This window comes from Xiphophorus couchianus, chromosome 16 (genome assembly GCF_001444195.1).
Source record: "Xiphophorus couchianus chromosome 16, X_couchianus-1.0, whole genome shotgun sequence".
Taxonomy (NCBI): domain Eukaryota; kingdom Metazoa; phylum Chordata; class Actinopteri; order Cyprinodontiformes; family Poeciliidae; genus Xiphophorus; species Xiphophorus couchianus.
Genome location: NC_040243.1, coordinates 8,337,143 through 8,398,090, shown reverse-complemented (window position 1 = coordinate 8,398,090; position 60,948 = coordinate 8,337,143). Strand labels below are relative to the sequence as shown.

General features: G+C 36.3%; 3 long non-coding RNA genes across 5 annotated transcripts; 2 read left to right on the top strand and 1 right to left on the bottom strand.

Annotated features, from left to right (window-relative positions):
• The first annotated feature begins 3,618 nt into the window (after positions 1–3,618).
• Positions 3,619–17,063, top strand: LOC114159535 (uncharacterized). 3 transcript variants are annotated; one of them, XR_003598609.1, is made up of 4 exons: positions 3,619–3,926; positions 13,531–13,611; positions 15,632–15,848; positions 16,267–17,063. It is a non-coding gene; the product is annotated as an uncharacterized LOC114159535 (long non-coding RNA). The 3 variants fall into 3 exon arrangements; XR_003598607.1 differs by having other exon boundaries at positions 3,689–3,926; positions 16,264–17,063; XR_003598608.1 differs by having other exon boundaries at positions 3,695–3,926; positions 16,330–17,063.
• A 2,292-nt stretch (positions 17,064–19,355) lies between these two features.
• On the bottom strand, positions 19,356–35,794 carry LOC114159557 (uncharacterized). Its single transcript, XR_003598617.1, has 3 exons — positions 35,655–35,794; positions 30,623–30,631; positions 19,356–19,367 (listed from the first exon to the last, which is right to left on the bottom strand). It is a non-coding gene; the product is annotated as an uncharacterized LOC114159557 (long non-coding RNA).
• Positions 35,695–56,075, top strand: LOC114159556 (uncharacterized). The gene is made up of 2 exons (XR_003598616.1): positions 35,695–35,827; positions 55,394–56,075. It is a non-coding gene; the product is annotated as an uncharacterized LOC114159556 (long non-coding RNA).
• The last annotated feature ends 4,873 nt before the right edge of the window (positions 56,076–60,948 follow it).

Sequence of the window (60,948 nt, the reverse complement as noted above, 5' to 3'; positions counted from 1 at the left end):
ATGAAACTTTATTATAAATTGCTTTAGGTTTATTTCAAATGTAATAGACAGAAAAGAATGGAGAAAAGAAAGAGAAAGGTAAGAAAAAAGTTGTAAAGGGAAAAAAGGAGAAGTAGAGGTGAGAAAGAAGAATAAAAGAACACAAATAAACACGTGAGAAGTCTGCCTCGAAACCTGCAGAAAGAGACAGAAAAAGAGAGACCAGAATAGCAATTATAACATCACTGAAAAGAACATGGTACAAGCTAATATAAGATGTATTTAGTGACAACCATGCCCCAACATGTGTTTCTGAAAGTCATTTGAATCTAAACATCCTTGTATGTGTGTGTGTGAAAAGGACAAAGAGAGAGACAGAAAGAGAGCACTTGTGTATATAAGATTTCTCCATAACAATGTTCAATTGTAGGTGTGGGGACCCACAAACCCACTTCCCAGGACCTGAGGATGGAGGAAGACAGCAACCACATTGGGCCACCGAGCATGGAGTCCCCGGAAACACTCCGGGGACTCCATGCATTTTCCTTCAGATCTGAAGTTAAACTGAATTTTTATTTTCCCTACAACATTGCAACCCAACATATTTTTAGCTAAATATTTTTGCCATAATGATACATTATAGTGATTGAGCATGATTCATTTGGTGACCCCCGACATTATGGTGCCCTACAACGCACCATATTGCGTTGACCAAAGCGTAAATTTGCCCAGCGGAGCGACCAGCTCCACTGGATGAGGACAAGTGACTGTCATCTCATTGCACAAGTTCCATAGGAAATTAATAGAGAGGGACATTTCTATTACCGTTTAAAACAAAATGATTTTGTTTAAATCAAAACCTGGAAAACAAAGAATATTCAGACATGTTTGGTTTAAGATAATAAAACATTACACATGCACACACCATACTTTCTGTAAGTAACCCGAGGGAAATTTTCTCAGGGTGGGTAATGTCATGGATTTAAAAATTCCCACTGCCCAAGCTCAGGGACAAATCTTTTTCTTCTTATTTTTCTGTGTTTTTACCATCACCTGAATGTGAAGGGATTGACGAAGATGACACCTGCTGTAAGTGAACACACTGCAACTCAAAACTCAAACATCTATCTCTTTCCCTTCAGCATAACTCTTCATTTCCATCCGAAATTTATTCAAGCGCTGCCCTGGTTTGTGAAGTAGAAATAATTTTCCATGCATTTCAGAGTTGACACTGATGTTGACACAAGAACTGAAGCAACTGTATTAGTCATCACAAAGCCAAAAATCAAGGGGCTGAAGTCATTTTAGAAGCATTTTAGAAGCATGTGCAACTTTCTATTGCACATGGTTCCAGTGGCCTCAGAGTTCCTGCCATTTCCACAGATCAGAGTCTTTACTAAAAGTAATCATTTTCATCTAATGCTTCTTCCGGTGTCAGAAACTTCCCCTTTAACCACCTCAGGAGAGGAAAAGCATCCTCTCATAAATCTTGCCTCGGTTCTTTCCTCTCCTCTGTGATGGGCAATTTTTCCATCCCAGCTGCCTGACTGCATTCTCTAGTTGTGACTTTTTTCACACAAAGTATTATTTACAATAGTTTTACTGTCACCTTTGGTGAAGGGGGAGATAAGGAAGAGTGACGACAAGGCATGTTTAAGAACTATTTAAACTTAAAGACTAGACTTGATCTGACATGGACATCAGTGTTCACCGAATTACAGACATAAAAACACACAAGAATCCCACACAAGACAAAGGAATGACTAGAACTTAAATACAATGTGGGACAAAAAACCAAACTTCCAGACATCATGCCATTTACAGAAACTCCGATGGATATTACTTCTAAAAGAGGAAAACCGAGACTTTGGGACTAAAATATTTCCTTTATGTATTGGTATCAATGATTTGGTGTTTTAGAATTAGCAAAAAGAATTTACTTTTCGCACTCATTTTGTAAGAATACAGATTGATTCACCAACAAATTAAAATACAAAAACTTCTATTACGCTACAGCAAGTATCTTGCATTGTGTTGCTGTGCTGCCAATAACTTAATCACTTGTTGGTTTGAATTTATGTGATTTATGTTCAAATTCAGGTTCAGTGGATGCACTGAAAGAAATTTAAAGACCCTATTTAGCAAAGATGGCTTAAAGAGCAAAAAAGATAAATGCATGACGCAGTCCGTATCAGTGCTCACAGTTATCATCTAATAACCAATTAAACGGTAATCAGCAAAAGACAAACATGTTGATAACACAGACCAGTAAATTGGGCGTATATAATTAACATGTGTTTAATGACTGACAGAAAATAGCATTGGTTTTCTAAAATATGCAATGCGGATTAATCTGGTTGCAACTAAATGCCATTGATACTGTGTTGTCCCAATAGTTTTACTTTATTAATTCTTATAATACCAGCTACAGTTCCCTTGTTAATCCACTAATGCACACAAAATAATTTGACCTTGTTGCTTAATTATTATTTGTAGTGTTGTGTGTTAATGTGAATAAACACATCACAATCTGTGAAATACTTATGATCTGATAAAAATGCATCTTCTTTTATTTTTTTCGGAGTACTCAGAATGTCTCATGCAACAACCAGTCAATGTACATCTCTACTCACATAAAAATAATAACTGATCTAAATGTTTTCACATTTGTCCAGTTCTTGCCACAGGCCACACACAGCTGCCTGGAGTCCCAAGTGCTGAAGGGGGCGATGCAGTGACAACTAGCAAAGAAGAAGAAGAAACACTGAATGAAAAAATAGTAACCATCTGCCTGTTGTTGTTTTCTGATGCTCTGTTTAAAACAAAGAAAGAACAGTAAATAACAACAATCCTACTCTCTATACCTTGTTGTTACACATTCTGGTGGACCTCAATCAGCTTTCTGATCAAATGCTAAAAAGAAAAATAGAGCATACCTACCAATGTGCCACAATCAGCTGTTCCAACTGGAAAAAGGTACAAATAAATAAATAAAAATGTTTATATGAATTTACAGTGACTCAGAATGACGCTAACCTTTCTAACATCTAGCTGAGCTAAATAACGTTAGCATGAGAGTTTTGTTATTGTTGTTACGAGCTAAAGTTAGCATATCATTTGAATCGTCCTCAAGAGCTGTTTTGTTGACGTAACAGTGGAATTGGAAGGAACAAATCAGAAGCTAGCTTCAGCGTCATGTTTTCCACCTGAAACTGTTAACAGATATTACAAGAGCCTTATAGGGATACGTTTTCCTGCTGAATGGTTGTTTGACAGTATTTCCTCTAGCGAACAAGCCAAGGAGATGTCATATCAGATAAAAAATAAAAATAAAAAAACTAAATTATTATTTTAAATAAATCTTACAAATCTATGCACGCTATTCTTGTTCTGTTAAGAAACAGGTCATTGAGAGCTTTCCTGAACACTCACGCCAATGAGATTTTTCCAGGCTAGCCCACCTTGCCTATACAGAAACTAGTTGGTACTTTTGGGGACTGGGTGTTGTTAATAGGTAACTTAAACTTGGGCTGTGTTAACAACTATTTAAAAAGTGTTTATTTTTCTATTAGTTTTAATTAAAAATTATTTTAAAAGTTGTATATTTATTCTTTTTACACTTAAGAACAGTACTTGACTGAACAAAGGCATGTAAAGAGCAAGAATAAATCTGATATTGCACTATGACAATGGGGAGAAACATTTTCACAGCTACAAGCACTTAGTTCCTGTCCATCAGGAGCTAGTGTCCTGCAGGTGTTTGATCCTCCCTGACAGTTAACAAGCCACACCTGGTCTGTATCTGCTTGGCACAAGTCGTGGCACATTAACCATCAAGGAGGATCAGAGGGAAGATCAAAAACTTTGAGGACACCAGCCCTCTGGGGGAAGTTTGCAAGCTCTGGGGAAAAAAACAAGTGGAAGGCTAGACTCCTAACATTTCAGTGGTGAGAAATTCTTTCTGTAACATACTCCTCTGTTACACAGATTGAGATATATAAAGAGAAAAACAAGTATGAGCACATACGAAACTAGGTTTTCATAAAATGTAATATGTTCTTGAACTAGCTTGTTGTATATTGCTTCTTAAGTATTTCTTATAGGGATGGGTAAATGAGGCGTCATGAAGCGTTTCAACCCATAGCAACACTGTATTGATACTGTGTCGATACTGTGTCACTGAATACTGACACCTGCTGGACATTAAAAGTCCCTACAGGCAACGTAGTTGACAGACTGATTTCATGACCTAGTCTATACAATAAGATTTAAGTCATTGTATTTTATTGTATATTATATATTGTATTATGTCATATCTTCAGTTAAATTCAAAATATATTTGATATTCTTCAATACAATCAATAAATAATGTGAATATGTACCAAGTGCTGAAAATTTAAGTGAACGCGTTTGGAATGAGGATGCTTGTGGACTGGGGGGGTTTTTCCACAAATTTTCATTCAAAAAAAATACGTTTTTCCAACATTTTGAAATTTAGTCTGATGCGCATTTTTGACAACCTTTCCTGCTGTAGAAAAAAATGAAGTAAGCAATACATTTATATGAAATAATTTATAAAAAGCAACAGTAATTTATTCTAGGTGTATCTGGGACTTCATTCTGATGCCTGGCCTTATAATGCCTCGGCATTGAGGAGGTGGATTTATTTAAATAAGACAGTTCTGTCAAACATATGCAACACTTAACCTGCAGAACATAATATGAAAGTAAACTAAGAGGCAATTTCAGCTGAATTTGGATTCAGATAGATCAAGTAGAAACTGAAAAGAACCGGATGAAACAACAAAATGAAAACAAATACCTTATTTTGCTATGTAAAATCAAAAACAAAAGTTTTCACACTGCAGAAAACTTTTGTTTCCCTTTAGGCTGCTCCATAGTTGATGCCGAACAGTAAAAGATAAAGAATCTTTTTGGCAAATGCATCCCGTTGACAGATTTGCTTCCTTATAAACACAGTTTGGCGCGTCAGTGTCATTTCAAAACAGTTCCTATATCGGTCACGTGACTTGCTGAAAGCAATACCCACACCGAAACGGGTTTTGGTTTATGGGCTTGATGCATGCGCCGACGCATCGGTGTTGCTGGAGCCATCACTAATTTTTTAAACATAAAAAAAGCATTTATACCTGTTAATTTCTTTATTTTGAAGTCTTTTTAAAAGCAAACTGATGGATTAAGATTTTTCTAAAATTAGCTAAATTCCTATCCAACCTTAATGTCATTTTACCTTATGAAAGAAATGTTGCTTCACTCTGGTTGGGAGGATTACTATCTGCATTAATGTTTATATAATTTACAACAAATGCTACATGTACCATATGTCATATAACATTTATATATGTTATGTTAAATAAGTGAGAGTAAAAGAAATATCTGCAGTGAGACATGATTTTCTGTATTTAATATATAATTAGAAAATATTCTATTAAAAGCACTTTTTTATGACATGTGCCTTACAGACTATTATGCTTGCAGCTGCTGTCTTGAAAACGACGTTGACTGCTAGTCAGCTAGAAGACAAATCAGCATCAAATAACCATTTCCTGGGGGAAAATGGAGTTCCAACAGCTGAGAGACCAATTACAGAAGCAGTGGAGGTACATTCTGGATAGTTAGGAAACAGTATTTTTCTGGTAACAGTGTGCATGTAAGCATGGCAGGATAATGGTAAAAACAAGCACTTCTATCTAAACACAGAGAAGTGCCACTTGGAATAATTGCGGCTGGTTTCCCGGTTCCACTGTTCTTGCTCAAAACTGAAGTATCTCCAAACATTTCTGTCCATAATATAAATTCATAACTTACAAAAATTGCTGTAAAATAACACTATAATCTTATTTAAATATTCCTCGTCAATTACCCTAACAGCACATTTTAGGTGTAACATTAATTAAATTACAAAGTTTTGATTATTTGTAGACCAAATGATTATAGAAGCTTCACTATCAACATATTTATGGATAAAATGCAAAGGCTTGAAAATGGGGGGTCAAAAACATAAAATAAACAATGAACATCTCAAAGCATCCACATAAACTGTTGAAAAAACATGACAATTGCTTATTCTTATAAGCAAATGAGAATTTGTAGATCAATTATCATTTGCATTATTTATTTACAGACAAATTCATTTCACCTTGATCATTGTTTTGGGGTTGTAAAAGAAACTTAAATAAACTTAAATAGTTTTACATACATAAGCTAGAAAGTACAAACATGGTATAGACGTAAACTAAATTTAAATTTCAAACTAGGGAATATATAAGATAATTTAATGCAGTTTTTTTTAACACAAAGCTGAAAAATATGCACATAAATAATTTTATAGTGTTGGATTTAAAATGACAATTGAATGACAATTACTTCTTCCTGAGATATGTCTTTGTCTGTTCTCCCATTCATAACAACCAATGCAGTTCATCGGAACTGTTCATTATTTAAATTAATACATAGGAGCTTTTGGAAAAGCTAAAGCTATGGAAAGCAACTGAAGTATAATTCTTCAATTACAAGCACTAAAAATGCACCCCAGAAATTATATGTACTCATAATTTATAGTAATAATTTGCAAGAAAGTTGACTCTAATTGGGTAATAGTAAGGTGATCAGTTGCTTGGTAGTAATGATCTTAGACCTGTTACTCTAAGAGAACAGGTACAACTGAACCATATTGTTGAATTTAACTTTGAAATCCAATTACAATAAAAACACTGTGTTTTGAAATCTTTTCATATAAACCCAACTTTCTTGTACAACAAACAGTGCTTCATTCCAGTCCAAGCAGATCTTTCATTGGTTTTGACCTCCATTACCATGGCTTGCTTAGTGCAGGACAGCTGGTCAAGGGCTCTACCAACAGATGCATTATTTTTCTAATCAATACATTCACATCCCAGACAGTCCTGCTTTGAAACGCAACTAATTTTGTTATCAATCCATGCAGGTAATGATCTCATTAATTCAGTGTTGATTCATTTTCAGCTGAGTGGATATTAACCTTTAGCCAGTAATCATTAATTCTCTGTGGGAGAGGTGTGTTGTGCTGTGATTGGAGCTGCATAAACAAAACAGTTATTAGAATCCCGACAGTAGAGGTCCTTCTTGATGTCCATCTGACTTCTAACACTCAGATGATTGATTTATTGATCACAGTGCGCTTCAACCACCCGAGTTGCTCATCACTCATTTCACACGGCCAAGTTCTGGCCCAGAAGTGATGAGGGGAATCATTTCTGCTGCTTTGTTCAGCCATGCGTGTGTTTTCAGGACAATTATTATGCTCTGAATATTCATAGCTCTGTAGTTGGGGATTTATCTGGCACCACCTGGTCAACATATTCCACTTAGCCTAATCACGCAACCTAATTTTTCAAAAACGTGGGGCACTTTATAAAAAGCCAATAAAAACTTAACCACGATAACTTTGCTTTCAAACACTGATTTAAAAAAAATAAATTTCCCCCCTCAAGAAAAACAGCAGAAAAATAAAAAATATGGAGAATGCCCTGCAAGTAAAAAAGAAACAGTCAGTTACAAGAAAATCATGAAATTAACTTTTCTATCTAAAATCCTTTGAGGAAAGAGAAGCATTCTGTTTTTCCAAATACAGCAACTATTCACACCGGTGATTAAATGCCTCAACCTTGATGAAATAGGACTGTGTTGCCATCATCAGAATCATTAGAACGAATATTAGCGATTCTTCTTGAGGGGAAGAAAAATCTGTTTCTTTGCTGTGCTTCATTTCATGAGAAGTCTAATTTAGCATGTTAGTCTTGGGCTTCTGTTATTTTTGTGAAATCCTCATTCCTTACCCGTTTAATATGCAGATTATATTCATATGTTTGTTAGATGGTAAGTTTGTGCAGATTGCTATGCTACAAAATGGTTGTCTCTTTACCGATGTTTGCATGGTCTATTTTGCGTCACAATGTGTTGTAGTTAATTACTACTTTTTTGAGCCAGCTACAGACACATCCACATATTTATTTCTGTAAATACATTTAATTATTATATCCATTTTCATCAGTTATACCTTTAATCCTTCATAACATGTCAGTGTAGAACTAAGTCTCTGAAATCAAAGGTTCTATCAGTGAGTTTGGTTGTAAACATTACCTTTGCCACACTTGGATGCTTTGCAGTCATGCATAAGTGCTTAAAACAGCAGCTGCACTTGTTACAAGGAAAACAAAGCAAGTCGGTAATAAAGTATATGCAGAGGCTCATTTTGAAGGCAACGATTTTACACATTTACCTGACTTCCTTCTTTGTACACACACCAGGAGAAAACATGCTTCTAATCAATGTTTGGTTAACCAGCCTTGTACTGACACCTGGGCCACAAACTGTAAAGCAGCAAATCATCCACCTAAAATCTGAGCATCAACTTAGATTTGACTTGACACTTTTGATTAATAAGGCTGGTGGTGATAATGTGGTATTCTACATCTGACTCAAGATGAGTTCTGCTCTGCTGATTGGCTGATTAATCAGCTATCAACTTTGTAATGCTTCAAATTTATTTTTATTTAAGGAGGCTTTGGATTTTTTGGATTGACCTGCATTCATATAGAATATTGGCATAAACATTAAATTGGTGCAAATGAGATAAGATAATCTGTGTACTTTTTGTCTAATTTTGAATTATGATTCAGTGGCAGCCACACTATTTGGCAACCTTGGTAAAATGAGTAACATCCAAAACAGGCACAAAACTGTTTGTTCCTGTCTGTTCTTGCAATAGTGTAATCCCACAAATATATATATATTTTTTTCAAATTTAGCCTTTAATTTGAATCCCTTCATTCAGAGGTGAGAAAAATCCCATCGTAAGAAATGATTGTACTTTTAGGAAATACTCACACAACTTACTCTTCTTTTATAACATTTCTCAAGTTTGCAGCAGACAGATCTTTGGGCAGTTACCTTTGCACAATCTCTCTAGTTTGTCTTGAGTCCTGGGTCATCTGTGCTTTCTTCTTCAGAGTACAAATGTTTTTCTACAGTCTGGAGACTGAGAGCCATTGAGTGTGGTTGTGTCTGGTGAACTATTCCTGAGTTAGCCATTTGTTGTGAAACATTATCCCACTGAAAAACCCAATTATATATTATATTTTCAGCTTTTTAACAGAGGTGAAGTTTCTATTTCATATATCCTAGAATTTGCTCTTCATTGGAAGAGAAGCAGACCCACAGTGACACGCCATGAGATTATTTTTCTGTAAATTTGTCTTGTTATTAATGCAAGATGACCAACTTGGACTGCTTATTAAAAAAACAAAATAAAACATTAGTCTTACTTGACCAAAGTGCACGGTTCAAGTCAAAGTTCAAATGCAGTTTAACAAACTCATACAGTAAATGTTTAAATTTACTGTTTGATGTTAGGAGACAAAAAGCATTTTGCTGGCATCCATTAAACATTATTGTAGGTATAAGTATATATTTGTTTTGTTTTTTTACCTCCCTTACAATTTTACTCTGAATGTGTCTGATAAACTAACATTCAGATTAATACTGAATGTGTAAATACTGAATTTACTCATTAACATTCTTAAGTTGTTTTACGTTAAATTAATTAAATGTAAATCAACTGCCTGACACTACTAGAAGTTCTGTGTACAACTTCTAAATCCTCCTTTAGGTTTTTGTTTTTTTTCCAAATGCTTTTCTGAGAAGTAAAGGAAAAATATAAGATCAAACAAAACGTGGCAAGTGGAGCTGCAGTCATTGGATTAGAAAACAGTACAGAAAAGTAAGACGATCACTGTGGGCTGGCCTATGAAATATAAATGAAAGATGTGTCAATATGGTTTACCTCGCTCATCTTAAATCAAACCCTGGTCTAAGCTGTATGAGGGAAAAGACTGCTTTTTCATTTCAATATGTTTGATTGCCTGTTGTTACTTTTGGCCATGGCAGCAGTTTGCATTCTCCATCATCGTGGTTTCCCTGCTAATTGCCTCACAATGACACACCTCTGCACCAGCGGTACCTGTCCCAGTCAGGAGATAAAGTTTGAAGGAGTACACTTGACCCCGTAAGTGGCAGCCATAAATCTTACGGTGGAGGAAAGCACCCCAGTTTTGAATGCAAATAAGACCAGAATCGTGATTTGAGGTACAGAGTGGAGCAGAGTCAGAAATGCAGCATTTCTCAGAGCAGATGGTTACAGTCTTGAGCTAAGATTCAATTTATTCCTCCACCTCAGGGCTTGTTACATCTTCTATAATTTAACGTTTTACTGATGTTGTTTAATGCACTCTGTGTTCTGGTCCTTTGCCTTGAAAAATCAAGTTGTACAGGCCTTTAATGGCCTTTGCGCAAGTTCCTAATACATTTAATTGCAAGGAGGGGGCTGAAATCTTGTAATGTAGTCCAGTTTTTTGACAAAACTTTAATTTTGTTTTCCCCAAAACAACACAAATCAAACAATTGGTTGCATTTAATCTTTTAGTGTGTAAACATCATGTCAATAGGTTTGTTCACTGCTACTCAGTCTGTTGCAACCACTGCATGCCAATGCTGACAATGCATAAATGATGCAGGAGTCAAAGTCATGTCAGGTTTTAGCCTCGAGCAATCCAACTCCAGAGCAAAATACTGCAGACCAGTGCTGAAATGAAGAAAAACATGGCTAGAGCCAGAAAACATAAAATATGCTTTTCTTCCCCCAAGAAGACTGCATCATGTGTATGTTTCTTGAATCAGTTGTGAATACGGTTTCAGGAGATTTATTATAATGAGCATCCTTGGAATCATACAACAGCGAGCAGGTATTCTTGGCCTGCAGTCCATGGGGTCAAGTAACATGAATGTAAATATATTCAACATACAAGTGTTTCCTGTTTGCAGGAAAATCCAGTTTGTGGATTTCACACAAGAGAGCATGCATGCAAAGACTGTTTATAATCAAGGAAAAAGAAGTGGATTCCCAGAGATGCAGAGAGATTCTGCTAACTATTGATTAGTCTTCTAACTGAGAGAAGCAAACCAGCACAAACCCTTGCATAGGTAAAGGCACTGAAAAGTTTAAAGAGAAATATTTTTGAAAAGAAGATGTAAATTAAAGCATTCCCCCCTTTTCTGAAAACTGGTAGGGCAAACACTAATTTGAATATATAAAAAAAATCTTATCATTTAATTGAAAACAGTCAGCAGCAGAAATCACAGACAGTAAGATTTGGATTACTTTAACGCAGATTAAAAGGACAAGGCTCACCTACGGGACTAATTTAACTGAAGCTATCCATAGACGAAACGACAAACGTGAAACAAAGCGATAAGTTGTTGTTGAAATATGTTATAACAACTGTGCTAAATTAAATGTTCTGCTTAAGCAAAAATATTTCTGATGGCTTCTAGGCTAAAAATATGTTACTATTTGATCTCAAGTTATTTCTTGTTGAATTTGTAAGGATTAAAAAAAATAACCCTTCCTTAATAAAGAGAACATTTATTTGCAGAAAGTCAGTCTGCAGAAAACTGAATGCATCTCGCCACTATGATTGAGTGTCCAAAGACATTTACTGTGTTGTGACTTGAGTCAAGTGGAAGCCCGAGGCCATGTAGACGCTAAAACATTTTGAAAGCCATTACAGCTCCTTAAAAGTCCTCACCAACCCACCTTTAAATGTGGTTTGTTTCCTGACCTAGTTTTGGAAAAACAAAACAACTTGACATCGGTGGTTCCCCACGGTTTAGGGAAATATCCACAGAGAAAAGTTTGCAAATTTGGTGTTTAAAATACATCTTTCAGAGTTTGAGGCTGATTTTGTAGAAACCAGAAGGTTCCACAGCATAGGAAAGCACACCTCCTAAAACAACACGCAGCACTTTACCTTTCTATTTTAACACCGGCTCCCAGGCTGGAGCTTCTAATTGTAAAGTGTTTGATTTGGCTTAGAGTCAAACCCCATGAATTCTGCACACAAGCACAGTATGGTCCTGTATATTTTTGTCATCACAGTTCATACTAAGCAAGAGCAACTGCTCAAACACTGTAGAGAGGATCTCATGCCAACATCTCTGCATGTATTAACTCCTCGCACCACTTCCTGATTAAAAAGAGAAAAAAAAAACAGACTTCCCCATCTCAGCAGAAATGATTGAACTTCAATATGTTTTAAAAGAAAAAAGAATTGCAAGGATGACAGAGCACTATATGGTTAGTGTATTAAGACTTTATTCATTTAAATAGATGTTTGCACGCACTATTAAAAAAAAAGACAAATTGCTTGTACGGTAGGTATTCCAGCTTCCCAAGCTGCATTTTCTTTGGTATATTTTAGTCGTACTCTACAAAACGAAACCAAAAAAAATCCATGAATAGGTTAATTCACAATGACTGAACCACAAATAGGCAAGGGTTCAATGTACCAGGTAAAAAAGAGGCTGGAATTTTTAAAGATCTATCTAGTACCCTGAACCAAATCTGAAAGAAGATATGTAGGGCCCGATAACCATGGTGTAAACAAGATGTGTTTCAAAAATCTTTGTAGTGAAGAGAGGTTAAATATTAAGTCAAAATGAGACATGCTGACAGACTTTTATAAAGAACACTGAAAGATGAAATTGAATCAAGAGGTGATTTAACAAAGAATTACTTGAAGAGTGAGCACATGAACACAACCATGTTTATTGCAACTTTTTGTCATTGCATTTTTTTCCATAAATGGTTTGTTGTTTAAGTTGAATTGTGCAGAATATACACAGAACACTAAAGAAGGGGGGAAAAAACTTAATATTTTCTGTGGTCTTATTTTTACATTTCAAAAACTTTCACTCTACTTTGTGGCTCTAATAAACACACATTGATGCTTTAAAGTAATTTTGTTCTGGAACCAAAACCAAATGTTTGTGCAGCATGCCCAGACAGCCCCTCTGTTGTTTACAAAGCTTAGAAATAAACTTGAAAGGAACACATTCCATGCAAACCAGAATATTAAGATTCGTATTACAAAATATTTTTGTTTCAAGCCAGAACTCTCAATTTATATATAAAGCTATAACAAATTGAGGTTACCCTGTGCCAGCATAAAACATTGTTTAGTTTCTGTGGAAGTACTGTTGCCTGTTTTTGAGGAAGAAAAAAATAACTTTCTCAGTAGCTGCGGTTGCTGCAGTAAGCCATAGATGACAAGGTCAGAAGGAGATGGCAAAGAAGTCTTAATTAAAAGTCGCTGGTGATGCGACCCAAATTCAGCATGACCAGTCATTTCTTTACTGACAAAGAATCATTACATTAGATGTCAGAGACGGATCAATATTCTGACAGGGTGAGGTACCCTCATTCCCATCCCACTCTCCGAACCTATCCATTGGCTGCAAACCCAAAGCAACAAGAAGGATGAGGTCAAAGATTTGTTCAAATCAGCACCTCCATCCCCGCAGCTAAGACAGGGGGAATCACTCTTCGTTTGTCGAGGCAGACTGTACCAGCGAGGCATCATTAAATTCCTTCTCACTGCTTATTGTGCATAATTCATATTCAGCCACTGAAATATAAATGTTGCTGTGTTGCAGAAACTCTGCTAGACCCAGGCACAAGATCAGGGCCAGAACCAGACCCCAAATGGGAATTCTGGTTCAAGGAAAAATGTACAGGTGAGCACTACTTTGGCCATCTCAGAATCGCCTGCAGCAGAATCAATTTTGAATGTTATCATGAGACATGCAGAGAGAAGACAAACTAGGAAAACCATTTAATTGGATGTTATATGATTTATTTTTTCAATTTTCCATTATGCTTTGCAAAAGATCTCTGTCACATCCAACTAAGACATTAAATTCTCAGCAGTACCTTATAAAAATGCATTGAAAAGATAGATGTGCGGTACTCAATTTTCTGTTGAATAGATCAACTACTAAATATTCTGTGCAGGCTTTTAGACCATCTTTCTGTTTCAGACCAAGTAAATGATTCTGTTGATTTTAAAAGGTTAAATGGGACAAAAAAATATATTTTATATTGATATACAGACATTTAAAAAGAGAAGTGAAAATATTATGAGAAGAGAAAAACATTACATTTCCAAATGTTTGTTGTTTCTCCCCCCCACCCCTCCCCCAAGACAAGGAAATGTGAAACTTGCCGTTTGCTGCAGTTGTAACATGCAGGTCTATTAGGGAGTGGTTGAAGTTAGCTCAACCAACCAAAAAAAAATAGATGATCACAAGAGACCAGGAAAAATGTGTGGAAGAAAGAAAAATGATGGATGAGAAGCAAAGACAATAGCTTCAGTGGACAAAGTTGCACTCTGATATATAGTTGCTCTTTCTGCCGTGGAAAGCTATAGGAAAAAAATGTCTTTCTGCAGGTGCAAGGTTAAGAAATAAGAGTGATTTTACCAGCTCAACATATTTTTGCATAAACACCAAAAGCAATAAAAAAGTGAAAATACAGAATTTATAGTTTTATATTGTTTACCGTCTACTGGGTATATGCAAAACATTTCTCTATATGCAGTGTCAGAGCAAATGTTGCAATGCATGACTAATACACTTTCAACACAATTCCTTGCCTGAACACCCTGCATTGAGGGTCTGTGTTTATACATTTTGCATATTGTATTTTGTAAAACAAAATAAAAATTTTTGTAGTAAATATAAACACTTGATCTCACCTTTGACTCGCATGTACTGTGTTCCTCTAAGTACCTTCAAACAAACAACTTCTTATGAATATTGTTGCTGTCCTGAATCTGTTACAAACTCATTTATCGTGCCCGAAAAGCCTTGGCTCAATGTCAGTTAATATGACAAAATGCCTCTTATGGACAGAATCTTTAATGGTTAATTTTAAAATTTGTTTTATATATATATATATTTTAAATCTTTCTTTTCTAAAAGTGAGCATGATTTTTCATTCAGCAGAATAACTGTATGTTGGAAAATTTAAATGTGAAACAGTGTCAGACATGAGATAGTGTTTTGTCTATGATGGCTTGCTTAGTAGGAAAACAGATGATACCAATTTACTTTTTGACTGCTTAGTCTGATGCAGCCACATGGTTCTGATCTGTTGATCAGGCAAATGTAGTTGTCCTCACGACTATCTGATCACGATAGTCGTGATCGGATATCTTTACCTGTCAACTGATTTCTGGTACACGAAAAAGAGGTTGTATGAACCAGCAAGAAGCTAGGAAATTGACTCAGAACCAAGCTTGATCTTTTGCAAGATTGTCTGTGATAAATGTTGTCTTGGTATTGTACACTTGATGGTAGACTCATTTTTTATTGTCCCCAAAGAAAAAATTGATTACTTTTGACCTATTTTTGTGTAAAGTGCCCGAAGGATTTGTTTCCTTATTTCTCCACAACTCCCTCATGTTCAATGTCACACAGTGGGTATGTTCAACAGATTTTTTCCCCTTTGTGTCAATTTCGGGTTCAGAGTGATACAAAGTGGGAAATCACCAACATATACAATGAACCAAACCAGAAAAAAATGTTGTTCCAGCCTGAGTGACCTTTTCAGGTGAAATATCCGGTGTGCTGAGATTTCACCATCAGCTGAGTTGAGAAATAGGACTGAGAGCTGGATGAACTGAAGTCCAAGTTGTTTCTGTGAGTGAGCCATCAGCCTGATTCTGAACTTACTAATTCTGTTCTGTCGTTGCAGTTCACATCTTAGGGCAATTAAGGGATGTGAGGTTAACCAAACAATCATGTTTTTGAACTGTGAGAGAGAACTGGAGCACTCGGAGACACCCCCAAAAGCAGAGCGAAAACATCCAAACTATGTTCAGTAAGACCCCAGGCTGGAATTCAAATCCAGAACTGTCTTGCTGCAAGGCATCAGCGCTAACCACCGTCATTGTGATGAAACACTGATTATGGTAAAATTACAGTCATATTCGATAGATTTGAGTATGTTATCTGATGAGCCATGTTTAATACATAATTTTTTCGGTTTTGTCAATTTTATACATTTTTCTTTTTTTACATTGATTTTTAAAGGTATCAATGGTCTTGTCCCAGAACTAGTGAGCAGAGTGATTTTAAAAGACAGGAGTACTGGATTTGTAACTAGAGGTGCAGTTAATGGAGACTTTTTAAACAGTTTTATGTGGTTTTTTTTTTTTTTTTATAAATGCAGAAATTCAACTTAGGTGTCTGTGGGTGGGGGTGAGTATGTGTATGTGTGATGGGAACCTTTCATTTTAATTTAGCTGTCATTTAAAACAGGTCCCAGTTAAAGACTTAACTTGCATAGAGCGTATGTCTCATTAAAATGTTTCTTCTATTTTCCAGCAGATGCTTCTGTCTCCATGTAGAGACATGAGGTTGCTGAAGTGCTGCATCTTATGTTCACTGCAGGAATCTCCAGTGGATCAGCTGGAGTTGAAGTCCCAGCTTTGCTTGCCTTCAGGTGAGCTTCTCCTCTGGTGCGCTGATCCCTACAGAGTGATTCACTGTGCTGTGAATTGCCTACATCCAACCAAATCCCTCTGAGTTGGCCCACTTTCAAGCCCCTGCTGAAACATTATCAGTCGACAAGTGTCTTGTTCACCATCAAGCCACAAAGTGCCATTTACGGAAACATAACACGTTCCAGCTGTTGCTGCTTTCCTGTACCAAAATGAAAAACTTCCAAGAATGAAGTGCCACCTGTGCCCATGCTGATGGACTGGAATCTAATCTTTTCAGCATATTGTGAACAATAGATTTTAGAAATGAGGTTTTACTTTGGACAAGCTTCCATTTGCTTTTAGCATTAAGCTGCCAAGGTTTAACGTCGACTTTAGAGCGGTCACTGAGCAATGGCCTTGTGAGAAGGTTATACTCTGGCAATAGCACAGTATTAGTGATGAGAGCATAGTTGATCCTATCTATGGTGCTTGTTCATTTACCTTTCCTGTCACAACCGTGTGTGGAGAAAGCATGTAATGAATAACATAGCAGAAGACGAACAGCAGGGTAATTACAGGATAATGAATTCACCTGCATTTCACTGTCAATGCGGGAGGGAGGAAAAGAAAAACATACAACTTGTAGTGTCCTGGAAATTGCTACCTCTCAACCCAATAAACTAATTTATGGCATATGAAAAACCTACAGGGTTCTTTACTAAAATGTTTACAAGTTTAAATTTTAATAAATGCATTTGGGGAGCTGTCTGTTAAGACAGACTTTTTAGTATTTTGCGATTAAAAATTTTTATTGCTGTTTTGATGGATATTCCATCTGAAAAACTGTGTAATTGTGTAATTTAGCTATGGAAACACACAGTTTAATAAAAATGTATTTTCACATAATTGCACAATACATCAAGGTTGATACAGTTCTGTAAGAGAATAGATCTTTCAGATGTGAAGTGTCTTTGTCTCTGCAAAAGGGTAAGAGTCCAAAATAAGGTCTTCAAAGAAAAAGTGAGCCATTCACCGATGGGACTCATGCCAATGGTCAGTCTGTCTCTTCTATAAAACAAAACTCGGGGAAGCAGGTCCAGCAGAGGGCTTAGTAGAAACAAAACTATGCTTGACAAAACCTAAAACTACAGTGTAGGCAAAAAAAAAGTTGGAACTTGTGAATCAACTGGCTTGATTCACAAGTTCTTTTGCTTGTACTTGTGAATCAAAGCAGTTATAAAAAGGCTTAAGGAAACAAACTGCATGTTTTGAAGTGGCTATTACAATGGGTATAAACTTCAGAGCAGAGCTCATAAGTAAGAATTATTCGGTGCTGCTGAAGGATATCCAAAGTATTAGTGTTGAACTGTGTTGTAAATAACTTACAACCTTATGTGAGGGAAATTTAAGTAAACTTGTGAAATCAGAAAGCATTTTCACATTTTTGCTGGTAGGGTTTTTTACAGGATCTCCAACAGTCCCTCCAAAAACTTGGTTACTCTGTTGTCATTAGGAATGAGTGCGTACAGTATGTGCATGATTGATTACTCTATGCGTCTCTTTCCCTGAGATGCACTGGAGTAACTTGTCACACCAGTCCAAAAGATCTCATCAAGAATGGATTCCACCTTCTTCCCAACAACCGGAGAATATAAACATCAGTTAACGCTGCCAGGATTAGCGATAATAGACAATAGACAGAAGGATGGCTTACTCGGGAATTTGGCAAAACAAAAAAAAGGTTTTGTCTTTTAAAATGTCAAACGGTGACCAAAAAATATTGTGTTTTTTTTTTTTAACATTGAATGTGAATATTTGAACTCTCAATGTTAATGGTGTTTGAGATTCAATTATCACCCTATAAGCTTTAGAAATTCCCCACATCTATCTATTTTTGAAAGCGGGCATTCATCCGTTGTGTGATGGGGTGTAATGGACATTTTGATGCCAGTTGAGAACATTTTGCAGTATAATTTGCAGAAAACATATAGATCTTGAAGAAGAAAATCTCTGCATGCAACCAGTGCTTCATGGATTTCTCTAATAGAGTAAAAGGCATCATCATTACCCACTAGTACAGTTACTGCTGCAGACCAGCCACTGTTGAGAACTTGAGTGTTTTGCTTTGTACTGGAGGCGTAGTGTGTTATTCATGTTTGAAACTCGCATTGATTTAGTTCCCGTCAATGAAAAATGTTCTTTTCAGTCGGAGCAGATCATGGTTAGCATTTACTTACTCTCCGAAAATACTGTAAGCAATTGATGTTTGTTCATATCAGAGCAGACTGACAGGACTGTTTTGTGTTTCGCTGTTGGAGTTTTCAAAAAATCCCACCGATAATGGATTCATAATTGCTCATATTCTTGCCATTCTTTCATTCTCTACCCTTGTATGCCTGTTCTATTTTGCTTCAATGATCTTTTAACATGCAAATTATTTGAATTAATGGGGGGCAGGAGAGAGAATCTGAGAAAGCAGATCCAAACCTGTGTTATCAAGCTTTAGAATAAATGTTTGTGACTTAGAAGCAGTGTGTTTTTCAGGAGATTAAATTTGACAGCGAGTTTATATGTAGGGGAATTTAAAACATGGCATTTAATGCTTAGTTGGTTGCATTTGTTGACAAGAAATGCCAATTTTATCCTAATCAGTGGAGATTTGAGGAAATAAGTAGCCCTCATAAATGTGGTCAAATATTAAATTTATCATATAAATTACAAAGAGTAATTTGGCACATCAGAACTCCAGGTCTTGAATATTTCTATCATGCTGATTTTTCACCATAAATCATCCTGAAATCTGTTACCATGGTAGCCCAGAAAAAAGAACCATGTTGCTGAAAGGAGAGATGTGGTTTCAAATAGGTTGTAGAAAACGCCAGTAAAATCTATGTAGTTTTCCCAATCCTCTTACTGTGGAATCAAATCATTAACTGGGGATTTGCCTTTCTCCCTACCCTTTACCTTATTTCTTAATTATAAATGCAGCTGCTGGTGTCTAAGGTTCTGCTGTTAAACGCAAAAAATCATCTGGCTCTCCAATAAAATGTGAATTCTGAGCAGCACAAGCTCTCATATCACTGTATATTGTGTTAATCATGAGGTGTCTTTCTATTGCAGTAACCTTTTCCAAGCAACAAGGTTAGTTTTCTGGGCCATTCTTCTACCTCTCTTATTTTCACTGCAGTAGAAGTTCTGCATCACATTTTTAGAGTGGTCTTCCACACAAGAAACCAACTCTGGTATAGACCTTGGAGCATAGTTGACGTTTTGTGGTGGGAGGCTGCTAAATGTTTGTCCCTGGTTATTCCCAGCATTTTGCTTCCTTCAGTCATCTCCTTCATATTTTAAAATAAATTTTACAACAAGAGTAATTGGTATGTCAATTGTAATGCACACCATCCACATCCAGTCATTCATCTTTATTATCACAGTGTGATACACTGCTGCAGTACATGCATAAAATAGTTAACCCTAGGGGAGGTTTTAATTAAAAGAAAGAAATAAAATCTGGGCTTTCACTCGTCGTCTACTGCAGAGTGATAGACAGCAAACACTATTGGCAAAGTCAATTTTTAAGATTTGTTACAGACTTGCTTTAAGTTGGAATGAAACAGATATGCTGCAGCTGCATGGATGATTAACTGGGGCTTTGCTTTGAGGCATACTGTATTAATGAACTACCATCTTCCTCTAAGTTAGGACAAAATTTGGATTCAATTCTAGAGTGCAAATGGTGTCAATCATAGGTTATGTCTTGAGATCACAAATTCTGATGTTGCTTTCTCCATCCAATATTCACTTTTCAATCTGAGTAGGAATAAACACAGAAGTCTGCCTGCGTGAATTTCATTAAGGGGGCATTCATGTCAGCCCTGTTAATCTGCTTTAGTTGAACTCTAGTCTGTTTGCCTAAAAAGTCAGATTTGTTTGAGGAGGTGTGAATGCGTAACTGAACTCTGATGCGGCCCAAAACAGTGAACTTTGGTCTGGCTAGAAACCTAGGTCTCAGTTGGGTTGAAGGTACCTCTGGTGCAGAACGATTATGTATGTGAATGCCAGGTGAACTGGAGGTTGGTTCAAAAGCAGAAAGTGGATAATAGCAGAGGGAATTCTGGGTAAATACGAGCAACACAAATTCTCAGTGTCGCTTGAGTGATGGCTCATGGTCTGATGTCAAAACCAACAGATAAATTCAACAACTGCTAAAATTTGATGCTACTTCATTTTTGTCTACATTTTGTGAAGGAGGAAGTCAGAAGTCTTCATGTTTTCTTCCGTGGTTCTCGGTGCAGCGCTACCACATATGAGAGGGTAAACAGACTGCTTGAAGGGTTTGGTTTATTTGACATAGCGCAGTGTGAAAGCGAATCGCATGAGGTAAGATTTTTACAAATGTTAAAATTTTTGTCTTGAAGTCAATCTGATTCTACTGGACTATCAAGTGTTAAAAACGCTCTTTAAGATTTGGAATTTGAAAGTTTGGAGTTTGGAACCAGTTTCCTCTAGGTTTAAAGTTACTATATTGCCCCTATGCAAATAGGCACAGTAAGATCCTCTTCAAAAAGCATCTGACTGCGCCAAACTATTGGTCTTATTTAGGTCATTTCTCTGTAAAAAATATCATAAGGTGCCGTCCGGTTAGATGCACAAACAGGAAATGATGCAAACCAAAACTTGTCATATTATTGTATAGCTTTTGATGAGTAAAGGAGACTGGAATCGTATGTACTGGCAGCCCTTAGAATTTGCGGATTTAAACCTTTTGCAAGGTAAGAAGATTAACATTGATATATTTCATAGGTATGCTTAGCTATCAAATATTCCATTATGGAGAAGAAAACAGAACTCAAAGTTTTATCTAATGAGCTACCTGAGGGAGTCAGCGAAGGCTGTTGAATTTCACTGCACCCGCAAGCATTGGCTGCCAACTGGTAATACTGAGAAGGTGTGCAGACTAAAGAGAACTTTTGTCTGGCTTATCTAGCTAGAAATATATATATTTTGAAAAGTTTTCAACTTTTGTCCCTTTTTTTGGTAAGGTTATGAGCTTCTGTCTTTTAAGCCTTTGTCATAGAGTTCTCTGTGAACCCAGAATTGCAGTGGAATCAAATCATGCGTAAATACCCGCTGGAGGGACTTTGTTATATGGCTGGCCTGGAAAGACCGTGGGATACCCCCAGAGGAGCTGGCCTAAGTTGCTCGGGGGAGAGGAATCTGGGCCTTCCCTCTTAGGCTGCTGCCCTCTATGATCCAACCCCGATAAGCAAAACGTAATAATAAAAAAAGCATATTACAGGTCTTGGTCAGGGTTTATTTCCCAATAGCCCATTACTGGCTTGAATCTGGATTATGGAAAATGGTGTATTGTGATGGTAATGTAAAGTAGCCATGTGTTTCTTTCAAAAATTAATCTCATTGGCTGTAGCCAATAATATAAGCATTGTATTGAGATGTATGTATATGAGATTAGGAGCTACTCACAAAACGTCTGAGGCTTCAGCATAAGATTTAAGGTCTAATGACGCCTATATGTTTAGCTAAGGAGGATTTGCTGAACAATTTATTGTTTATAATTAATTTTTAATGATAGCTTGCTTTTCATCTATTGAGATTATTGCATTATAAGCAGTTTCAATTGAACAGATCCTCAATTTGTCCTACTTGTGTTGTCTGTTTTGCAATGTTGCTGCTGTTCCAGACATTTCTGAGTGAACAGTACCCTCAGTAGAATAAATTGGGTCTATAATAGATGGCTGGAGGGTTGGATGGAGTGAATGATCACATCGCAGGTAATATTATATAGAAAACGATTAAAATTGTCAGATTTGATGGGAAGCTGATGACTCGATGCAACACTGATAATTTAGTTTCTACATTGAATCCCATTAAGGAATAAATTCTCACATCTCCAAATTTTGTTTTCTGTCAGAAAACATTATCTTGACATGGCAGCATCCATGCAGATAGGTTGCAGACAAGAGCTCGGGCTAAGACTTTTAAGGTTTCAGTTACTCTGTAGCCTTGCTGCACTGTGAGACTTAACAGTAGTAGTTTCAGTGAAAAGCCAGGCTTAAGTTGGTGTTTGCTAATGAATCACTTAAATTTTCTTACAATTTGATTGTATCCCCTTTTTTATTTCCAGAGCTGAGTGTTTACAATAACAGACTGAGTGTTTACAATAAGCATGAACAACAAATAAATAACTGAGCCCTGTGTTTGTCTGAGCAGAATCTCATGCCATTTTAGGAGCTCTACAAACAATTTCCTGTCAGGTCAAACTAACAAAGCTTGGTTTATAGGGTGAGGAGAAAGGAACTGTATCTCAACAATATTATCAGAGTTTCATAGTACTATCATTTTTACTTGTGGATATCTCATTAAATAAAGTTAAAAGGAGGTCTTTGTCTATATCTTCCTGAGGACTGTTTGTTCAAATCAAGCTTCTTTGCTGTGACACACAAAACATATCTTCCTTTAGTGTTTTCCAGCTGCCTGTGGCTTCCCTATGATCACCCGGAAACTACTGGGACACAGTGACTGAGGACTGACCTTGTCCAGGACAATCGTTCAAAGTTATTGAGCTGGGAGGGCAATGACAATTGAGGAATGCTCGGCAACACCAGTGAGAATACATCACTAGCTAAAATTGTCTGGATATTGACCCACACGAAATGAATTGACTCATTTTTGCAGCTGCCACTGCAGAGATCCAAGGGAGGCATACAAGAGAAGATATAAGCAGCCATTCTGTGCAGGTTATGCAAAATCCCACCTATTCTATTCCCATTCCTTTACTTCACAAAGAAATAGGGAAATATGTATATAAACCATAGTCTCTGCAATCATAGTGGATTTCCTTTATAGCGGTTTTAGGGTGGTTGTGCTGACAGAATGAGCCCAGCAGCATTTCTTTCTTTTTTAAGGGACCCACAATAGTTGGCATTGAATGCTGTTGAATGCTTTTTGTTTATAAATTTGCATTTTTCTGACTTGATTACTTGGCCTTTGCAGGTAGATGGTAAGACCAGACATTTTCCTGAGGAAACTGTTGGACCACAAGTTCACAACAGACAAACCATTAACATAGTTTTAAAGGGCAGTTTTATGTCCTTTCCAGGCACATAGAAACTGTGTTACTTTCAGTTTGTTATAAAAATGCTGTATATGTCAAGCATAACTTAGAAAAAAGTTGACTTGGAAATTTGACACCTTGAAATTGGCCTTTGTCTCTTTAAGAAGCTCCTTCTCTTTGCGACACTCCAGGTATGTTTTTGATGAGGTAATATCATTATAACATGATCTAAGGCTCAAAAAATTCAATTTTACAAAACCCCCTTGAAAATGGAGATTAGAAGAAAATTAATTAATTTTGCACGACTGAAATCTTTAGTGTGTCTCGAAAAAAAAAAAAAAAACAATTCTGAAAATTTTATGCCAACTAGACATACCAAGAATGGGATGAGCATCGACTCAAAGCAAGAAAATAAGATAAGACAGGCCCTTTCCCTGAAGCTGTCGGCACAGACACACAACAAAGTCAGGAATGGTCGTAAAATTCATGTTGGATTTACAATGGTAATTGTAAATTACACACAAACATTTATCACTTGCATGTAAATTAACAGTTAATGTGGCAGTAGTTAACTGTAATTTATCAGCACAAACAGCTCTTTCAGTTGAGCAGTAACAAAACACTCACTCACTCTCACCTCGACACACACACGCGCTGTGTGCGCACGGGTGCGCACGCACATCTAAACCCACTCAGCTCAAAGGAAAGGAGGATAACCCATCAAGAAAATGTTACCTGTTTGTTTACTGCAGCTTGCAAATGTGGGTGTGAAGCAATAGTAGTAATTTTTAGCTGCAGAGTTTCATAAGAGCAGGGCTCACAAATTCTGAATAAAACCTTATAAATGTTGGTTTTGTTCTCTTATACTGCAGTATATTTTCTAAAATTGTTTTCCTTATTTAACTGTGTGTGAGATTAGTAGGGATTGCAGTTTGTAGTCGTGTTTCAGTGAATGACAAGTTCTGTTAGTACAAGTGGCTCAATGCTGAACATTTTGCCAATCCAAAACTAGAAAACGGACTGAGTAAACAAGCTGGTGCTCCTGAATGCGCATTGTATTGGGCTCAGCTTCACTGATATTGCCATTGTAGCATTGCAAGAACTAAGTTGGTAATTGGAAAATATAAACGTTCAAAGTAAAAAATAAAACATATATTTATTGCAAGTTCTCTGAGTCATTGTCATCATATTTATTTGATGAAATCAAAAAATAATGCCCAAACAATTTGAACATTGTTGCCAAGCTCTTGCAGAAGTGACTCTATTCATGAACATTTTTAAAAACACATCTTGATCACACATAGTTGACTTACTTTGATGTACAATGAAATATTTACCTTTCACCTGTGATCCACTGCTATGTTGAAACTATGCAATTATAAAATTGCTCCCCAAATAATGAGTAAACTCAATTTCATCTCCAGTCTTTTTTTGTTCGACAGTCTAACCTTCCACACTCCATAAGTGCTTCTGTTTAGATGATTGTAACCTTGTTTTCATCTTTTCCGATGCTGGAAATGCTTTACGTTTTTTGTGTTTGCACAATGGTACATTGTTACACATCAGGAAGCTCTTCAAATTCAATCTTTGCCAGGGTTTTTCTGTGATAGAGTTTGCACGTTTCCCTGCGCAGACATGATTTCTCTTCAGGTACACAAGCATGCACAGAATGTTTCCAAATGGTTTAAAAACTTGTAAAGGAAACCATTGCAGTGTGTGTTTCCATTAGTGGTGGCTTGTCTCACTTGTTCCCTTGCTGTTGCATATTTATTTATTTTTTGTTCTGTGTTGAATATTTTCAAAACATTATCTAACTCTAATGATAAAATTTCCCCTTCTGACTCTAAAATTTGTTGAAAATTTTTAGACCAAGCTGTTGGTAGTTAAATTACTTAAATGCATAAACATTTAAAGACAATTATTTATATAAATAATTATTTGTATTTTTTTTACATGTATTATTAAATAATTGATAAATTATATAAAATTTAATTTTATATATTATTATATTACTATGCAAAAGAGTGGGTATTGGTTTAGGAATACAGTTTGTAAAGTGACCTTTCCTGGTTATAACAATCTGAATTATTTTAAAATGCTTGAAGGAAGTTTAAAGTACTATACTTTTCAGCTCAAGAATTCCTTCTGCATCTACAGTATTTTCCTTATTGTTCCCTACATTTTAATCTAAGAGTAGTACAGAGCCAATTGGAAGCACAAACTGTCCAGAAAGAGTTCTGCACAATCCCCTTTAAATAAAAAAAACACATAGTTTATATTTTGTGTTCCTAGATAGCTTAAATTCTGCTCTGTAGTTTGTGTTTTTCAATCCTGATCCTCAAGACACATGAACCTGCATGTTTTACATATTTTACTAGTCCAGCTCAGCTGATTTAAATTGGTGGCTGATTAATAGGCATTTTCTGAATCTTCTGAATCGGGTGTGTAAAAGCAGAGAAACCTCTAAAACATGCAGGGCAGTGTGCCTTGAGGATCAGTGTTGAAAAGCATTGCTATAGAGGCTGGAACACCAAATCTACTTTGACTCCATGACTACAATTAAGATGCACTGCTTGTCAGGATTTGTTTGTGATAAGGCAAGGGAATCAAGTAAAACTGATGTGAATCCTAATCTAAAGACGACACCCAAGCTGTTGGATGTGATTGCATTTCAATGTGTCAGATGAAAAGGGGGTGGGAGCTAATATACTTGTCTGAAAAGAAAAAGTAAAAAAAAAGAAAACCTAGTCAAAAGTGGTCAGTTGAATTGAAATTTTCTCAAAACTGTGTTACCTGTCAGAAAAACAGGAACAGTTATTTTGTGGCTGAAAAACTTATATAGCACAAGCTATATAAATTGCACTCTGAAACCTGAATACATTTTGAAGCATTGTCACCTTGCTGCTCACCTTGTCACTGTCTTGGTTACAAAGGTCATAACTGTAAATAGGAAATCCTAATAGGCTCTATAGAGTATGCTAAATGAAGTGCAACAGAACCCATTAGAGGCTCTAAATTGTTGTCATGAAATTTGGTTTAAAATGAGAACAAACTTTTCTGAGGGGAATTTCTTATTAAACCAGGCTTCCTTTGCACACACACGCGCACCCACACAAATTTGACCTCTGTATTTATCCTCTTGGCAAATAATGAACATCAAACTAAGAGCTATGAGCATTTTCAACTCAGATACCAAAGGGAGTAACCGCACACAGTTTTGCTTCCAACAAAAGAGCTAACCTACAGTTTTTTTGGAGTACTAAAATCTGAGCCAAAAATATGTCCATTTTTTTGTCATTTCATTTTGGTAAAGGAGATAAATGATAATTACTTTTCAAACTCCAATTGTTAATGATAAAATAAGAAATTAGTTTCATGACACTGCTGTTGCTCAGTAGCTATTTTTAACAACAATATGTGCAGTGAATTTCCATCAGAACTTTTATGTAGTCATTGTTGGCACATTCACTTCATAGTAAGAGAGATTAACAGTAAAAATAAGGCGCAGTGGCTCAAAGTCCACAGGATGAGGATGGGATACAAAAAATGTATGAAATGATGCTTCCTATGTAACCATAAAGATCATTTTTGTTGTGTTAATCAATATAAAATAGATCATTTCCAATGTCAGAAAGTGAGCTAAAAGATACTGGCTGGTTCATACAATTATGAGTATGACAGTTATTTTCAGCAAGTGAAGTTGCTGAATAATGGAGAAACTATGCAAAGTGAAATTAATTGCCACACAGCATCAACGTGTTTGATTGCGCCTTATTTACATCCTCATCATTATTATAATTTGTCACGGCTTCTCGTTATGGTGGTCATTTTACTACGTCATGTATTTCATAATAATTATAAATGTGGATCATCATATTTTAGCAGTTCACTGTGATTGCCTGCTTGTAGGAACTTGTTTTTATCTGTGAAACAGTCAACGTAAAATGGGGAAGTATGCAAAAGAGCTCCATAACCATATTACAGAGAACATCTTTTCTTACTATTGTTTTTTTTACACCATCTTTCCCTTCTCAACCGTCCCACACACGTTCTTTTATAAGTGTTTTTTTTAATAATTATAAAAACTTGTTTGTTTTTTTACTGTGTGATTTTGGGAACTGGAAAGCTAACAGGACACCCTCATCACATCACTAACATCCATCTCGCTCTCCCCAAGCGTCGAGCTACAGGTTTAAGAAACTCTTAAGATCATTAACAGTGCTCCTCACTATTCCTAACATTTTGTCACAATAGAAGCTCTCTTAAGACCTAAGATACTTTGTGTACATTGTGTTGTATTTACTGTGTGAAATTCGAGCCCATCTACTGTATAGCTCATATCTATGGGGCACGTCAAGATGGCGCCGGCGCAGCTGGCTGCCTGCAGACGCAGCTCCCGTCGTGTGTATTTGTCTGTGTATATTTGCTATAACCGATTAATGATCCGTGCTTGAAGAACCCATGGATCATCAGTTGGGCTTCCACAATGGCTGGATGTGGTTCTGTCGATGTTCTCCGCGTTCGTCTGCTACTTTTTATGCTCTTGGTGGCGGAGAACCTCGCCCAGCGGAGTAGCGGCATTGTTTGCTCGCGTGAACGGCTGATTGCGCTGAGAGGGCCTCTGCTGCTGCCCGGAGACGGGCCTGTGGTTCCGGAGGAGATGACGGGGCTGCGGGTCTGGAGTTAAACGGAGGTAGAAGAAGAGACGGCGCAGGCCAGCGTTACTGGCGATTATTGTGGGGAACGTGAGGTCTTTGGTAAATTGGACAGACGAACTCACGGCGCTGGTTAGGACCCAGAAGGAGTACTCGGAGTGCAGTATCTTCTGCTTCGCGGAAACCTGGCTACACTCGCTTATTCCGGACTACAGCGTGGAGGTTCCTGGATTTTCCTTGGTGCGGGGGACAGGGACTTTTCCAAGAGTCGGAAGAAGAGGGGCGGCGGGATTGCACTTATGTGAGTGAGAGGTGGTGTAATCCCGGCCATGTTAACGTGAAGGAACAGATTTGTAGCCCGGACATTGAACTTCTGGCTGTGGGAATGCGGCCGTGTTATTTACCGAGGGAGTTTACGTCCGCCATTTTGATCGCTGTTTACATTCCCCCATCGGCTGATGCAGCGGTGGCCTGTGATGTCATCAGCTCTGACACAGCCAAATTCCAGACTAAACACCCGGACATTGCTATTGTGTCTTGTCTCTTGTCTTGTCTCTATGCTGTAACTGCGAAGTAATTTCCCTGCTGGGATGAATAAAGTACTTCTATTCTATATCTGTAGCATAGTATTCACTATAATACATAAAACCAAACTAAAGGCAAACAGGTTAAGTCCTGCACGAAGTCAAAAAACAGTGAATATGAGAAACTGCAAAATAACTAAAGTGATGGGCTGCAAAATATTGATGCTCAACATTGTCAAGGGAGTAGCTGTTGTGGAGGTTTAGAGCACAGATGGCAAACATGAGTTCCTTTCTAAATCATAACCTTGTCCTCAGGACAACCTGGCCCTGGAGAGAGGATCAAAGAGCTTTAACATTTTATAGAAGGGCAGAAACAGAAGCATTTGAGGCTTTACCATTTAGATTCTTGAATTTAGTTACATTCAGCATACCATGTTTTAATTGTCTGTGCATCATTGTTTTGTATGCTTTGCAACATTTTTTTTGAGGGTTTTGAGTTCCAGTTACCATATTGTTTTTTTATTGTGTAGATTTAGAAGTATTTTCAAAATTTGGAATCTCTATGCACCTCGCTTTATACTGGGTCCCATAGTATAAGATTAAGATCAATAGTCTGTATTTTTTATTGCAAAAATGTAAATTCCTTTTATTTTGCAAAATTCTGTTGATTTTTAAAACAGAATCGTAAAAATCTAAATATGTTTGAAATTAAAGTTGATTCTCAAAATATGTTGTTTCAACTTTAAGGACTTTAATTTCAAAAGACATTTTCAGATTTTACCCACAAACCCAACTGGGCATTTATATGGTTTTTTTCTCTGAAATCCAGGTTGTCAAACTCGACCACCAATGGGGCCAAAAGCCAAATATGTTTTTTTTTTTGCTTTCTGAGCATTAGTGAAAGTTTTGTTAAGCTCAAATGAAAAAAAACAACCTTAGATTCTCTGATTACTTTTCCTTTTCTTGTTTTTTACACATTGTGTCTGACTGTGGGAGAGGCATCTTTTAAATCCCCGGTCTCATTAGATGTCAGGTTGTTCTGGGTAGCAGGGGAGGCTTGATCAGAACAGTGTAAATCTGATTTGTTGCTTTGATCAGTGGAGCGGGCGAGTGTGTTCAATTTAATTTTTCACTTTGGGATGTGGTGAAATATGGTGGTGGAGCTGCAGGCCATCAAAAATATTCTGTCCAAGAAAAATTCTTATAATGAGAAGACGGACATAATGGGTTTTTTTGTCACTGCACTGCATATGCAATCTGAAGATGCTGTCTTATTTCTACACTGCATTGCCCTGGCAGATACTAAATGCTATCTGCCATGCTTGGCGATGGAAACCCTTCAAACCTGCCTGTAGTAACTCACACATTGTTCAAGTCAAAGACTAAACAAATCAACATTAGATGCCAATTTTTTGGAATTAGGGTGCACTTGCATCACTGTAAATCAAAAACACAAATTTAAGCACATTAGTCAATGTTTTGGATCCAAGAATCCAGCAGCTAGGTATCTCTGCTTTTTGGCCAATACAATAATTCGATACAATGCCATCAAACCAATAGATAAACAAGAGCAGCAAACACTATTTCGATGTTCATTTCTCCTTTTAATAATAATGAACTTCAGTGTAACATTCAGATTCAAGAATATCTATCCAGAATTCTGTGATAGAAATTAAGTTATGGGATGATGAGTGTTGCACCATGCAGTGATAAGCCCCCTAGTACTTTGATCCCATCCTGAACTTTAATTTTAATGCTCTACAGACAATTCTGCTCTCAGAATCTCCCTTATTCCTTACCTGAACACCTCAGCCACAACCCCAATTTTAATGCACCTTATACACACCCATATTCATCACAATATTACATTTTGCCACATACACAGATGTAAAATAAAGTGGACTGGATGGGCTGGGTTCGGTGGGTGGGGTGTTTGTGTGGAAGCTCGGGCTGTAGTCAGACTGGTGGGCTCCCGTTGGCAGGATCCAATAATTAGACTTCTGAGACAGAATGAACCTCAAAAGATATTGTTAAAAAGAGGAAAATGAGAGGGTGAGGATTGCATGTGTAAATGTTCTGGAAAAACAAGTTCTCGTAAGGCCTAGGATTGCATTGGGAACAGCTAGGCATGATAGTTTTCCCAATTTCTTATTCCACAATTTCTTTGGAAACAGTTTCATTTTTAATCCAAACATTAGTTTTACTAACACAATTCAAATTGAAAAATACTTTATTGATCACAAAGGAAAATTAAATAAAAAATGTTGTTCATAATCCTAATACTATGTGTTCTGGTATTGACATACAGTAACATAGTGTTCTGTATTTTGTTCACTCTTGTGCTTTAGCCATGAACCTTACTTCTGTTCTGTTCTTTGTGTGTTAGTTATTATTTTAGAGGAAATCTTAAGCTTTTCATTAAGTGGATTCTTTTGTGCTTTTAGTTCCCCTTTGTATTCATTCAGTGTTCATTATTTACTTCCCCTCAGCTCTATAATTTATATCCCCACTTATCTGCAATGCAGTTTATTGAACTTACCTGGTTCCCAGGTCAATTGATTACTACATTCCTCTGCATTTTTAAACAGGTCTGTTTATTTCACTCATCATTGGATCTTAAGTTGTGCTCTCATGCTTTGTCTTTCTCCCAAGGTTTTCCTTATTGTTTGTACTTGTATGTGTAACAGTTATGGACTAAGCAGCTAACTGCGGCTACAAAAGCAGCATCAGAAGAGTGGCCTTTAAGGAGCCTGAGGTGTGAAAAAAACAGGAGGCAGTGCTTTTAGTTTTGGTGAATATATATTAAGTGATTTGAATAAAAAAAAAAAAACATACAATTACAACAACACAATGAGACACATGAGAATTGACTCAGAATAAATTGTTTTCCAAATCATAAAGTCCATAGTCCATTCTTAGCTCGCCATCTTTCGATCCAGATGAGGATCTGATCCGACGGAAAAAAAAAACCTGACCTAAAAGGTCAGAAAACCCATTAAGTGTTTTATCAAAAACAATTATGTACAAATATAATACAAAGGAAATAATTATTAAATTTAAACATCTAGGTTATGCATACTAAATGCAAATGCAATAATTAGATTCTTAGTTATTAGACAAACATTTCAATCAGGTTAAATTAACCATAATTTAAATAAAATAAAACAAAAAGTATCATATTTCAAACTAATCAATTTAAAGTTAAAGTGCTAAAGTTAAAGTGCACTTCCAAAATATCAATCAAGAAAAATAAATTAATTGTCAAATACTCAAGCAGAGTGAGGGAAGGAAAATAAATAAATAAACTGCGCAATATCAACTTAAGTGTTGATATTGTGTTCTGTTCTGATCAATTTTATCTTAAACTTCAGTGCCTCAGCATCAATGTAAATGTGTCACAACACGCACAAAATTCAGCAACAAGTTACCTTGTTGAAGAGAGTGGGGCGTACTGAGCCACAATCAGCACTAACAGAATCCTGGTGACGGTCCAGGTAAACAATGCCAGTGATTCTAATAAAACAACGCTCCAATGAGCAATCGAGCAGAAGTACCACATGAAAAAGTAATACTGTTAACAAATAACAAACTCACCCAGCAATCAAATCAATAGGTTCAAAGATTTTTGGAGGAATTCTTGAGGAAGACGCCAACAGCAAGCCACAATCACAGTGGAACAGGTGAGGATCTTTTACTGCGCACTGCAGGCGGGACTTTAAATAAGCTAGTAGAGTTTGTGCAACACAGGAAGTGGCCCCGCAAAAATAAAAGTCCTTTACTAATTGCGGGTTACATATGGTCTGGACTTTTTTCAGTGTTTGATACTTTCATCAACAGCATCAAACTTTTCACAATATTTTAAACATGTCTCTTATGATACACCTACTTAACCCCCTTCTTTGGTTTTAAATAATTGCTTATATGCTTGTTTGTTAACTTAAAAAATACAGGCATTTCTAGCTGACTAAACAGACTACATGAATGCAGCTTTTGTTGCTTTCTAGTTACACAACACTTAATAATACTGCTGGTTCATTCACCAACATTTAACCCTTGAACACTCACACCTACAGCAATATAAGTGAAATAAAAAGGTTTCACCTATTGTTGCAAGAGTCTTTAATGGGTTAAGGATGCTAACAGCTATCTGTAAACACGTTCTCCACCTGAGCCACAGACATCCATGGGTACATCTCACTGTGTTAAGACACCCTTTGCCCTCCATTCAGGTCATTCACTAAAATGGACAATTATTGTATTGAGTCATTTTACACTTTAGGTCTGTTCTGATGAGCAAATGCCTGTTAGTTCCATGTGTGAGTCAACATGAACAAAGCAAAAACTATTGTACCATCTTATTAAATGTAAACAATTGTGGCGGACAAAGCGTTTCAAATCCTATGCAGCATATTATACATTTTGTAATTAATTTACATTAATTATGTTTTAGATGTACAAAATATGCATGGCTGAAACATAGATCATTTTTCATTCATGTTAAGTGTTTAAACCATGGGGATTTTTTTTTTATGATATACATTTTAAGCCATGGTTGTATTTATGTGGTCATGCAAAAGTATTGTCACTAGATGCCGTACTCAATGCTGCCCCTGGTTATTAAAGTGGTGCATTGCACAGATTCATATCATTTGCTCTTTGTCAGCTCAGACTTAATTTAAAAATATAATTATAGACTACTTAGAATTACATTGTCATTGTATTTAATAAATATCACTCTCATTTCTGTGTTATCATTTCATGACAGTTGTAACATGATGTTTCTGTTATGCACATACCAAATAAAGGTGACATATTTCTTGTTAAAATTGCAAAATATTGTAATACAAAACACAGATTTAGAAATATTTATCAAAGTCAAGAACTCATGGTGCACAGAGTGCAGTTGTGTTCCTGCATTGCAATTTCCTATGTTTTCAAATTGGGTCTTACAACTTTATTTCTTTTTAGAGTATAATAGTCAAGTTAGCCATTGTAATCATTTTAAGAACCTGTGACAATGACAGTTATTTGCTTTCCACAACAACTAAGGCAAACCAGTAATGACCGTATACTCAGGACCTCAATGTCACAACCAAACTTCAACTGGCTCAGTGCGTGGGTTTATTGACGGTTGTAAACTAATCCAAGAAGGTAGAATTTTTCCAGAAGTCAATCTGAGCAACACCTTGTCCACTGCAAGTGAAGCCTGGTGTAAGACACTTAGTGGCTGGCTGTATCCGCTAATTTACCCTTTGGTACTAAAGTGTGTCGGCCAGTAATGTGATGAAATCAGCCAAGTGCAGAGCACTGTATCATGCTGGCAACACGCCAGAGATAACAAACGGTGGCCAGCTGAGACACTTACCCCTTTGCAGAATCTCACAAGAAAAAATGAAACACGCCAAATTTTGCAACACATCCTGTCATGCTGATGACATTTGAGATTTAAATACTGTTGCCTATATGAAAGCACAATTGTAGAATAAAGCAGACAAGACATGTGGAGACTGGGGATGTAAGAGCAAGGTCCTCCTGCTGTCTACTGACAGTCAAATAGTTTTGCTTAGAGGGCTACTGATGCCGTTTCCCTTCTCTCCCAGTTTGATGCTTGGGTTGAACTTTAATACTAACATTTGTCTCTGCTACGTCTACATGTCTAAATTAAGCTGCTCCAATTTGATCTGGCTAGACATCACTTATATCCAGCAGTTGAACAGGTACCTCATGCACTTTTTTCTAAATGCCTTACTTTATGGAACTTAGAATAATGTATTTGGTGAAAAACATAAAAGGTACACTAAATTACTACATAAATATCCACCTCCTTTAGTGCACCTAGATGCTTTTTTTGCTTCAATTACAGCACTGAGTTTGTGTATGTCTCAATTATTTTTTTCCTCCTTACAAAACAGGTGTACATTTGACAGGTTACTTGGGGAGCAAGTATGAACAATTGTTTTTAAGTCCAGACTCAAATTCTCTATTGCATTGAGATTGGGCCTTTGATTTGACCACTCCAGAACATCTGTCTTGCTTTCTTTTAACCATTTCTGTGTAGTTTTTGTGAAAATAAATCTCCCATATTTTAGTCTTATGAAAAACTGGATCAAATTATCAGTCAGGATTTAGCAATGTTTTTTATTTTTTATTTTTGAGAAGACTGCTCAAAAGCATTTTTAGAGGATAATGCTGTCACCATGGTTCAAAGTGGAGATAGTATGTTTCTGAGGACGTGAAGTGTTTGGTGCTTACCAAACATTGCATGTACTATTGTGACTAAACAGCTAAATTGCTTTCTTTTATTCATTTCCCAATTTACCTTTGGGATCAATAAAGTATTTTTGAATTTTAATTTCAACTGGAATGTTTATGTCATAAGATCTTTTGTCTTTGTAAACCTGTCTAAAATATTAATTTCAGGTAAATGAGGCTAAAATATAAATATACTGCTATTAAAAGTAGTAATTGGTGTTTTAATAAATATACCAAATGTAAATTTAAAATGCTGCAACTTGTTAAATGCACAATAAAATCTAGTTAACTTAATAGTTACAAATTTTTCATAGTTTTAAAAATGATTTAAGCCATGAACGGTTTTGTCTTTTATTTTGGGTAAAATACAGTTTATTTGCCGCAAGTTAGTTTTAAACGTAAAAAAATGTCTTCTGGTTACAACCTAACTTGTTGTGCAGTCAATCATGTACTTTCTTCTATTTCGTTGGTTGATGTAAAACGAATGTCCAATCATATGTGTGAGGGCGGGACCTAAATGGGGCAAGTAAAAGGTCATCTTAGCTTGCTAGATTCGACTACCATGCTAAATAAGCAGGAAATGGTCATAAAATACCTGTGGATGCAGAGTTAGAATGTGTGAGTATTTGATGTAAATGATTTCTGTGCATAAATGAAATGCTAGAACTGCATAACGCTAATCGCGAGTTAGCATTAGCATTTTACGCGAGCTATTGTATACTGTATGTAGTATTTACTAACCTTAGCCAGACTTGTGAAATTAAACGAAGACCTTTATCACACAGACCGAGAGGAATACTCTGGACACGTCTGCCGTGGATTGAATGGACGAATTTTCCCAGTGAACTCCATGTGGCCTGTGATGTGAAGTGAATTTCAACTCAGCTGTGGAGTGGGACCTGCATGGTCACGGATAAGGCCTCATCCATCCCTCACATCTAAGCAAACTCCAAAGGATTTGTGAGTAAACTAAAACATGTGCATTTATTTTCTGCCCGGTTTCAAGTGACCTGACCATTTGTGTTTTTGGTCAAACACAAGGTGCATATCAGGCCTGCAACTGTTTTTTCTTTATTTCAGTAAAATATTATTATTTAAATGGCAACTGAATTTAAAGGGAAATTATCTTGTTAGAATGTGATAATCTGTAAAAAAATGTTTTTGTTTATATTAATAATACCTTAATCTTTTGCCTGTGTTGAAACATATCATAAATTGTATTTAATTTTTATTGTACGTCCTAATATATTTTATTTACTACATTTTATTTACATTAAACATTTTAGTTGTCCTAAGTTTATTATTAGATACATAAGGTTAAAAGCAGAAATTCATTATTCTTCTCACAGTTTTTATTTATTGGAGGCACTGCCATAATTAAAAAATCACAAATAAATATAAAAGATTAAAACTGTTCTCCTTTTAACCACTAATTGCTTAGTAGTGAGAGTACTAATATTCCCAAGGCCCTGCCCAGAGTACTACCTTCACTTCGACAGGGGGTTAATATCTAGCTTCTTGTATTGGGTGCTACATTTGTTGCTTGGAGTATTCTTTTGGAGTATTCCTTTTTTTTTAGTTTTAGGACTATAGTTTAATTATATAAGGAAAAACATTTTTATAGACATTAAACCAACAGTTTCAAACTCTCACTAGACAAATACACACATTCTTTTCAGTTAAACCTTTTACTAATAATTCATTCATGCATGTTTTGGTACTATGCTGAACCTAGTTGAGGAGACAGCGGTAAACATACCAAGAACTCGCTTATCCCCAACTCTTTTGGGAAGACTCCAAAGCATTCCCAAATGTCCCAAAAAGTACAATTTCTCTGGGGATCCCTCAGTCTTCCTAGTAGGTCTACTGTGTGCAAACATCCCGCCCTGATGATGTACTTATCAAATGTTCAAACCACCATAAAACTGTAGGAGCAGCACCTCTGTTCTATGTTATTTGGAAATTAACAAGCTTTTCACCCTAATTTATTTCACATAAAATGTTTCACAAATCAACAGAAGCTGTTTTTCCCCTGCCCCAAAATAACTTAGTCATTCTTTTTCCACAGGTTTATGCTACACCCTGTGGGCTTGCATAATGTTTTGTAAAATTAATGTGACATTCTTAATGCTGAATATTTTCATTAATTTTGGTTTGGACAATTATTCTGCTTCCCAATGTGACACGGTGGGAAACCAAAAAGGTAAGATTTATTTGGCTATTAAATGCATACCAATGCAATGACAATGAATTTATTTCCAGACATAATTAATTTAAATACAACAACAAACCCTGTTAGCATAATTATTGAACTTCATCAGCATGCTTCACATGATAAGATATTGTTTAATGAATGTAAACAAAACACTGCCATCACTGTGTATAACTTTCAACGCAGTAATATTTATTACCCCAATTAAATGTAGAAAGAAGAGTGAAATATATTCAGATTGGATTGAGAGCATTGGGCTGTTAATTTGACATCTATGTAAGCCTGTAAAACAAATTAACTCCTTCATATAGACAAAGTTTTGATACACTATCCGCAGTTCCTCATTTTTGAGGAGAAACATAATAAAATATAGCTTTCGGATCCACTGTTGTGTGGAAAATCATTTCAGTTCATTTTAAAATAATTGATATTAACATTCAGAGATAAACATTTGGATTTTCTTTCAGTTTCTCGCTCATTGGTAGCATTGCCTTTTGTACAAAATGCAATTGCAATGTCGAATAAGATTATCCTCTTTTGCTCAATAACTCTATAAAGAGCTTAAGTTCTTTACCAAAGTATTCACTCCCTTTGAACTTTTTCTAATTTTGTCACTCTACAGTGTGACAAATAAATGATTGAAAAGAGCGGCATGCATTTGTGTTCAGCCTTTTAGGCATACCACAAGGCAAAATAACTCTAATTCAGTCAGAATGGATGGTAAACGTCAGTCGACACAAATTTTCCAGAACTTTCATGAATTCTCATGTGGATTTAGGTCTGTCCTTTTAATGAATGTAAACATGTAAATGATTCCATTTTAAGTCCTTCCTCTGTTGTTAGGGTTGCTGTTGTAAATTGAACCTCAGTCCTAGTTTCAAGTCTTTTTAATTTTTTCATTATGGCCCTTTGTTAGTTTCATATGTTTTCCCATCAGCTCTGACAATATTGTTTTGATATCATTCTGAAGTTACTATTTGAAATTAACATATAATTAATTACTACCAAAATGTATTCTTATTAGACTACATTAAGTCCGAGTACCAGAGTGTGAGATCCACAGCTTTACTACATACTTGGTAGTGCTTGATGTAGAACACACATCAGTCTCTGATGAGACACTGAAGATTTTCCCCCAGTTATAAATAACAAAATGACCAATCTAGACACTAAATAGGTCAATATGAGTAATTGTATCTCCTGTCAGCCAGGTTCCACTCTGCTAAAACCTTTTGATAAATTTGTCCATTCATGACCCACAAAGATTCCTCATATGTACTATGCACAGAGCTTCCTCGGCAGAAGAAAATTGTTTATCAAGTCAGTCTGCATTTACTGGCCAATTTATTAGACATATTTGTTCAATTAGCACAAATGGCAAATCACCCAATCAGATAGCAGAAAATCCATGCATTTGAGAATCTAGATGTAGTAAAGACCACTTACTGAAATTCAAACGTAGCATCAGAAATTGCTGAACCACTAAGATAGTCAAGTTTATTAAGAATTGTTCGAGAGACTGTCAGTTTAGCTTATGTTGGCGGTCAAACAAAAACTTGCTACAGACAGGGTCCTCTTGACATACTTTGACCCCTGTATCAGCAGAGCACTGTTTAAAGACCACAAGCAACCTGAGTGTTGTTACTGACTATATCTGTATTTGACTGCAGTGTAACCATTTTTGGATGCCTGTTAAAAACCAGCTCCTTGTTCTATGCTTTGCTTCAGAGCGTTTGGAACTTCAGCTATTAGTTTTTCTCGATTCTGCTGGCATCTTTGACTCTGTTGCTCCTTCCTTAATTGAAACAATGCAGCAGAATTTAATCCTTCTTTCATAAATTAGATCAAAGTCCTAACTCCACAGTTTTAATTTAAATGTTCATTACCTATCATCCATCTCTCATCTGTAACTGGTACACCTGTGCAGTGCTTTATTAAACATGGTCATTTTAATTAATGACTTGCTATTTTTCTACCCAAAAGCATGATTATGCAAGTGTGGTTTCAATCACCGTGTTCCCCCTTTGCTTCGCTGATACTTAATTTGTATGCAGCCACTATCATTGCCTGCCCCTAGGAGAGCAGAGGTCCATATAATGGTTATTTCAAGAGCCTGGCTTTGGATGATTCAAAGGGATGCAACAAAACTCAGAGAAAATTCAGATCAGTCCATATACATTAATCAATGCATTGGTATTTCACAAAAAAAGCCAGCATTAAGTTCAAAGACGGGGACAATTTTTAGCCAAAGACACAATGAGGGTGCAGTATTATCTCCATGTTTACATGCCATTTTTATAGACCCTTCTTCAGTGATGTGCATAAAATGTGTTTAATTAAAGAAAGGAAATATGATAAAAAATAGAAAAGTCATGCCTTGGTTTTCCTCTTTGTCATTAATATCCTAGAACAACAACTATAAAGCGGAGAGCTAAGTGCTAAAACCCTGTATAGAATATGACATGAGTCTTTTTTTGGATCATCCTCAGAGATTCACTTCTCAGCTCTTAACTGAGATCTTAGGCTTAATTATGCATGTAATGTGTTGTAAGAGGAATTTTCTCTAAAGTGTATGATCTGGTTTTTCTCTGTTTGATAAGATCCATTAATTCATCTGATACCAATATTTTAACATTCAGTATGTGAAAGAGAACATGGCTGCTGGCTGTATTGAGCTGATGAATACAGCCAACTGAGCTTAAGCACAGTTGCTTATTTTTTGAGAATGGGGGAAAAAAAGAGAAGGGTATATATAGATTTATATATTTTATGAGGAATATATGAAGTTAGGTTGAAAAAGATTACCAAAAAACTGTTGGATTTTGCTTTTGAGTGATGGACAATTATTCCTTCCAGGTTTTTGTGAATTACTGTGGACAGGCTCACCAGGTGATTGGTGATTGTCTCATGATCTCACTGAATTGCATGTTTTATCTGTTATTTGTGCCTTAGATCCAGGACTCAGAATTAATGTTTGGGCTATTCTATGAATGCAGCTATTTTAAATGGCTAGTGTTGGATTAGTTTAGAACACACAAAGTAGTTTAGTAACTATTTATGTGGCTCTTGTGAGCAGATGCAGGAAATTGTTAATTTAACTTAAGCTTAACACCAAACATAGATGAACTTGCCGACAAATTACGCCAGGCATACTTTCTACGTCAAGAATATGTGAGATTAACATCTTTAAAGTTTTTTATGTACTGTTGAGAGAGAGAGAGTACCCTGCTGACAATTCAGTGCCTTACTAGCCAATGAGGATAAAATCAACAAGATATTCATGAATCACTTCGACATAGTGAAAATCAATATTTCATATATGCAGAATGGCATTTTACCATCCACAATGAAAATGTCAGCTGTCTCAAACATTATTCTTCCTTAGACAAATGACTTTGTTTTTTTATTTATTTGTATTGGGTTTGCAGCTGTATCTACCCACAAGGCATTCTTTCTTTCTAGAGAGAAGCTAAGTTCTTACTAGGAGAATATCTAATTTAAGTTATCTATGATTTAAATATGAATACACAATTGTTGGTACATCAAAATGCCTTGCCATGCCCATAGGCTGATCATACTTGGCAGCTTCTTGTGATAACACAGCAAACTAGTAGTGGTTGGATCTGCATGATATTGTCCAGGAAGCTTGATGCAATTTCAATTGTGCAGAGTGAAGGTGAACCAAATTAAATTGGTAAAGTAGTGACATATTTCGGCATCCTCACCCAATCAAACAGATTTAGCCAGGCCATCCTGGTGTGAAAGCATCCTTATTTAAAGTGATACGGTTTCCACAAGAAATGTTGAAATTTGTTCTGATTAATTTGACCTTTCTTCTAGTCACAATCACAGAGAAACTGCATTTTTCTCACCATTTTCTAAATCGTAGTTGAGACTACTTCGCAATCAGTTCCAATCAATCAGTTCCTCATTTGAAGAAAAGAAGGGATTTGTTATTAAATGAAGTGCAAATTATGTGTATTCATGACAAGTCAAAGGATCTAACAGCTTTAGAAGTCGTGCATGAAGCTCAAAAACACAATCATGGTGTACCTATGGCGCAGGATCAGCTTTAGTACTCCAAACACGTCATACTGGAGCACAACAAGGATGCTGAGCCTGAATGCTTAATTTGCGGCCAGTGGGATGCTTTATCCAGAGATATAAACAAGTGCAGGGCCTATTGCATGCGTCGTCACGTGGGGCAAGCATGGACTGAATTGTTAAACAGTGCGGGACCTCCTTGTTAACCCCCAGAGTGCAGATTCCAAGCATTCATTCAAGAGAAAGTCCCGACTTTGAAAATCCAGTTGTGCATAGCAATTGGAATCTTAACTCCAACCATCTAGCAGAGGTACGCATCAAAAGCGCGTCATTACATCCAACTCTTCAGAACTATAACAAAGCCTTCTGAATTCAAATAACAGACAAGAAAAAAGTAGAGTTTTTGTCCTGCGAGCATCAGATTTAAAAAATCCTGTAAGTAAATTTTTTTATTGTGTTGCATGGGGTTGAGGAAAAAGCATCAGCCGAACTCTTGTGTGAAATGCTGTGCAATACTTTCAATTTTCATCTTTTTCACAGAACTTTTCTTAACGTATGCATTAAAAGATAAACATAACGGACCTATAAAAGTTGTTTTATCTTAAATGTCAAATGAGCTTTTGCATCCTGTGGGTTTTTTTTTTATTATTATTATTAGGCTCTATGTATCAGATCCCATGCTGTTATGTGACAACTTGCATGAAAAATGCTTCACAATTGAATCAGTATACTTTTGAACTGACCAGTTGTTTTGGATGTATTTTTTCTCGTTTTACTTTTCCCCATTTTCCATGTTCAAACATCTTTGTAAATACTACAGACAAAATGTAAATCATTATCATATTAATTTATTTATAATTTACTCAGTTGCTGAATAAATTAAGTTATACAGGTGTAAAACTCATGGTTCTCCTATGAAGTTAGAATGTTGTCTAAAGAGAGGTCAAATAAATCTCATCAGCACACATGTAGACATCCTGTGGCATGTTTCCATGACCTTCAAGACATGAGTTGCTTCAGCACCAGCACCAACTCTCCCGTGGCCCTAAAAAGATTAAGCGGAAATGAAAAGAAAAGTGCTATGGATTATAAAAATTCTCACAATATGACTTATTTGGAGAGCTGTTGCAAGATGCAGTTTTTGCACAATGCAAAAGCTATCAAGTCATTATGTGAGATGCAGTCAGAGTCCCACCAAAGAACACGGTGCTAAAATAGAATCAAATAGTGCTAGCTTAATGTGGAAGGAAGAAACCTCCTGCAGAACATAGCTGGCCCCCAGCATTTAACACAGTAAAATTCTAATATTTACTAAATGTATAATTTTCTGCAATCAATACCGTACTGACTGTTTCTCATTATTGCTCGTGTTGTGAGTTAGGTGTGCTCATTGTCTGCCTGAGAATGTTGCCAGTCATATTTGTGTGTAAGCAGCTTGTTGTGATGATACAAGGGTATTGGCTGTGATTTGTGACTTTTCCGGATATGATTCCTGGTTATTTTCCCTGCAACTGGTTGAATGAGGTAGTTTGCAACACAATCAAATCTCACCCTCTAATTTTACCAATCAGCATGCCTTGAACAGGACAATGAGAGGCAAATCATCTGGAGCATGATTTAGTTAAAATCAAAACTTGCTCTTTCAGAGCAAACCATGGATATCGATGTCTTAAAGGATATATGACATCAAACCAGTGTGATACAAATTATACTTTTTACAATTGCACAGGAAATTAAACTTTGTTCTATTAATAAAATTTGGAAACTTCGATGACACTGTTTAGTGCTTAAAAATGTAACTTCTATTTACAGAGTTTCCACGGGGTAGTAAAAGGTAGTAGATTAAATTTGCTCAAATTAAAGCCATTGAAAGGTAGTAAAATGTAACAACAATAATTTGACTTGATAGTATCTTGTCTGTATCTTTTATTTTTCTATTTAGAAACCCAACTGTTTTATTATTTAGCACACCGTGTTCCAGTCGGGTCCTTATTTGTGCTGCGCAGCGCACTCACTTCCGCCTGTGAGTTGTTGACGAAAGCTAAGTGCTCACAGTTCAATTTTCAAGTTTGGTCTGGGAGGATTTTATTGATTGATCAGAATGTCCGGGTTTTTGTTGTTTTTCAGGGACCAATAAGCATCCTTAAATTGACTGGCATGATGCCTGGAGTACGGCAGCCTTTCTCCTCCCAGAGCTGCTGCCTGGTGGCGGCGAAGAGCGCTGCAGGTGTATTAATATAAGTAAGCGGATAGACTGAACACTGTGGACTGCTGTTCTGTTGTTGATGCTAATGGTGTAAAAAATGCTAATGGGTAACTTTAAGGGCGAACTGGAAAATAAATTTCATATAATCCCGGTCTCAACAAAAGTAATTGTTACGGATGCTCAGATATGAAAAATTTAACTGATGTTGCTATCCAATAGTAACACTGCTGTTTTGCTAGATCTACCAATATTTTATTCTATCAATTTTTTTTTTATCCAATTACTCGATTAATTGTAAGAATAATCGATAGAATACTCGATTACTAAAATATTTGTTTACAACAGCCCTACCACAAACCGTGAAACCACTACTACCAGCCATTCTGGAACCATGAACTGTTTACACCAAAGGCTTCTCCTACCATCTGGCTAATACAACTGACATGAAATCTTATAGGACCAGACAATGTCTTTACAAGTTTTTGGAAAGCTTGTGCTAAATAGAGCCTCAGTTTCTTGTTATTAACTGACAGGACACTGTGTGTTCATTTCCTCTATAGCCCTTCTACTTCAAGGTTTGACATATTGTTCATTCAGAAATTGATGTAATGATAGCTTAGCTGGTATGGGTTTTCAATTATCTCAACTACTCTGTCCCTTATTCCTCTAACCTCAGTGAGACATTTTCTTATCCATAGAAACTGCTCTTTGGATATTTTCTTACATTTAAACCATTACATGACCAAGAAAATCAACAGTTTCTGAAATACACAAATTAGTCCTTCTGATACAAGGATCAAAGTCACTTAGGTCTCCTTTTATCAACCATTCTGATACTGAAATTGAATTTCAAATGTTGTATTTATATGCTTACTAAAGTCAGTTTGTTATCAAAGGTCCTTTGTTGCGTAAAGTGTGGATCAAGTGTAGATGTAAGAATAAACTACTGCTGTTGAACAAAAAGCAAAAAAACTTGTTTGTTGGCATCATATGTCATCACTTACAAAAACGCAATATTTTGCACATTATTTCAACTGGATGCTTTAGTAGTAAGACTCAAGGAACAAAACTAAATTGCATGATATGTGAGAAGATGCAACTCTTGAGTGAACAAACTCTAATCCCAGTCTTTTGATAAGTGCTGCTGCCATGAAGCACAAAACAAAAACACAGCTCTCAACAATTATCAGTTTCGAGATGTAAACCTTTTTCTTGTTAGTTATCTTAGCTGCTTTAAACACTGTTTCAAAAACATGGCTTTACTTCTGGTATCTCAAAGTATTCTCTTACCACCGTCATGTATCATGCTGCTCTGATTAGTCTTCTAAAGTGTTCTGAGTGCATTACTAAAAAAACACATGCAACTAATAATTATCTTGAGCTCCAATTATGGAACTCTTAGTCATAAGCAGAGGCCTTTGTTAATCAGGAGAAGACTGTTGATGCCACCGTGATGTGAAAATGCATGGGAATCTTGATAATTTGCATTGAACGCGTTGCTTTTGTGGGTGCCCCGCTGCCCATAAAGAGCAAGGAATTCATTAAAGTCAACTTACATTTTCTTGATTGTTAGTGTGAGGACACAATTACCATGTGAGAACTCTGAGGCTGCCTCAAAGCTAAACAATTATGAAGAGTTGTGCTTGTAATTTATAACTCTGCATCTTTTCACAATTAAACAATGGGAGCCCTGTAAATAAGAGTTGTGTTGCATAAAACGTATGTTATTTTGTTTAGTGTCTATATGATACAAAAGGGTCTTGCAGTCTTATGACATCTGACAAGCATGAAAAAAAATCTGTTTACATTATCACTTGATAACAGCATGCTGACATCTTCATTTCCTGTGCGACCCCATAAAATAACCTTGTCAAAGAAATATTACATCCCATACGTAATGACGTTTTGTTTGCTTCAGTCACGCAAGGTCATCAGTGTAAGGCTGTCAACACAGTCTGTGGCTTAAAGGCTTCGGTGCAACTTTAATGACATGAACAATCATTGATGGCGAAACAGTGACCAGTGATTTCTTGTGTTGTATCCGATGTGAGCAGTACAGAGTATAGAAATATTTTATTTTCTCCTATTTTCACCTGGAGTCTGAGTATGCATCTGTTGTTGAACTTGTGCACAAAAAGAAGAAAAATAAATTTCACCTAACATTTTCAGACTCTGTGAGCTTTCAGTCGGTTTGTATTAGATTTATCACTTTCTTGTTTCTACACCTTGTTGATGCCTCCAGAGTACGACTACATTGGTATGGGAGTGGAGGCTTAAGCTGCGACTATGACATCCTTCTTGGTGCATTATCTTCACACTCAATCTCCTTGGGGTAGATGGAGTGCACCGAGGAAGTGCTTCCACCAGTTAAGTCTTAACATGTAACTAGACATTGCTTTTAGGGGTCGGCTGTTAACAGGGTTGACGATGCTCTTTTCTAGCCTTCAGACTGAATATTCCCCAAGTCTCCTGCTCTTCTTGATAGTTCCTTTTTTGGAAAGAGCTTTCAGGGTAAGCCATCATTGTTAATATATTCAGTGCATACAGGTTCACAAGATATATTTTTTATATTTCATCAAGATTTTCCATGGTTCTCTGTGGTTGACTTATTGTTCATACCATAAATATCAGCAGTTTTGTTATTTCGTTTCAGTCCTTCTGTTAAAATGAAATACCAGTTTGTACATGAAACTTTTCAAATTTTATATTTAAGCTTCTATAGTTATCTCTGGTTAGCTGATGGGTTTGGTGGCAATGGGATAGGCAGGCTTACTTGTTACAGCTATGGCTCCAAATTAAAAAGACACGCTTATGTTTGAATTAACCGTGTGAAATTTTGATAATGAAATTGCTTTTTCCCTAAGAATTGATTTCATGTACTTTATATTTGACTAGTTTTCATCTTGGGGCTGCACAGTGGCGCAGTTGGTAGCACTGTTGCCTTGCAGCAAGAAGGTCCTGGGTTCGATTCCCGGCCGGGGTCTTTCTGCATGGAGTTTGCATGTTCTCCCTGTGCATGCGTGGGTTCTCTCCGGGTACTCCGGCTTCCTCCCACAGTCCAAAAACATGACTGTTAGGTTAATTGGTCTATCTAAATTCTCTCTAGGGGTGTGTGTTGTGTGTGAATGGTTGTTTGTCCTGTATGTCTCTGTGTTGCCCTGCGACAGACTGGCGACCTGTCCAGGGTGTACCCCGCCTCCCGCCTGGAACGTAGCTGGAGATGGGCACCAGCACCCCTCCCGACCCCATTAGGGACAAGGGTGAACAGAAAATGGATGGATGGATGGATGGATAGTTTTCATCTTATTTGTCTGATATTTTATTCATCAGGATAGACCTGTTGTCATTTGACTCTGCCTCTCTAAACTGTGGCATTCCACAAGGGTCCATTCTGGTTTCACTCTTATATTCTTTTTGCATTCTTGTATCAACATCTTGAATAGTTTTCTGATTGACCTACCACCTTTAAGCAGATGAAATCCAGTTGAATAAGTTTAATAAGCTGAATATGTTGTCCATTATATTTCAGTGACCAACAAGAACCAGAGATGGGATCAAGAACTCTCCTGCATTGGTCTAGCTTTAACTATATAAAAAATAATAACCCAGATCATAGCTTGTAACTAATTGTATTCAAATATCAACCAGGAAGTTGTAAGATAGGTAGGTGTTATATACATTACTTTAAAATTATTATGATTTTTTAAAGTTTTGTTGATCCAGACAGTAGCAGGTTTTGATATGGGCGGCAAGGGCATGAGCCCCCCACCCTCGCTCACAACCAGAAGATCTGAATGTCAACAGTGCCTAATTCAACAGTGCCCAGTGTAAAACAGCAGCAAAAAGGAGAAATTAAATGCAAAACTGCATAAATAAATATGTAAAAATAAAAAATATATACTGCTTAAAGTGCACTTGTATGCAAGGGCTGGCTTTTTTGCAAGAAGTAGAAATAAAAGAAGTAGAGTTGATGTTGTAGCTGCACTAAATGTTTACTTGCTAACTTTGATTTAAAACTAATTTGATAACTTTTTTAGAGCTTCTTTTATGTTCAACTCGTGTCCAGGAGTATGTGGTTTTCTTTTGTACCAAAAATTCTTTTTTAAAATCTTTGAAAAGCTGTCAACCATCTTTCCAATCTGAAAACTTCCTCTTTATTTCCTTTGTACATCTCAGGGTTGCACATGTTCTCTTTTCTGCTCCTTCTCACATTATGTATTACCCAGGTACATAGTCCCATTTTATAGCGCAATCAAGTAACTGTTACCTTCAGTTGTCATAAAAGTTCTGTATATATCTAACATAGTTTAAAAGAAGGGCGGGGGTAACCCATACCTCCACTTGCTGTCTTGTGTTGAAGTTTTAATTGTTACACAATCGCTAATGTTTGGCTGTGATGTGTGTTATGGATCAGTTTGATGCTATGAAGCTCATCAGAAGTTGTCTGCTCTGTAAACAACCATCCTCCACTGAAAAGAGAGAAATACTGAGCTGAACAAGATGGCTGTTAATGTTAACCCATGGAGGCATGGACACCATGGTCTGAACGTTCATGTCCTCCGCCGCCATTGCAATAAAGTGCAAGCAGATTAAAACTCTAAAACAGCGCAGAAAATATACATCATTGTTCAAAACTTCTTGTGTTTGCTGATTAGCCTGGTAGAAATTCTACTGGAGAAATCAAAGTAAAAAGGAATAAGCCCAGACTGTATGACATGAGATTTTAATCGAGCGGAATTGTGCAGGAAAGCAATCGCCAGGCTGCAGCACATGTATATCGTATATGTGTTAGGCATAGTTAGTGCCTAACACTAACTATGCCTAACACATAGTGAGTTGTGTGTTTTGTGTGAAGTATAGAGACCACACCAAAACCACTGTATTCTTTCAAACATGCAAATTAAAATAATGTTAGAGGTTGAATGCAGGACTTGAGGAGACCTTTATTTTTTTAATTCTTCTGTCTAGAGATCTCGACCTACTTGGGAAACATTTGGCACCCCAATCCAAAGTATTCTGGCCTTAGGATGAATAAAACGCACAGAAACTGAAGTTTTGAAGATACACAAAAAACAGCAACAACTTGCTTCACAATGATCTCAGTTTTAGACTGCGTGATCAATGCAAAAGTTAGGTCTTTTTGTAGTTTTACGCTACATGGGGGCCTTATTTAAGGCCCAAAACCTAAATAACTGGGGTACATGATGGAGTAGATGACTAGATGGCTCACACGGGGCTGAATTGGACTGATACGCCCCTATTGCCTCTTTTCTCCTGTTTTATTCCTTTTTCTCTCTGTTTTAAATTTATAACTGTAGGAGAAGCGAGACAGCTTCAGGATGTATTCCTGATTATCAACACTCTGCTGGGTTTCTCTCCAACCATCTAATCTGGTAATTTAGCACAGGAGGAATAATTTAAAGAAAAAAGTACTCTGAGCCTCCAGGTTGGAAAAACATACTACATCTCATCAATCAAACCAAAATGACAGATTAACTCATTAAATGGCTTAAGGGGACTTTTAAGGCATTTCTCCATATCAGGAAGAGTATGCACCAATTTACAAATTAAATAAATCCAATTCTACAAATTTAAGGTAACATAGTCAAAGGGGTTTGATCAAAAAGTTTGGGTGTTTGTTGAGAATAATAATATTTTAGAATATCACAGCCAGAGTCCCTACCTAAATCTAATAGATAATCCATGGAAGGAAATTTTTTTCAGCCTTATCAATAATTGCACTGTTCTCAGCAAATTTCACAATTTTCACAAGAAGATCTAAATATATCTCAGCTGTAGTAAGATCCCAGTGGTTTAAGATCCTAACAACTCCTCTAGCTCAGAAATACACCTGAGTTCAGACTCAAAGAATCTCATTTCTCTTTTATGCTTTGTACTAATGTTATTCAGTGCTAGAGTAGCTTCTGAATTGTTAACAGAACCATCAAAAAATTATCACTAGCCATAAAGCAGCACACTTTAACAGCAAAGCTGGACATATTCTGCAAGTGCATTTGATTTCTATAAATCTTTTTGTCTACATATTTCACATCACTGCATTCACAAAAAAGAAAAACTGTGAATATGCAAAATTAATGAGGTCCAAGCCTTTGCCAAGGAGACTAAAATTAGAAAATCTCTGACAGTTCAATATGTAGAGTCATTTTCCATTTTAGCAGAGAAACTACTATTAAAGAACTGGGGAAGTTTCACATGAAAGCAGATGCAAATCTCCTCCACGGAGTGTCTGCAGCAGTAGTTCAAGACTTGTCTCCTGCACCCAGGAGGGGTGTGCAAGGAGCAGATCTGAGTGGAAGACTGTGGGTAATAAGACAATTAAGGAGCAACTCACGTGATCTGCAGCTGCACCAATTCATGGAAACTTTGTCAAATCACGCTCCCTGCATGCTAATATATTGATATGCATTAAGCTCAGACGATGCAAACATACGTTTGTTCCAAAATGTGATTTTCTAAATAACTCAATTATCCTACATGTAGAGCCATAAATGTCATCTTTCCAAAGGTATCCTTGCATTAACTGAATTTTTTCCCTGGCTTTTAAATACTACATTCAACATCAACTTCTATCTCAATTAAGGACTTTAGTTACATTCACAGTTGTTTTGCTCAATTGCAGCTCTCTCAATTCTTTAAAAGCATTAATATGTTTTTTTTTCCCGTGTTAGTCATATTTTAGAACGATCAATATTGAAACGCAATTACATCTATAAAGATGTGGAAGCTAGATTCAGCAACAAAGACAAAATGAAATAAAAGGAAAAAAAAAACTTTGCCATGAAAATTACATTATAAACAAGCAGGTTTCTATCGAGAACTATGATCGAATGGCTGCATTTCATTGAAAAGCATTATGTGTTGTGCACTTTCTAAGAGGTGAAAGGGCACGGTCCTCTTTTCATACATGCAAATGTGCTACCCGTTGCTCTCAGTGAAATTGAAAGCACCTTTGATGAAATGAGGGAAAGCGTGCCGGATGCTAAATTATTTATTTTTTTCACACTTCAATTCTTTCATTATTGAAAGTCTTGCAAATTTATGCAAAATGTAAATTATTTATTTAGTAGTTGCATCTAACAGTCCTCTGTCACATGGTCTAAATCATACATCTACTCTGACTGTAGTATTTTTGAGCACTTGTGGATGTTTGATAACCTGTATCACATGCTATACACTTTGACGCACACAGTTGGTATGTAGCTGATTTATTCTTGAAATTTGGTTAATAAGTTTGTGAGGAAGTTAACAACAAAAATTAGTTCAGGTTTAACCAAAGTCAAGGCATAAATCTAGCTTCATTCTTTCCATTTTTACACAATTTGTTTGTTACCCAAAACCTTATGTCAAATCATCAGTATGTTTGTTTACAGGCATAATGTTGATGCTTGTTTGCACAAGGCAGCTATTGGCCAACATGTAACCCTACACACAGTTAACAGGTTCACCGTGCTTGAGCATGGACATTTAGAGATGCAAAGTCTCTGCCATGCCCAAAATGTCTGTAAATGTTCAGCAGAGACTGGAAAGAGTGTGCATACCAACAATGTAAATGAAAAAACAAAGCTTTCATTCACAAGGTGACACTAAAAACAAAATAAAGACGACTTGCAAACAAAAGCTGAAAAGCACCATGAATGTTTGTTTGGAAAAGTTTTATCTCTTCAGAACTGCAAGGATTCACAAATTACATTAGAATACTGATGAGAAATTACTCAAAATAACTTTCTTTTAAATGGACAACTGTCGAAACCAGTGTCTCCTTGGTGTCCCAATTAAAACCATAAAATAGGCTTTCATTTAGTAGATAAACTAACTTAAAATGGTAAACTGCAAAGACAGAATCTCACAGCTTTATGGAAAAATATGAAAACTTACAAAAAATATATTTCTAACTAGATAAGCCAGACAAAAGCTTAATTTTGTCAGCACATCTTCCCAGTAATACCTGTTGACAGTCAATGAGGTGTTATTACAAAGTTATGTAAATGAACAGCCTTTAACGCCACCATGTAGTTGATCAGGGTTGGGGAATATTCTTTTGAAACTTTGATGGCTCTTTTCTCCCTGATCTTATTTGCAGAGGGCCAACATTCAAATGATCATATTCTTTTACATTTTTTGTGGCGTTTCTATGTGTTTGAAATCATTAAAAAAGCTTCGTATCCACACTTGAATCTGTAAATAACTCAAAATGCCGAAGGGGAAACTTGTTCCTTTTTTTGTCATTGCAAGTCACCAAGGCCTACCACATTTTTTCAGAATTTAAATTTTAAATGATTTTAAAATGCCTTCTGCTTTCATTTCACTGTTCTGCACTACTGCATATCAAACAAGAATCCCCATTTTAAAACATTGAAGGCTGTGGTTGTAAACTAACAAAATGTGGAAAAGTTGAAATAGGAAGAATACTTTTTCAAGGCACTATATGCATAGACATCAATGAAAGATAATACCCATCTAATGACCTAACTTCACAGTGTTTCTATCTTGCAAGCAGGAGAAAAAAAATGACTGCAAAGATACCATCAGATTTACGAAGTAGTTTATTTCCTCAAGCTGTGAGACTAATTAATTCATTTTTTACACTCTTAACACAAGATCTTAGCTTTTGAATCATGATAGTTTATTCACTTGTGAATAAATTTTCAATTTTTGTCAGTTGTGAAATGGGAATAGATATGCAATTTTCTTATTTCTCTAAAGTCATTTCATCACAATATTTTCCTCTCATTTGGGATGGGTATCAAAGACCTAAAGAGAAATTTACCATACTCTAGAGCAGTGGTTCTCAAACTTTTTTCAGTGATGTACCCCCTTAAAAATATATTTTTAGTCAAGTACCCCCTGACACGGGCAAAACATTTTTGGAATAAAAAAGAGGTACAGTGCCTTCTTTTTCACTTTATCTGTACTTTCAGCAGCATTGCTGCTACGCTTTAGCCACGTCTCCATAGTTACAGTGTAATCATGATAACGACAGGTCATTGACGAGTCAAACTAGCTTGGTGGGGGGGGGTCCGTTTTATTTTAAAGGATATTGAAACTAAATACTGAATATAAAATTCAGTGCATGAACACACATTTATATTTTATCGAACTTTTTACAAAATAATTTTTCCCAAGACTTATTATGAGGAGCCTACTGATTTTTTAAAGATATTTTGAAAAGCTTCACGTACCCCCTGCAGTACCTCCACGTACCCCCAGGGGTACGCGTACCCCCATTTGAGAACCACTGCTCTAGAGTGCTGGGGTCCCAATTTATTCAGCAATAACCAGATTGAGAAGGGTAAACATTGGACATGTTCACTAACAGAGCTTTAATTTTTGTCTAATTAACACTCAACAGCACTAATGTATCTTGAAAATAACGCATTTTTCCTTCACTTTGTGCGATTGGAATTGCTCATACTTTCACTATAAAACATAGCTGTGAGTTCTACTACTGTTTTTCTTCCATTTGATGTCACCAAACGCTTAAGTTATTGACGATCACTGTCTTTTTGGGGTTTTATTCCAACCATATTTCTTCCTCAGAGAAGAAAGTTACCAACTGTCCTTCCAATTTCTAATAGACAGTTCTCCAAAAACATTATATTATGATAGTCTATTTAAGAAGGGTCAAATCATTGGCATCAAGCAGAGAAAACATCTAAGGAGATTGCAGCAACTTCTAACATCTATTCCACAAACATAGGGATGCGTCTTTCCACATGGCTTTTGAAGAAATGAGAAGCTACTCATTGTATCAGCTGGGGTTGAATAACTCATTACCAGCTGGAAGACAGTTGTCTGTGCAGTAACTATCCAATAGGAGATTCATATCCATTTGCTCAGTTAAAGCTGCAGTATGTCATTTTTAGGAAAAAATTTTTTTTTTTTTACATATTTGTTAAAACTGTCCATCAGGACAGTATTGAATGAGACAGATAATCTGTGAAAAAAATTGAGCTCGTCTTTTCCCAGTTCTAGTGCTAATTCGAAACAATCGATCAGAGCCAGGAGAAAGGTTTTGTGCTGTCAATCAAGCTTGTATGTACGTTGCTCACAACCCTCTCGCCTCCCTCTTTGCTCTCTCTGCTATGCTACAGCTTCTTCTCAATCGCAGAGTCTGTCAGGAATGCTCAAGCTAGTTAGCATGGCCAATAATGATGGTGGATAAACTGTTTTTCTGAAACTGCAAGTTGTTTCTCTGCCATTAGCACATTGAGTGGTTCATACATGAGTGATTGACAGCGGTATACCTTCCTCTTACCTCTGATTACTTGTTTCTGATCGGGAGTGGTGTATTTCTGTAGACGGCAATAGTAGAACTGGGAAGGGGTGGAGGATTTGATGTTTTCACAGAGTATCTGTCATATTATACCGTCACGACAGTGACAGTTTTAGTAAATATGTAAAAAAAAACATACTTTTTATCAAAGTTACATACTGCAGCTTTAAATTCAGGTGGCAGTGTTTCTCTTGGCCAAAGAGTGTATAATGTGGTTGTTATATAAAATCAGGGTACACTCCATTGCTATGAGCATAGTTAAGTAAAATATTCACATGAAAAAAATAGTCTATATAAAACAAGCAAATCTCTTTAAGCTAAGAATGTTAAAGAAATTTTTTATTGAGGTTTATTCTGAGCAGGTGCACCAACACCTTTGCAAGCAATTCTAACAGCCATATTTTCCCTTTGCATCCTCCATGTGTTTGCTAGGCTTCTTTTGTTTTAAATTTAATTGCTGCTGGCAAACACTTTGCACAGACACATAATGGGTTACTTTTCCATCAGAGCTTTTGGCCTCTGTTGTCAGATAAGCTGTGATAATTTGCTCAGCTGCTCTATCTTAAGCACTATCAAAGCTTTCGATTCTACAAACATTGTTTGGTTTAGTGAACTTTATTTTCATTGCCAGAAATGTTGAACTTTCTGTAGAAAGGACGGTGCTTTCTGAAAAACCTGCAAGATTCACCATCACAATTATCTTCTAGCAAAAACTGGGTAATTTAAATTACCATGAATCAAACAACATATTTTTTTACAGACTGTTTTCAGAGAGAATGTTTTGTGGCATATATGGCACAGCACATACCATGATGCTCAAAAGTGTACGCCTGTTAAAATATCTGCTTTTAGTGATGTAAAAGAATGAGGCCATTGCAGATTTAAAAAAAAAATACTTTGTCCCTTAATGCCACAGATGTCCTGTTCAAGTTAACTTATAAATTAATAAATCTTCCCAGGCAAGCAAAGTGACAGAAATGTAAAAGTTGTTTATGCATGGGGACACATCCTTTTTAATGTGTCCCCATGCTTAAACTTTGTTTAAATACTATTACATTTATTTTCAGTAAAATCAATTTATTCTTAGCAACTTTCACAAAAAAGATCTCAAAGTGCCTAACAAAGACAAAGCATGAAAATTAAGATTTTTTAAGATGCTAAAACATCAAATTATAGAAATAAATATAAAGTATAACAAAATTTCATCATTACACATCTAATATCTATTACATGAAGTATAAACAAACAACATTGGACATTACCAAAAAACAAAAACCACTATCTAAATGGTGATGCCGCTGTCAGTTTTGCTGCTGTTTTTTTTTTTTTTTGACATTATAGATGTAAATATGAATAGCTTCAATTCAGTCTCTGCTAGTGAGAGGAGATTTTTCATAATCATAGTGTGTCCAATCTTACATCCAATTTTGAAAGCCCATGTACATGGTACTGACTCAAATACGAGTGCCTAGTGTTTACTACAATGACAAATCATTTGAACCGGCGTGCTTCATTGCTGTACTTTCCAAAACAGACTATAATGGAACAGTGTAATACAACAGACTTTAAATCATTGTCACTATTTGTTAGAATGTTTAATTAATAATCTGTCCTATATTTTCTGTCACAGAAATGAGTGAACTTGAATGAGTGATCCAAGACTCTTTAATTCGAGGGAGGCTGACCAAAAACCCAGTTTCCTGGAAATTTTTGTTTGAATCATCCCTGTTTGTTGCTGAATCTCATCTAAATCGTGTGTCACTTCTCCAGGTGGCTCCTGGCGAAATGCCCACTTTTAACCAATATGCTGATGTCAGATATGCCAGGGGTTTTTTGTGTGTTATTTAAAGGCAAGCCAAGAGGGAAGTATGTGTCATCAGTGCTGAATCCAGAATCGTTTGCTTCACACCAAACAACAAACCTGCCACCCCCTGTGGTGTATGTCGACCTGTTACAAAGCCACTTCTTCCCAGCTGAAGCACAGAGGACTTCAAGCGCTGTTTTATGCCGACAGCCATCAGACTTCAGTGTGTACAGAGCTTCCTGCCCCACTGGCCCTAGCCTCAGCCAGCCAGAGTGTGCTGAAGCAGAATAATGGTAAATGCTCTTTCTGCTCTGAGCAATTCTGTAACTTTGCTTGCCTAAGTAATATATGTTTAATGTGTATAGGTCAATGAATGTTAAATATCCTGCTACAGAATATGATTACATAATTCCTTCAGTACATGTCATTGTCAGAAAATGTATTTCATGACCAACCAATTAACACTACTGTCTATTTGTATGACTACTTTGGAGGAAATCGGAAAAGTGAAAATGTGAATATCTGTGTATCACTTGTGATATTTCAACAGTTTTGCCCACAAATAGGCAAAACTATTGCCTACAATTTACACACTTTCTGTGTAATATCAAAACATTTTCAACAGAATAAATGACAAACATAAAGGTTTATATTAATCCTGTTTTTGATGGTGTGTTTGTAATGTATTTTACATTTCAGTCCATTTAATAATTTTGTTAAAGCATTTTGCTGTCTACTGTTACATTATTTTATCCACCCATCAGCTAACTACACGATGTTATAGACCATACCCCATGATTGCAGTGTCATGCAGTGGTGTGGTACATCTCTGCAGCGGTCACTGGGTGAGTGACAGAGTAAATCCTGGTCCAGCTGTCTGTCCATCACTAGGCAGCATTATTTTATGTGGCAGATATTAAAGTTTCCTTATTCAATTTGTCTGTCAAGGTTAGAGACAAAAAACAAATGTACCTCACCCTTCAGTTCTCAAGATGAGCTAAATTTAATGACAAGGAAAATTGATATCTCCACGAAAAGCAACCATCTGCTAACAATAGGAAGTAAGCAATGAGGAGCACGATGAAAAATGTATCAACCTTTTGTGCCATCAGTCATATTTGCGGTCCTGTTCCCCGAGCGAATGCAATTCGGTCATCTTGCAGACAGAATCTGTATGCTTCATGCAAAACTCATCCTGAGAATTCCCCTCTGTTTACTTATAGCTCAATTCTTACAGAGCCACTATTTACAATCGGTTAATAACTGCAGGCTGTAAGTGATGTGCATCGTTTAACACTCCTCATTTGATGCTTCCACGGTTCATTGCATGCATAAGATGAGTGCGATCTAAAATGTCAATGGCACTTGTAAATGCACTAAGCCCATCACACTGACAGATTTACTACATCTTTAACATTATCTCTTATGCTTAGAATGGTAGTGTGTGTGTGTGTATATATGTATATATATATGACAGAGAAATATCCTGTATTGTTCTACAGTGAGGAGATTCTGGTGGAACAGCAGCAGAGTGACAGGCAGTCAAAGATGTAGGTTGGCATAAGAAATACATTTTCCTACACACCTGTTTAAACTCAGAAATGTTGTACCGTGTATGCAATTGTGCATGCAGTTGGTGGTCACACACAATGTGAACAACATGCATGAACTCTGAGCAAGCCAGTCTGACTCTGCATGTATTGTGCTTTTTCATGGGAAGTCTTCAGGAACGATATTAGGTTGCACGTCTCCTGTGTTTTGGAAGCAGTCTGACCACAGCACTCAATCACCGCAGCCCTGCTTTAAAATGCGGGAAAAAGAACCGTGAGGCATTAAAAAAAGCTCTACAGGTTATGTTTGCTTGTGTAAAGCATGGTTAAATTGCGTACTGCCATGGCGCCTGCAGACAGCTGGATTGATTAAAAGGGGAGCATATCTTCTACGCATGTGAAACGGATGAGTGGAAAACACGATCAAAATACTCTCAAATGTTGACACTTTTTTAAAATGGTCTGCACTTATAAATTAGTTAGTTGATTTAAGTTGAAAAGAAATTGCTTACGCACCCAGGGCCACAACATAAGCATTGCATTTAAAGGATTTCAGCCTCATTAAATGTGCAGTCTCCACTCGAGACTGTCTCTAAAGTATGCATGCAGCTTTTGGTGGGATTTAGCAGTGCATTAATTATGCAGTTCTCTGCATTATCCAATCTGCACATTCATTTATACATGAAGGTTCCTTATCATTGCCTCACATGTGGATAAATGTATGTTGACGTTCATATTACAGACACCATAAAGTTCTGGCAAACAACATAACTCCCTTGTGATGTCATTGTAAATTTAAAAAAGTGTAACACCTTTTATACCCACACTGAGTCTGCAGCAAATGAGCAAAAAGATCTCTAATTTAGTTGAGCTTTATTAAGCTCCATGTGTTGGTATTTGACTACAGTTAATTTAATCTAAAATGTCAATACTGCAAATTATAAGTCAATCTAACAAAGCATTTTGAAATACTGTAAGTTTATAAATAGAAATGATAGAACAAAAACAGAAAATCACGTGCTTAGGGAAGCTCTTTTTTTAAAAAAAGGACTGGGAACACTTAAAAGTGCATATGAAAGTATTTTAGAACAAAAAAGCAGAATCTTGATGCACCAATATTTGACATTTAACTTGTGTAATGGCTGAGTTATAGTCACGTTTTTTAATGTTGTGTTGTGAGCTGAGCAAGCAGTGTGGTGTGTATGCTTACATTGGTAAAGTATTCTTCAAAAATTTGTTCTCAGGGGGTTCATATAAACGTGTGAGTGAACCTACACTTCAACATTTAAAATTACAGAATCCTGTATTCTACAGAGGTGCAGTGTTTGAATGCTTTAAAAAACGTTGATTTCAGTCATTTGGACTTGCACTTGAAAGCAAAAAAAGCTACAAATTAATAGATAGTCAGACGTGAACATGGCATTAACAGTACAATAATGTATGAGCAGGTGTGATGGGGGCAAAGAGAGAAGGGTGAACCTTGAGTATGACAACATAATAGAAGTCATCATCATCTGCGGGGAGAAGAGAAATAGTGTTGGCTCCAATGCATTTATAGCAGCAGGCGCCCAGATATCAAAGCTCTGTCTTAGTAAAAGCAGGGTTGATTGGCGATGACATCAAAGAAACATATAGGGGTTTCAGTTTCTATGGTTAAATGACTCTATGTTTTACCTTGTTTTTGAAACAGAAACTTAGAGAAAAAAAAAGTCCAGTTTGCTGTTAATGATTAATGCAAAATAATAAAAAAATATACACAGTCCATGTCATTACAATTAAAATGTAGACAATGGCAACTATGGCGTGTTGAGCAGTTATTTTATTCAGTAAAAAGAGGATGATTTCTCTTGCAAAACTGAATCACTTAACGTCCTCATTTAGCAAACAAGTAAAATTGGCCATCAAAATTAGTTTTTATTCATTTATTGTTGCTAGCATCAGAATTTGCTTCTTTGAACTTAATTATAAATCAAGTGTTTTGCACATTTTCCACAACAAAATGTTTTCCTGTTACTAGGATTATGATTGCGACCCATTGTCATACAACATAATGAAAATACATTTATTTGTTTTTTATTGGAGCCTACTCAAAGTAGGCTCCAATGAAACACTTTATTACAAGTTTATGCTAGTCTTTGATCGGTCAGCAATTAGAAATATCCATAAAACCCCTTTAAATGTCAAGAAATGGGATATGTAGCTCATTAAGGTTGTGCATGTGATATATTTTTAAAAAATCCTCTTTGGTAAAGGTTCAATGTGTAGTTATCTGACCCACAGCAGCCTCTATGTCAGTTTTAAACAACATGGCCATTCTCCTCTGACTTTACATCAGTAAGGTGTTTCAATCTGCAGAGCCATTCACTCTAAACTGTAGAGACACTGGTAGTGAGAACTCCAGTTGATGTGCTTCAAGCAACTGGTCAGGCACCCAAATCAGCAATCACAGTGAAAGTCAAATCAATTTTGTTCTTCTTCTGTCTGAGGTTTGATGTGAACTTTAACAGAAGCTCCCGTCTGGTATGCATGCAAGATATTTGCATGCTGGCTGATTGGAAAACTGCAATAATCCAGGCTTGCAGGTTTTCTTTATGCAGTGTTTTGATACCTGTTTTTATTATATGGATCAAGACTAATGTTTAGAAATGCAAACAAATCTACAGATGCAAACAAAAGCAAATATTAACAAAGGTTTTTGTTGTTGCTCTTAGGGCCTCTTAAGGTTAATTAACTGATAAAAATTGAAGACGTTCTACTCGCTGTATACATAGAAACATTAAGTCACAAAGGATTTGTATCAAATCTTTGTTGCAGTGTCCAGCCTGCATGCAGTAGAGGTGAATTCATAATCTAAAACCGGTTTAATACAGACCATATCTATAAAGATTTTTTTTTTATTATTTATTCATAATCTCTGATTCAAGGTCTGTAATATTGTCCAGTGCACAAGCTGTAAATACAAGTTGGTGCTAGAGAAAATGAGGTGATGTGAGATGCCCTGATATACTGCACATTATTAAATATGAATCTATAACTCTTACAAAAAGTTGAAATTTTACATCTTGTTATAATCTTATAAACTGTTTCATAGCTGCACCATAGCTAAAGAAATATTTATTCTGTGTCCAGCTTTGTCATACAATTGAGATTGCATGACTCAAAAGTCATGCAATGTTGAATAAATCTACAGAGTTGTGTAAATTATGAGTTGTTAGAATACCACTGTACTATTCCTCTTTTCTATAGTTATTTTTATAGAATGTGTAAAATTATTAATTTTGGTTTACTGATCATCTGTGCTTGTATACAAGCTTGAAATTATCCCTGTTATTTTGTTTATCAGCTCACATGAGCAGCTCTGCCACTACTGAGCTACTACATCAAGTAGTAGATTTTCTACAAACTTTTTTTTTTATTTTCCAAACTTTAGTAAATATTTTTACAGCACAGTTTTGGAAAGAACAGGAAAAATAGTTTTTAAAATCTTATTAATGAAAATCTGTAGTGGGACATGTATTTTGTGCTCTGTATGATTTGATCTATACAAATAAACTCCAGTGCAGTTGAATGTCTTCAGAAGTTAACTAATTAGTAAGTATAGTCCAACACAGTCAGTGTACTTTGGTATCGTCAAAAATATTTTTTTGTCAAAGCCGGCCTGCTGGTAGAAAAACGTATTAGCCTGATATTTAATTTACATACATTTTTTTTTTTTTTTTTTTTAATCAATTCATCCTTACAGTTGTGGCGAATAACCCCAACATACCCATCCAACATACAGTAACTAACCTGCCCCAGTAAAGTCTAAAGTGCTACTGCAGACAGAGGAAAATATGGAGCTTCATTCTGTCCCTCTGCTCTGGGTCGGACAGCCTTCCTCACTGTGACTTAAAGAAATAGTACTGCAACTGTCACCTAAGAAAGACACGTCAACCTGCTGGTACCTGGGGCTGTCGCCTCTATCAAACTGC